Raw genomic sequence first — 64,246 nt, 5'->3', positions numbered from 1 at the left:
TAGTGCCATACAATAAACATCTGAAAAAGCAATTTGGGGTCCTTGTTTCAATCATTCTGCTTGACATCGTTGTTAAGAACTCCGAGAGGTTTAGAAGATAAAGTAAAGTCAGTGTTTTGATACCCAAAAAAAAAAAAATGATTTAAAAATTTGGCCATAAAACTCGTCCTTCAAATATGAATTGGTCTAAAAATGACCCTCATCTTGGCAAAAATTCGGAAACCTAGGACCTCCCGAGCTTTTCCTTTAGTCCTAGATTTGAGTGGGTTTGTTTTGTTTTGTTTTTTTTTTTTTGCCAATAATTGAGCCTTTTTATATAGCGCAATATCCACTAAACATGTTCAAAGTGCTTTACAAGGGGTCCCTGGCCAACAGCAACACTTAACATGTAGGACGAGACATGATGTCTGTTATTCGATGTTATAATTTTTTCGGACAGAGACAACGCTGTGAACGGCCAAGTACTCATTTTACACTCAACAATGCGCCGAGCGAGGCTCGAACCCAGGACCTTCTGATCTGAAAGCGAGTGTCATACCACCAGACCACATAGCCGCACAAAATAAGGGTCATAATTTAAATCGATCGACATGTGAAGGACGAGGTTTCCTGGTCAGATGTTTAAATACGTGTATTTCCAAAGTAAGACAGTTAACTGGTTAACTGGGTGGGTTCCTGACCCCCCATAGTGGGCAAGGAGGTACTAACCGTGTCTTCTATCGCCCTGTATCTGGGTGGGGTTCTTGACCTCCCACAGTGGGCAGGGAGGTACTTACTGTGTCTTCTATCCCCCTGTATCTGGGTGGGGTTCCTGACCTCCCACAGTGGGCAATGAGGTACTTACTGTGTCTTCTATCCCCCTGTATCTGGGTGGGTTCCTGACCTCCCACCGTGGGCAGGGAGGTACTTACTGTGTCTTCTATCCCCCTGTATCTGGGTGGGGTTCCTGACCTCCCACAGTGGGCAAGGAGGTACTTACTGTGTCTTCTATCTCCCTGTATCTGGGTGGGGTTCATGACCTCCCATAGTGGGCAGGGAGGTACTAACCGTGTCTTCTATCGCCCTGTATCTGGGTGAGTTTCCTTACCTCCCATAGTGGGCAAGTAGGTACTTACTGTGTCTTCTATGATCCTATAACTGTTTTCCAAATTGCTTTCTGTCTTTGTCTTGGAATGAGATTACTTAGTTTTATCATTACCCTGGCCGGAGTCCTTGGCTGGGAAGGAAACAGTGGAATGTATAGTTACAGTTGTGGGGAATTGATATTTTTTTCTTGTTAATCATCTCTCTGTTATGATTTGTTTTGTTTTTTAAATTTTTAACATATGATTTGTAAACATTTGAGTGTACTCCTGTTAGTGGGATCTTGTGCTGGTGTCTGGGTGAGACTTTTAGCTGATCTCAAAGCAAGTACTTGATAGTGTGCTCTTGGAATCTACATGTTTCCTATTTGAGCCAATTCCCCTCTGTCTTACCTTTTCTTGGGTGCTTTAATTGTTACTCTAGAACATTTTCACGATCCTTTTTTCTTCCTTTTTACTGACGCGGATATGACATAAATGTATTGCAAGCGCCGTAAAACTATCAAAAACAAAAAACAAAAACAAAACATAAATGGTTAAAATTCAGCATTCACACAAAATGAAAATACAAAGAATACAGGAAAAAAACAACAACAAACAAACAAAAAACTAGAGATTTTATATAGCGCAGTATCAACTAAATGTGCTCAAAGCGCTTTACAAAGGGTCCCCGATCAACAGCAATACGTAACATTTAGAACGAGTCATGACGCATGTAGCCATTTTTCCGACAGAGACAACGTTGTTGACGGCCAGGTACTCATTTTACATCTGAGTACGGTGAGAGAATGTGAGTAAGAGTCATTTCTAAGTACTCAACTATGCGCCGAGCGAGGCTCTTCTTCTTCTTCTTCGTTCCCGATCATATTGGGATTTAAGCATGCAGTGGCAGTTTCCAGTTTCCTGAGATATTTGCGCCTTCCGGCCCCACTGCTCTGTCTTCGGCGTGCTGTTTTTCAGGATTTGCTTCCTTAGCCTTTGACCATCCAAGGTCTGTCCACAAGGCAGTGGCGGTTTTGCTTCAGAGTGTCCTTCTCCTAGATCGATTGCGGTCCCCTGTTAACGAACTCGATCTGTCCGGGTTTTTGTTCGGAGTGTCCTTCTCTTAGATGGATTGCGGTCCCCCGTTTACGAACTCTATCTGTCCGGGTTTTTGCTCAGAGTGTCCTTCTCTTATATGGATGTCGGTCCCCCGATGACGAGCTCCATCTACCCGTGGTCAGATGGTCTAAGTTGGGAATCCGGGAGGATGTCCTGTAGAGAGTCAGTCCCTTTTCACCCCTCCCCCACGTCGTGGACAACACCCACACCCAAGGGTGTGGACTAGGGGAAGCTGAACTCGACGGTTGATTTCCTCCCTTCTTCCTTCCTTGTTGACGATGCTGACCGTTGTAGATCATTCTTGGTCTGGCCTCTCACTTACGATCATCGAGACACGCAAGCCCTCCGACCGCGACAAGGTCATATGATCCATCGGAGAGGAGCGAGGCTCAAACCCAGGACCTTCCGATCCGAAAGCGAGCGTCATACCACTAGACCACATAACCACACTTTTACAACTATAATGACCTAAATGTGGTCTAGTTAACAGCGTTGTCTTTGTCCCAAAAAATTGCAATATCGCCTAACAGTTGTCATGTCCCGTCCTACATGTTAAATGTTGCTGTTGACCAGGGACCCCTTGTAAAGCGCTTTGAGTACATGTAGTGGACATTGCCCTATATAAAGCTCAATATTTTTTTAATAGATGTCATCTGAAATCAATTGGAAATAAAGGTGTACAATTTTAATTCTATTTTTTGAAATCTGAATAGATTGAATAAGAAACAAAGATCGTGTTTCCAAATATCACAGTAAAATTAATGTGTTTTATACGATGACACCGATGTGCATTTATTTGCAGGTCTGATAACCCAATTCCCTATGTGCTCATTGTTGTATTGGACATCTGAAACAATGACGCAAAAGATTGTCCATTACAAATAAATGTTAAACCAGGCCCATAATATGTGGGTTCGGATGTCAGACCTGCACATATGTATACGTCGGACGATACGTAAGCTGAGAAAATAGGTTGGTTAGATCGTGACTCAATCGTGAAAAAAAGAGAGATATTCTGACTACATTAACCCCCCCCCCCCCCCTTTCCAAAAAAAAAAAAAAAACACAAATCCCACCAAAAAAATAAAAAAAATAAAAAAACATTCCCGTGGAAATATTTGACAAAAACAAACCGACATGTCTGGCCATTGATTTCAGCAAAGATGGCATTGGATTCTGGCTACTACAAAAGCATTGCACATGCGCATCAAACAAACCATTCTGCTGCCGAACAGGGTGGAAAGTGACATTAGTGGGCAGCCGCTTTACATCACCAGCAGAGGCAAGATACGCCCCAATTGAAGGAGAGGCCCTGGCTGTGGTAGATGCCCTCAACAAAACTCGTCATTTCGTGCTAGGCTGTCCCAACCTGATTATCGCAGTTGATCACAAACCCCTCCTTAAGGTGTTCAGTGAACAGGAACTTGGATGCCATCCCAAACCCACGACTCAGGAACTTAAAAGAAAAGACACTGAAATATCGGTTCCAGATTACTCATATCCCTGGTGTCCATCATGTTGCTGCAGACACCATCTCACGCAAACCAGTGGGCGAAGCCGAACAACTCCATCTACCCGACGATGCAACCCCCATCTCCACTGACTTCAGCCTCCCTGCTCTGCCTCATGACTTCCTCATGGCCATCAGAACACAACCTGCAAACCCCAATTTACACGCAGATGAAGAAATACCCCATTGGAGGCATCAGCTCAATAACTTGGAACGATGTTCGTGTTGCCACCAGCAGTGACCATTCAATGGTTGAATTAATTGACCCGATAGAAAATGGCTTCCCTGATGCAAAAGACAATTTGCAACAGAACTAAGACCTTACTTTCAATTCAGAGACAAACTTACAAGTTTCGAGGGTGTGGCTCTGCACAATGACCGCATAATTATTCCTCCTAGTCTGCGCGACAAAGCCCTTCGGGCCCTCCACTCAGCTCATCAAGATGTGTCCCAAATGTTTTCCCGCGCTGACGCCTCATTTTTCTGGCCTGGGATGACCGCTGCAATAAGTGAAATGCGAACGAAGTGCCAGTCTTGCAACCGCATAGCCCCAACTCAACCAAGTGCTCCCCCTACCACGCCAACGCAACCCCAATACCCCCTCCAGTGTATCTGTGCAGACTTTTTCCAATATGCAGGACATAACTACTTAGTAATTGTCGACAGACATAGCAATTGGCCCATCGTGGAAAGAGCACATGGTGGATCCACAGGCCTCATTACCAGCCTAAGACGCACTTTCACTACTTACGGCATCAGTGATGAACTCTCATCTGACGGTGGCCCAGAATTCACCTCTACAGCCACAACAACGTTCCTGCGCAACTACCATTAAGCATGAAAGGTCAATTCATATACTCTGTTTTATGTGCTACAATAATAGTATGACCTGTCCAAGTGTACGATTCCTCTGCAGTTAACCTAGACATTTTGAAAAGAGAATAAAATTATTTAAAAAAAGAAGATACAAAATCCCCCAAAAACGTGAGCTTTTATATAGCGCAATATCCACAACCCGTGCTTAATGCGATTTACAAAGGGTCCCGACCAACAGCAACACGCAACATGCAGAACGACACATTACGCCTGTTAGACGATATTACTAGTGGATATTGCGCTATATAAAAAATATTTTTTAAAAACCCAAAACAAACAAACACAAAAGACTCAACAAAAACAACAAAAATTAAAAAAACAAAAAACAAAAGGAGTGTAGTTATCATTTTAATTAAAAATATAGACTTTCATTGTAAAACAGAAAACAATATTTTGCATTTTTCATGTGCAAATTCGTCATTGGCGGATGCAAAATTTGATTTATTATGTTCTGTGCTTATCTGTATCTTTTCCCTAGATAAATCGCGGTAATTATCGATGATATTGATATTAATATTGCCTATGATAGCGGTACAAGCTAGTTCGGCAACTGATAAAATTGCAAGGTTATAATATCAGCCATTAGTGAGGAGATAACAAAATGTTATGTATAATATGCAGGTCTTATAACGGAACGCCATCCTTGTTTTAATATTGTTGTAATGGACACTATTTTGCGTTGGTTTGAGACTATTTCCATTACAGCAATGAGACTAAAACAATTCAAGTTATCAGACCTGCAAATAAGTACTACATGCTGCTACGAACGAATAGATTCGTTGGCTTCTCGATTTAAACAGTGCTTTACTACTGGGTACTTGAAATAAATATCAGTACCATATCAACTCAAGATTGTTAGTGCCCATCACAAGGAGGAGCGAAGTTGAACAAAATATAAACAAGAGAAAAAGATTGTTCTTTTTCTTCTTTTAATGAATTGAATTGCATTTTGCTAGTTAAATCGAGGCATTGTCAGCTGTTATATAAATAAATACCGGGTAATAATGCTCGCAGAAAAAGCTCAAGATTTGATACGAGAACTTCATCGATCATTGAATGGAACCTTGTCCCTTTATAACGTAGGTTTAGTGAAGCATCGTTTGCAACTGACTGACTTTTATGACATCAGCCTTGTCAGATTATTGCTATAATTATCATATCAGTTTCATCGTGTGCCCACAAGCATAACCATTTACATCACTACCACCATCGCATCATGACCCCTACTAACATTGCATCCCATCATTATCGTACACCATCACACTACCACCACCGAAACATCCATTTTCATCCTCATCATCATCATCCTCAATATTTATTAGGCTAAGGTCTAGCATCATCACCATCTTCATGTGACCATTACTACTACAACCACCACCACCGCCACATCATTCCCATCACTTCATATCGTCATGTCACCGTCAATACAACTACAACTTCATCTTTATTTCACACCAATATTATCACCGTATCACCACCATCACTGACACTGCTTTAGCTTTAGTTTTGACAGTCATAATTTGGTTGGTCACATTATAGTTATAGTAAAAACACAAGGGTTGTATACATCAGCAAATTGAATTTAAAGTTCACAAATTTAGATTCGATCAAGCAAGTTTCAAGTATTTCTAGAATTAGAATGCCATGAATCACAGAAGATAGAAAATTGACAAGAGCATGTTCTTGACAAGATTGCATATTTTCCATATGTTTATGGAATTCAATATGTTAAAAAAAACCTCCATATTGTTTCCAATCACTCGCTGAATAGAAAAAAGCAAAATGCCTTTTCACTGGACTTCAGGACTGGTCGGTCGATGTGTTTATGAAAACGTTCAGTAAATTTTTGCCTCCTAAATTGGCAAGCCTGTCTTGAACTCCTCTAGGATAAGTTAGTGTTCTTTGTTCTTGGCCAGATGGATTTACTCTTCCCTTTCAAATCATGATTCTCAATCCTCACCCGTGTTTTTAAATTGATTTTTCTTTCAGGAAGACAAAGTTCGTCAAGTCTTGGAGGAGATCCAAACCCTTTTTGATCAAAATAAAGAAAATGCGTAAGTATACACTACAGAGTGGCAGCCCTGATAGCCCAGTTGGTAGAGTACTCACTTCGGGGTCGAGTTTGACAGAGGATTTTGTTTATTCATCTTAACAACGCCACTACCGCATTATCTCATTCGTCTGTAGTATTTCATTCATCCTGTTTTGTTGACAAAGGGGAAACCCGAAACATCCATTTTATCAGTTTTCGTATATTAAGTTGAAGCTTACATTCAATTTCAACATTATTTCTTCGAGCTTCGAGCAGCAACATTTACATTAAGTTAACATAAGTAAAGCAAAAATGATTGTCTCTGACTTTGTTTTTCCTTTAATTTAAAATTTGTTGAAATAGACCAACTCTGGCATTGTTGTGGCCATGACTTTTTCTGGCAACAGCTTTATTACAATATATTAGTCAAATGAATCTCAACCATGGAAAATATTACATAGGTTTTTGTCTCTTAAGTTTTTCATCTTGAGCCAAACATTAACCTTTATCAATGCTGTCTGCAATATGTCTCACATTTTTTCTCTTACATCACTAGCATAACAGTCTACTCTTGTAATGTGTATCATGAATGATTGAAAAACTTTTACCCTGCATAATGCAGTTGTAAATGGGCAACTTTCTATAGATCATAATGGATAATTGTTTTTTTTTAAAAAGGCGTCTAAATCCAAAGGAAACTAGGTTTATTTAGAGAGTAAATGAAGCTATTTGAAGGGAAATTATGAACATCCTCCATTTTTTAATTTTTTTATTTTCCAGTGCCGGGGCAAATAAAATGGGATTAGGCATCATCTGTTCGATTCAACTTCGCCACGCAGCTTTGGAAAGAAATAGAAGATGTCTCCTGGCCTATTTGTGAGTCGACTTTTTATTGCCCTTTTTTCTGATTTGTTTAGTTCACTCAACCCTAACACCGAATATATCTGTTGTTTACCCAGATTACTTTTACCCCATGCCTATTTATTACATTTTTCTTAGACAAATTATAGGCATAGTAACAAAGCTAATGTTCTTATATTTACATGTTAATGGTAGTTGAATAAAAATATCTATGCACATGCTCATTTTTAATACAGTTTTTTTCCAATTTTGAAAAGTAGCAAAAATCTCTAGGATTGAGTGAGTTAAGTCAAATTAAATTGAGCTTTTATATAGTGCAATATCCATTTAACATGCTCAAAGCGCTTTACAAGGCCAACAGCAACATTCAACATGGAGGACAGAACATGACACCTGTCAGGAAATAGTACAATTTTTTTCGGACATAGACAACGCTGTTAACGACCAGGTACTCATTTTACACCTGAGTACAGTGAGAGAATTCGAGCCTTCTCCAAGGACTCAACTATGCGCAGATCGAGGCTCGAACCCAGGACCTACCGATCCGAAAGCAAGTGCCATCATACCACTAGATTACAAAGCCTTCTTTCTGATTTGTTTAACATTGCATTAGCCTTATTAGTATTATCCCTCTAACCACTTGCTTTGATAATTGAAAGAGAGAAGGAAGTGGTTTGACTGATGTGGGAATCACATACACACACACACATAAATTGCATTCTACTATGATAGTAGAGCACCTACAAGTGTTCAATTGTTATTGTTATGATACAAGCAGTTTACTTTCATACTTACTCCTTTTTGATGTTTCATAAACACATCAGGTCGACAGTAAGGAGTGCCAATGACTTCTCTCTTCTGCCAGGTTCTGGACCTCACCTCAGGTCCAACTGAAGGATGTCATTTCTCTAACCAGTTATTATTGTCATTTTTTATTGTTTCAGATATAATCGTCTGGACCAAATTCGTAAGATGAGATGGGAATTAGGAAGTGTTTTACCCATGGATATCAAGCACAATCTAAGTGAACAAGAGGTGAGGTGACCATTTGGATATCCAGCTTATTTTCGATATTCGATGGTTGATTATCTAATTAAAATCAGTGCAATCAGGATGGAGGCCCTTGATTTCCTCTTAAGAAACAGTAATAAGTAATAAACAAAAATGAATATATATATATCAGCTTAAAAAAAGAACAAAATACAAAACATGTAATCACGTAACGTTTCAAATTCAACACACTCCTTCAGCCAACAACAAAAAAAAAAAAAAAAAACCCCAATGAAAACATGAATACATTACTCTGTCATCTGCATTTTTTGCGGCCGCAAATATCAGGGCGATCCGCAAATTTTGGCAAATTTCCCAAATTTGGCAAATCGTGGCAAATTTTGGGAAAATAGACAAATCGCGTGCAAATTTTGGGGAAAAAAAGAAGAGAAAACAAAATAATGAAAAAAAAAGGGTGCGAAACTTGAGAAATGTTGCAGCTTTGCCTGGGCCCAAACCAAGGGATAATGATCCTTTAAGATCTTTGTAACAACGCTATTGTGTAAATTAATAAATGTAGCCTCCTTAAATGTAATAAATTGTCTTTTATATATATATTTTTCTGTATCATGTGTTAATTTTTACTGAAACGCTTAGTTCTCCTCGGCAATTTTTTTTGCAAATTTTGGTCTATTTGGCAAATTTCTTGGCAAATTTTGGGGGTTTTTTGGGCAAGTTTTGGCAAATTTTAGGTCCCAATTTGGTAAAAAATGCAGATGACAGATTACTAAAAAATAACTGCGTAATTGTTATGATATGTGTAGTAAAGACAGAGTTATTTCCCTTGTCTTGAAGAGTGAAAATCTTAATTTATTCTTATGTAATTTGTTCCTGTAGTTCCCTGGTGACGTCACTGTACATGTAATAAAATTGCCACTATACAACTCTATAATATCGTCTGTCTTTTCAATAGTCGCATGTTTTAATGAAGTTTTGTATTTGTATTTTGTTCTTTATTATTTAGTATTCACCTTTTTTTTTTTTAATGTTATGATTTTTTTTTTTCCTTTGCAAATCATCTCTCTTGTTATGGGTTGTAATTTATGTTTTCTTTTTTTTTGGGTATATTCTGTAAACATTTGAGTGTAATCATCTATGCTGGTGTCTGATTGAGACTTTTAGGTAATCTCACACGAGACATTGTGCTCTTTGAATCTACAACATCTGTTCCCCATATGACCCTTTCCCCTTTATCTTTTTTTTTTTCTTGGGTGCCTTTACTTGTAATTCTATGATTTTTTCACTATCCCATATTTTTCCTTTTTACTGGCACTGAAATGACATAAGTGTGTTGCAAGCGCTGTAAAACTGTTATAAACATAAAAACAAAACGATAGTTTTGAGCATTATGAGTACAATTATGACAGTAATAATGAAATGTTCTTTACCATGTGATTATGCGGCTATGTGGTATGATACTCGCTTTTGGATCGGAAGGTCCTGGATTCGAGCCTCGCTCTGCGCATAGTTGAGTCCCTGGAAAAGGCTCTTTATTCACACTCTCACCATACTCTGTGTAAAATTACCTGGCTTTGAACAGTGGTCTCTGTCGGGAAAAAAATGTAATATCTTCTAACAGTAACAGGCATCATTTCCCGTTCTACATGTTACGTGTTGCTGTTGGTCAGGGACCCCATGTAAAGCGCTTTAAGCATGTTTAGTGGATATTGCACTATATAAAAAATCTCAAAAAGCTCAATTGTGCTTTGTTCTGTTTCCATCAGGTTCAATGGTTTTCCCAGTACAACCGTCTGCTGGCAAATTATATGAGATCTCTGGGAGAAGGTGGTGGCTTGGATTTGACTCAAGATATGAAGCCTCCAAAAACACTTTACGTTTTGGTATGTGCCTTCATGTGTGTGCGTATTCATGGGGTGTGTTTAAATCACTCAATCCTAGAGTTTTTGCTACTTTTCAAAATTGGAAAAAAATGTATTAAAAATGAAAATGTATAGATAGTTTTATTAAAAAACTATTAACACGCAGACACTAAAATAATTAACTTTGATACTACTACGCCTTTGATTTGTCTCAGAAAAATGTAATAAATAGGTATGGCGTAAAAGTAACCCGGGTAAACTATGGATATAGTCGGTGTTAGGGTTGAGTGATTCAAGTATGTGTGAGTGTGTGTGCGTGTGGAGAGAAGGATAAAAAACGATAGTGGTTGGTTTGGATAATTAATAAGTATGTTTGTATTACAAAATGTTTATTAAGTCGATTTGATAAGGTTGATTATGAAAAAGTAATACAGAAATTCTGATTGATGTTTTTGGCTTTATCTATTAATTTTAATCAGGTCCGTTGTGTGATGGATCACGGAGAGTTTGAGACGCAAGATGGCAATGTGATACTTCTAAAGAAAAACAGTCAGGTGGGTGATACATATCTTTGATTTGGGTTTATAGATAGAGTGCACTTGGCTAAGAAGCTCTCAACATTGCCATCCGGAAGTATAACGGACCAACACACAAAACTATGTGTAACCTTAAACGTTTATAGTTATAGTCTGGTTAATACAGTTTAGTGAGAATTACTCATAAACGTGGATGGCAAAAAACAATAACAAAGACCAGAGTGATGTCAACTTCATACTATCTATATAATTTTGTTAACCAGTTAACTGCCATACCCTAAAAAAAACATGTATTTAATAATTTGGCCAGAGAATTCCTTCTTCAAATATCTTTCGATTTAAATGGCAAAACCTCTCAAACCTTGGACTTTATGGAAAACCTTGCCAGGTCAAAGGTCTAAGAGTTTTTGTCAAGATGAGTTTTATTTAAATTGATCGGTATTTGAAGTACAAGTTTTCAGGCCAAATTTTTAGATACAAGTTTTTCAAGTAGTATGACAATAAATCTATCATCTGCATTTTTTGCGGCCGCAAATGGCAATTTCCGGCAGCAAATATCAGGGCGATCCGCAAATTTCCCAAAATTGGCAAATCGTGGCATATTTTGGGAAAATTGGCAAATCGCATGGCAAATTTTGGGGGAAAAAAAGAAGCTAAAACAAAATAATGAAAAAAAAAAAAGGGCGAAACTTGAGAAATGTTGCAGCTTTGCCTTGGCCCAAACCAAGGGAAGCTACTCTCTACGGATAATGATCCTTTAACATCTTTGTAACAACGCTATTGTGTAAATTAATAAATGTAGCCTCCCTCCTTAACTGTAATAAATTGTCTTTTATATATATATATATTTTTCTGTATCGCGTGTTTATTTTTACTGAAAGGCTTAGTTCTCCTTGGCAAATTTTTTGGCAAATTTTGGGGGTTTTTTTGGGCAAATTTTAGGTCCCAATTTGGCAAAAAATGCAGATGACAGATAAATGGTTAAAGATGCAATTTTAGCGAAGCAATTACATTAAAAAACACTTACAACACAAATGAATATCACAAATAATCTTAGCTACTGCTTACTGCATTAATAATTTTCACCAAAAAGCTTTCAACTGTACAGCTCCACATCTGTGGATCTCTCAGTTTTAGAACAAAATCTGCTCCTAGTGTTCTAACATTATTTTACAGGCCATTTTATGATTTATGTTTTTTTTTTTTAATATACATATGTATGGGCTCGTGTGTGTGTGTGTGGATGGGTGGTTGTGCGTTTGAGTTAATTGTAAAGCGCTGCAGAGCACTTCTAAATGGATGCTTAGCTGTCATCTGCATTTTTTGCGGCCGCAAATATCAGGGCGATCCGCAAATTTCCCAAAATTGGCAAATCGTGGCAAATTTTGGGAAAATTGGCAAATCGCGTGGCAAATTTTGGGAATAAAAAAAAGCGAAAACAAAATTACGAAAAAAAAAGTGCGAAACTTGAGAAATGTTGCAGCTTTGCCTGGGCCCAAACCAAGGGAAGCTACTCTCTATGGATAATGATCCTTTAAAATCTTTGTAACAATGCTATTCACAGTCATTTCATTAAATTAATAAATGTAGCCTCCTTAAATGTAATAAATTGGCTTTTATATATATATTTTTCTGTGTCGCACGTTAATTTTTACTGAAACGCTTAGTTCTCCTCAGCAATTTTTTGGGCAAATTTTGGTCTTTTTGGCAAATTTTGGGGGTTTTTTTGCAAAGTTTGGCAAATTTTAGATCCCAATTTGACAAAAAATGCAGATGACAGGTTTAGGCGCTACAGAAGTATATTGTTATTATTACTTATTACTGTCTCGTGATGATCTGACTGAGCTTAAGTATTTTCCCTAAATTAAGCGGATCTGTCCATTGAAATTGAGATTTCTATATACCATAGCGCAATATCCACTAAATGTGCTTAAAGCGCTTTACAAGGGTACTGTCCAACGGCAACATTTAACACTTAGAACGGTACATGACTCCTGTTAGGCAATATTACAATTTTTTCGGACAGAGACAACGCTGTTAATGGCCAGATACTCATTTTAGACCTGAGTACGGTGAGAGAATGTGAGTAAAGAGCCTTCTCCAAGGACTATGCGTGAGCGAGGCTTGAACCCAGGACCTTCTGATCCAAAAACTAGACCACATAGCTGCACAAGAGCTAAATTGACTTGATAAAGTTGTTGATTCATAAATTTATTTTGTAAATAAAAGTGGGAATGTTCCATTTAATGTTTATTTTTCTGTTCATTGCTATCTTTTGTTCCATTCACAGCACTACTTACTACGGTCAGAATGTGAGCATCTCATTAGGCAGGGAATTCTGGAGCATATTGTCAATTAACGCATTGTGTGTGTGTGTGAGAGAGTGAGGGAGGGGGGAGAGGGAGGGAGAGAGAGAAAGAGAGAGAGTGTGTGTGTGTGTATGTATGTGTCTCTTTATTCCATTAAAAAACTATGATCTTGATACTAAAACAAATATTGGGTTTATTTTTCTTCACGTGTACGCATGCAAAACAGTTCTAGTTCTACAGTTTGAGGAAACTGTTCATTGCCATAGTGACTTGAAAGGGGGGGGGGGGGGGGGGGAACTGGTCGTACACAAAAAAAATCCATGTGTTATGCGCCCTTTAGTAAGCCACCGCTTCCTAGTTCGATTTGCAGCTGACACCTGTATTTTTCGTCTTCCCTTGGAATATATCTGAAGATACGTTTCTGCTTGAGGATGAATAAAGGGAAATTTATTACCTACTGTCTCAGATAAAGATCTGAAGGGGTTGGGTTAAAAACATGCTACATGGAATTATATTGCAGGATTGATATAAATACAACATTGCTGGGAGAAGAATAAAATGCCAATGTCCATTGGAAATATACAGGACATTTTCACTTCAAATTCACTTAAGAATGAGGCTCTCTAGTGATGTCGGCAACAACTGTCTATGGAGACTTCCCTTCATATTTCAACATGTACCCATACTCATAGCTATATGTCAATAGGAACTTTTAAAAAAATACATAACGCTAGATGGATGTGCTCCAAGCCCTTAGCAAGGGTAAAAAAAAGTATAGATTTACAATAAAAAGCACACAAGAAAAGTAAGATAAAAGGGAATAATACAAATACAAATAGGGAACAGACGTAGATTAGATTACAAGAGCACACCATCAGTGTACTTAGTTTGAGATCACCCAAGTCTCATCCAGACACAAGCACAGGATCCCACTAAGTGGGATACACCCAAGTGTTATAAACCATTAAATATTCAAAACAAAAATGTAACAGTACAAACAGAGAAATGATTTACAAGGAAAAAAATATCTCCCAAATATACAATTGACTATTTCCATCCCAGCCAAGGAAAGGACAAAACCAAGTAATCCCATACCAACCAAGACAGGAAACAAATATATAGGGGATAGAACACATAGCAAGTGACCTCCTGCCCACCACAGGTCAAAAGACCCCATCCAGTTTTCCAAAGACTAAATATGTTCACTCAGTGCAGGACTCGAACCATGGGCCTCCTGATCTGAAGATGTCGGAATAACTCAGGGGAAACAGATATATAGGGGATAGAACTAGAAGACACAGCAAGTGACCTCCTGCCCACCACAGGAGGTCAAAAGACCCCACCCAGTTTTCCAAGGACTCAGTGCAGGACTCGAACCATGGGCCTTCTGATCCAAAGATGTCCGCTCACATGACATAGCCGCACATAGAACCCACAGGCCCATGTTCCCCACAATCAAATGAAAAATAAGAGCGAGAAATATTTTATTCAACAATAAATAAATTTTATTACAATGATTAAAAGGGAATACACACAACCGTTCACATGTCCATTTCTTTCCTTGTTGACACAATTGGTTTCACATAGCCATGACATATTAGACAACACACATCCACACACACGTCTGTTGAGGAACTGAAAATGCATCAATGCCCTTGATTTATTCTACACTATGAGACAGAGACAGTCATGTCATGAAACCAACGAAAGCTTAAGGCAGTCAACAGCCGTTCTATGCTATTTAATTCTATATTAAAATACGATTTAAAAATTCTTACATATATTGCTGCAGAATATAAATTTGTCGAGTGGTTATAAAAATCTTATTTGTTAAATCAATGATATAATAAACAAATGCAGGTTAGTAATAAAATAAACTCTTCTAAAGACAATGTCAAGATAGCACTGGTCATCTATATAAAATACACCTTTGTACAACAATGCAAAATAAAGCTAGTCCAGCCGTATGTCATGGATTTAAAAATGAGAACTCCTTTGATCTACAATTCACAGGGAATGATATGAACACAAAACTATTATAACTAACTTAGGACTCTTACAAAACCTATGAATAAATTTTTATCATTTATCATAAAATGGGGACAACATTTCAACTCTTAATCATGCTATACATTATATGAAACCTCTTTGCTAATCAAAGCTTAAAACTCGCAACCTGGTACAGTAAAAACTGGTAAAACTCAAAACTTTTGGTCGGGAGGGAAGAACCTGAGACCATGGCGATCTTAAGTACTTGTCTGTCATCCGAAACAATCAGCCCCACAGATTCTGATCATCATTCAAATTTTATGTAGGTAGAGAGAGACCTAAAATAGAGAGGTCTGTCCCTCGAGATGGCCTGAAGAATAGCTCCTGACAGGACCAGGTAGAGATCCCTTGCATTGCCTCAAGTGCCAGCAGACCGGAGAGGATCGAGTGAGTGAATGAATAAGAAAATATTTCATGACATTGTCAGGTATTCCAAAGAAAATTCTTCAACGTGTCAAAATATTGTGATAAATGCAAACTGCTGGGTTGATTGCTTTGGGTGACAGTCAAGTACTTAAGACGGCTATGCTGACAAAAATTCAAAAGCAAGGGAACAATGCAACTTGCTCTGCTTTTTACTCTCTCTTTGCTCAGTTCAGTTTGCTGAAGTTGTATAACTTTGTGGATGCCGTGAAAAATTTTCTAAGGCAAAGAAGGACATAATTGGGAATTTTGTCATTAGTTGAACCCATGAATTTGTGGAATGAGTGTTGCATTGTATTGGTTTGGGGAATCTAGAGGAAGCTTAAAAAATGACTTTTCAAACTGTTTTCCGACTATCAACATATTTGGCGTACCCAGTTTTCACTGAACAACTTATAAACATATTCCCTGAAAGACAATTTATTTACAAAGGTAGGGTATCAGATTTTGGGACTAAGCAATTTCTATCCAAGGAAACATTTCAACACAACCATATCCCCATAAACCAGCTAACTGCCGTATTCTGGAAAAGCTCGTATTTAAAAATTGGCCAGAAAACTCATCCTTCAAATATCAATCGATTTAAATGACCCTCATCTTGGCTTAAAGCTCTCAAACCTGGGATTTTTCGAAGTCCCAGGTCGGTTTGAGAGTTTTTACCAAGATGAGGGTCCTTTAAACTGATCGATATTTGAAGGAAGAGTTTTCTGGTCAATTTTTAAAAACGAGCTTTTCCAGAATACGACAGTTAATGGATTAAGACAAATTGCTGCTTTCAGATTTTAAAAAAAAAAGAAATCTTTTGGCATTATAAAATTCAACAAATCGACCCATATATGCTCCCTCTCAACACATGAAAATGAGAAATTAAGGGTATGGAAAAGAGTCAGCTGACAATAGAGAATAAAAATATTGCGGTGTCAGAGGGCCAAACTTGGGATTCAACTAATTTTTGTTTGTTTGTTGCTTTAGGTCTCTTCCAACACAATTGAGGTTATATGAGAGACCGCTGAAACAAAAAAACAAGCAATCTAACAAAAATAGTATAAATGTAAATCAAAATCATAACCTAAAGATATCATAAGCTAAATTATAAATAACCAAGAACAAACAGGCAGAAGATTTACAGAAAAAAAAATATCCACTGTCAAAAATACAATCACAAACCAAAGAAGCAGGATAGGCTAGTAAAGAGAAGAAGAAACGACATCACTATCGGATCGTACACCCATGCGAACATCATAGGTATATGATTCAAGGGTGATGCTCCCATCCAACCACCCGCGGATTCAACTAAAACAGCATCTTCTGCTTGGCTGAGAGAGATTGGTGAGCAGTCGCACTAGCCAATGAGCCATCTGAATCTGTCTCCCATTGTGATATTTTTATTCTCTGATTTCACCTGGCACATCTCCATACCTTATATTTCTCATCATCAGATCTGTCACTTAACAAATAAAATCGAAATTTTAACTTTACTAGAAAAGAAAAATTGTAAAGAAAAAAAATGGTCAATTTAAAAGTTATGAAAACACGGATGCACTTCAATGTAGAAACAGATCCATAGATAATTACAATGCAACCCAGATATATCAACGTCCTTCCAGCAGTGAAACTATAACAAATGTTGAAAACAGTTTTGCCAACATAAGCAATATGGATAAAGTAGAGGTGAATTTGAGCAGAATGCCACAAGAGATAAATCTTGTTCAAGCAAAGCAATGGTAAAGCTCGACCAATGAAGATGATTTTACATTTTAAAAAAAAATTTAAAAATTAGAGCATTTATATAGCGCAATATCCACTAAACGTGCTCAAAGCGCTTTACAAGGGGTCCCTGGCCAACAGCAACACTAACATGTAGGACGGGACATGACGCCTGTGAGACGATATTACAATTTTTTTCGGACAGAGATAACGCTGTTTACAGTCAGGTACTCATTTTACACCCGAGTACAGAGAGAGAAAGTGAGTAAAGAGCCTTTTCCAAGGGCTCACATATGTGCCGAGCGAGGCTCGAACCCAGGACCTTCCGGTACAAAAACAAGTGTCATACGACTAGACCACATAGCGGCAATAATAGCCGTTTCAGCAATGTTGATATAAGTGGGTCACACAATAATACATATTTTCCTCTAAAATTTTGATCAAAAATAAAAATCCAGCAAAAATTAAAAAAAAAAAATAAATGATATTGGCCAAATTTGACCTTAATTCCTGAAATTCCTGGTATAACGACATTTATCTGTACAAGTGACAGGTCTGCGCCAATTGTTAAATCACAACTGTCACTCCTTTCCTTGGGCTATGTCTAATAAATCTTTGGACTTGAGCTGGGGCAGGCAGGCAATCATCATAAACTTTTTACTTGAATATTTCAACCGGACAGCCTGAAAAGAAAATACAACAATCTTAATAATATCCAAGCAAGTGCTGTAATTAGAAAACCTGTATATGTTACATATTCTGTATACCTATATATGCTACATGTAGAACAATTACACGAGAATGAATACATATTATTATGTATTCATTCTCAACACGTTTTTTTTGTTTTTATTGGGGCAAAGCAGATGCTGTAAAGAAAATTTAAACTAAAAGGATCAGAAATACAAGATAAGAGTTTGGGCTCCTCAAAAAAACACAGCATAGATATATTGATGCAATACGCTTAGGTAAAATGTTCACAACAGCTGCCAGCAGGATATAACTCGTACTAACACACAAAATCATGTGTAACATTGCGAGTTAAAAGTCTGGTTGAATTTGAAGATTTTATTGTGCCACTGAGATTGAATGTTAATATTTTATTTTGTTTCCTGAAAAATGATTTGCTTGTGTTACGTATTATGGTGTCCACGTAGTCAGGTGAGTGTAATCTCTATATTTATTCATTGATACAACTATTCATTTATTTTGTTCATATATATATATATATTATATATATATATATATATATATATATATATATATAATATATTATTATTTTTCGCTTCCTTTGGTTAACTATTAATTTTACCTTTATTGATTTTAAATTCTGTGTTAATGTATGTTTCATATTGGCAATTGCCTTAAATAAACATTTGAACTGAATTAAATTGTATATATATATAAATACAAAAATGTCGGGACAAAATATTGCAATTAAAATTCGTCATTATAGTCTGTGTTATGAGATTGCTAAAATATGCGAGAATACCAACCGTCTGTTTGCTGGACTCGGCCTTAATTACGAGCTGTGCCAATCGCTGAGCAGTTGGTATAATGTCAGACTCCGAATAACAGCTATGAAACCGCAACGTCTCAGTCTGAGTTTTTAAAAAAGAAAAAAAAGAAAATTTAAAATTTAAACGCATGGAGAACAATTTTGGAATGTTCTAAAGATGGTGAGCCTGATTAAAAAATGAATAACAACAACAATAATAATAATAAAAGCAATGATGATAAAAATAATAATAATAATAGGAATAACAAGCGATATCCTTAAAAACCAATAAAAATATTCAAGGTACACAGACTGTAAGACTTACCCATCTTGAGTTGTCTATCAATCTCATGGACAGGTAGAGGGCGCTGGCAGCTACCAGAGAAGGCCTGACATGAGCCATGTCATAGTCCACCATTGAAAGCTCCATTAGGTATTTGGCCAAAGTGTGCTTTGTCGCATCCACCTGAAACAGAAAAGCACTTTAAGGTCAACATTGATGACGGCTGCACAAAAAAATAAGAGGCGAGTTGACCTTGCGAGGTCTCAGGCTTTCTTTGCCAAGATGAGGTTAATTTAAATTGATTGATATTTGAAGGACGAGTTTTCTGGTCAAAACTTTTAAATACAGGACATGATGCATGTTAGGTGACATTACAATTTTTTTTACGACCGAGACAACGTTGTTAATGGCCAGGTACTCATTTTACACCTGAGTATGTTGAGAGAATGTGAGTAAAGAGCCTTTTACAAGGACTCAACTATGCGCGGAGCGAGGCTCGAACCCAGAACCTTCCAATCGGAAAGCGAGTGCCATACCACAAGACCACTAGCTGCAAATATAAGGCAGTTATCTGGTTAACTGTATATTGTGCATGAATTAAAAAAAATAAATAAATAAATAAATTCCCTTAAATCTTCTCCAAAGGGAAATTTGTCTTATGGTCTATTCCAAGGGAAGACTGGAATAACCCAAGTATCAGCTGCAGTGTAGCACTAAAAAGTGAGCTAGTGACTTATCAAAGTCATGCAGCACTCCAGTAGTCAAAGACCGTGCCACTGAGCCACACTGCCTCATCACCTTTGAAGGAATAACGCCATTCAGACTGATACTCAACCTTTGAGATAAAAAAATAATTGTCAACTAGCAATCAAAATAATTACCTGTCCAGCTTTGGAATTTCGCCTCAAGAAATGAAGACAAAGAGGACGACCAAAACTGAATTCTAATGTGCGAAGAATATCCTGCTCCATCTCTTTGACATCGTTTTTGGTATATGCACCGTCTGTTATGTACACAAAATCGGCAACTTCTGGGACAAACATTTCCTCATACTTGCAAGCGACCAGCATGGCCGTGACGCCGACGAGTTGCAATCTCCTCTTTATGCACGGCTTTGCCTGAAAATATTAATTCAAAAGTCATCAACTGCATCCACACCGTAACCCCTCTAATCTGAGGTGTGGTAGTAAAAATATAGAACAGGCCCCAAGTAATTCATTAGAGAAAAATTTGAAAAACTAAAATAATTGTGGAAAGTTCTAGGCCAACAATAATGGAATGAGCAATAACGCCTTTTGCTCAACCATTGTATTTATTTTATCCTATTGTTTATTGACAACAAAATTAAATCAAAAAATAAAAATAAAAATAAAAATAAAAAGAATTTAAAGAAAAAAAACAAAACAAATCTGCATGACAAGGAGATTTCAAAACAATTTTTCTCTCTCCATAAGTCACAAATTATGCATGTTTTAAAATAATGTTCAATTTACAGTTCCACTAGTAAGTGAGAAGTAAGTGTGAGAGTCCTGGCAGCTCACGTCCAAAGGGCACTGGGACCAATCTCGGATGAAGTCAAGTTTTTTTTCTGACCTTCCAGTCCACCCAAAAATGAATTAATAGATGGGTCTATTAGATCTTAGGGAAAGTACTTTGCGATAGAAAAGTAAAGTGTCCTATCCAAAGTCAAAAAGGGTAGCAAGCAATTGCTACCGCCAGTTTAAAGCTATAAAAACCTTTATATGGCTCTGAAGGAAAACTTTCTTAAAGACTAATGTGCAGAGCTGCCCACTTGAAATTTTAAAAATTCGTAGTTTCCAAGAGAAATTTTTTTTTTTTTTTTTTAAATTCACTTTAAATAGCTTTAAAAATAAACTTTGCTCTCAGCATGGTCCAAAAATTCTCCAAAGTCCTGAATAAAGGCTCTAAGGAGCTAAGCTTTCCTTCTCAACAAAATATATTGAGGTCAAAGAGACATGTGCAGTTCTGTAGCTGGAGACAAAAATTCGTATTTCTACTCATTTTTCGTAGTACTAAGCAAGTCTGAATGAGTTAAAAAGTAATCTTAACAAATTTACTTCAACTTCAGATTTAAAAATTCCAATCCAGCAACAACAAAAATATATTTTTTTTTTTTTGGTTTGTTGCTTTAGGTCTCTTCCAACACAATTGAGGTTATATGAGAGACCGCTGAAACAAAAAAACAAGCAATCTAACAAAAATAGTACAAATGTAAATCAAAATCATAACCTAAAGATACCATAAGCTAAATTATAAATAACCAAGAACAAACAGGCAGAAGATTTACAGAAAAAAAAATCCCCTGTCAAAAATACAATCACAAACCAAAGAAGCAGAATAGGCTAGTAAAGAGAAGAAGAAACGACATCACTATCGGATCGTACACCCATGCGAACATCATAGGTATATGATTCAAGGGTGATGCTCCCATCCAACCACCCGCAAAATATATTTTAAAAAATGAACATGGCCAATTAAAATAATTAAAAAAAAAAAAGTATATAAATCTCTACACGAGTTAATTTAGTCAATAAAAGAGGCTGGCATGAAAACGTACCTGTAAATATCTATCTATGATAGCAACTGTAAGATAAAGCGTTTCCTGGAGGAGATGGAACCGACTGTGAACCTGACAGAGCCAGTCTATCAAAATGGCCCTCATCTTTCCAGTCAACTCGGAGCCCTCCAAAAAGTTGACGCCTATACTGTATTTTTTCTGGAAGTAAATTAGAGAATGTCCTTGATGTTGATAACATAGTACAGAAAATAAGAGAAGAAGAAGAAAAAAAATACAGCAATAATGACTGAAAAGTGGTAATATCGATTAACAACAACAGTAATGATGATGATTATGATGATGATGTTTGTTTTTAGTTTTTAAGGGTTTTACGGCCCTTGCAACACATTTAGGTTATATCAGCGCCAGTAAAAAGGAAGAAAATGGGATAGTAAAAAGGTCTAGAATTACAATTAAGGCACCCAAGAAAAAGTAAGACCTAGGGGAACTGGGAACAAATAGGGATCAGATGTAGATTCCAAGAGCATACCACCAATGCACTTAGTTTGAGATCACCTATAAGTCTCACCCAGATACAAGCACAAGATCCAACAAAGAGGAATACACTCAAATGCTTACATTTCATTATACATTAAAAATAACAAATTTAATAATACTAATACATAACAGAGAGATGATTTACAAGGAAAAAAATATCATCTCCCAAAACAATAACTTTGCATTTGACTGTTTCCCTCCCAGCCAAGGACTCCGGGACAAAACCAAGCAATCTCATTCCAAGACAAAGACAGAAAAGCAAGTTGGAAAACAGATATAAGGGGATAGAAGACACGGTATGTACCTCCCTGCCCACTGTGGAGGTAGGGAACCCCACCCAGTTATGATGATGATGATGATAATGATAATAAACCTAATACCGTATTTTTTCTGGACGTAAATTAGAGAATGTCCTTGATGGTGACAACATAGTACAGAAAATAAGAGAGAAAAAAATACAGCAATAATGACTGAAAAGTGGTAATATCAATTAACAATAACAGAAATGATGATGATAATGATAATAATAATATATGAAAATGATGACTAAGAATGATAATGAGCCAATGTAGGATTGACAGACAGTTGTTGGATATTTGATTAGATCATTGAAATAAATGCATGATTAACATCTGACTAGTGCTATTCAAAGCAAAAACTGTATTGTAAATTACAATGTAATAGTGAACGATTGTTTTTGGCAACAACAATCATCTGCCCACGAAGCTACCTACTTGAAATTTCCAAAATTCGTCGTTTCCAAGGCAAAAAAGAAAAGAAAAGAAAAATGCACTTTAAATAGCTTTAGAAATAAATAATTTGCTCCTGGCGTGGTCCAAAAATCTTTCAAAGTCCTGGATATAGGTTCTATGGAGCCCAACTTTCCTCTTCAACAAGATTTATTGAGTCAAAGAGACCTATGCAGCTCTGTAGCAGGAGCCAAAAATTTGTATTTCTCTAGACAGATCTGTGTCCATCTCCTAACGTTAACCAAGTAATATATAACAATGTGAAATTGAATGTAAGCTTCAATTTAATTACGAAAACAGATAGAATTGATGTTTCAGGTTTCCCCTTAATCAACAAACAGGATGAATGAAACACTACAGATGAATGAGATGATGTGGTAGTGGCGTTGTTAAGATGAATAAACAAAACATCCCACTGTTTTTGTAATTAAATGGAAGCTTACATTCAATATCACATTGTTATTTATTTCTACGAGCTTCAAGCAGCAACATTTACATAACGTTAACCAAGGAAAATCTGCTGTCTGAGATCCAAACCAACCAGTCATAAGAACTAAGAAAAACAGCCTCATCTCTAATAAGACGAGCAATGGATGCCATGCATGTAGGTAAAATACTCACAACATCCACCAGCCGGATTGATAGAATTTAGTGAGAACTAGTTCTGGCATGGCTGTCTAAATACAATTACAAAAAGCTGAGTGACGTCAATTTTGTTCCTTCTATTTCTATAAACTTGAAAGTTACTCGAGGAAAAAAAACAGAAAGAAAGAAAAAATAACATTGGATCTAAATTAAACACAATTTTATCCAACCGACCTCTAAAGATCTCATATAGTCATAGATTGAGTTGACGTAAATGCTGACTAGCTGTGGATTGTTCCTGTCCTCTGAATCAATGTCTTCTATGTGTTCATTGAAAAAGGCCCTTGAAAAAGCATCCTCTGCCTCATGACTGATGTTCATGGCAGATGCATGATGGTTCAAGTCTAAAACAACGTCGTCGGATTTCACTTGTTGAGTCGTCTGTAATAAATGATGATGATCTGTCATCCATTCTACTTTCACTCTTTCAGTCTCCTGGAGAGGGGAGGAAGGGGAAAGGAAGAAATTGAATGAAACTGAATCAGTGGTGCAGTATATTTAAAATAAACAATACCAGTTTTGCTGTACCGATGGGAATTATTTTTACTTTTGAAGGGAAGCAATATGTGAGGTATTAAAAATGCATTAATTGTGAATTGATGGATACTGTTACCACTATATGCACAAAAATGTATGTAACAACATCAAAACAAAACAAAATACCAAACACAGAATGTTTTGGGCTCAAATCACACTTTTATTTATCTAATCCTTTACGCACCAAATTTTAGACAAAATTTCAATTTCAGCACGATTACTATTGTTAGTATCCAAACGCTTCTATTAGTTTACTTTTTGACTCTGAACTTGCTGACAAAATGTGCCATATAATAATAATAATAATAATAATAATAATAATAATAATAATAATAAACTGCTTTTCTTTCTCTGTCTGAATTTAAAGTGATGTATCAATTACTGTTTTTTTTGTTATTGGATGAAGAAGGGTTATGAGCCTGAAACGTTCAATGTCTAGTACTTTGTTCTTATTGGAAGCTCATCATATTTGTACATATTGCTTTTTACGATCCACAGATCCTAGCAGCTACAGATATAAATCTCTGTAGATTGCTGAGTCAAAAAGACCACATGAGTGGCGAATAGTGCGTGTTATAGCGAATGGTGGTAAAGGTTAAAGAAAACCGGAGGATAAAAGTATGAGAATAAAATGGATAGCATAATCGTAATATCATCGGTCTCAAGTCAGAAACTTTCAAAAGAAAGAGTATTTCACTGCTTCCACGGAATTTTGAGCTTTTGTTATATAGCGCAATATCCACTAAATGTGCTCAAAGCGCTTTACAAGGGGTCCCTGGTCACCAGCAACATTTAACATGAAGGACGGGACATGGCGCCTGTTAGGCGATATTACAATTTTTCGGACAGCTGTTAACGGCCAGGTACTCATTTTACACCTGAGTACAGTGAGAGAATGTGAGTAAAGAGCCTTTTCCAAGGACTCAACTATGCGCCGAGCGCGAGGCTCGAACCCAGGACCTTCCGATCCGAAAGCGAGTGTCATACCACTAGACCACATAGCCGCACATGCGCATTTTATCATATAAAGTGGAGCAATATGCCCTCATTAATGACAATACTGGTAAAATATAGAATTATTAACATACAAATCATACTCATACTATATAAAAAAAGAAAAAATTATTAAAGATTTAATAAACATGGATAAGTCCCTCGCAACCAGACTGTTTACAATGATTTTTGAAGACGTATAGTAGTTAGTAGGCACTTAAATGAAAATTCAGTTTTCAAATGACAGTATAAAATCTGGTTTATTATGATGCAGTATACCATCCCAATGATAAAACCGTTTGAATTTTGTCTCTAGATTGTATAGAAGCAGAGTTATTCAATTTTTTATGCCTTAAAAACACCCAAAAAATTACTATAGGAATCAGCCTGAAATTGGGCACCAGCTGACTGAAAAAACGAAAGGGGATTCCCCTGAAACACTGTGACGTCACGAGACTAGAGCCAATGACCGACGCTGACCACGGCAGTCCAAGCTGAAATGGCGTTACTTTGGTAGATTTTGAAATGAGTGATTTTATGGAATGCTCAAAGGGTATCCTGGAAGCAGTTTTGAAAGTTGAAAATGGTATCATTGGAAAGGAAAATGATAGAATTTTATGATTATTTATGTTTTAAGGGAATATTTTCATGAATGATGATAAACGGCTTGATTTTCTTGCCCACTAAAATTAAGCTATCTTTCCATTACAATATCTTCTAAATGAATTTAAGGAATTGTACCAAATGATAGAGCGTTCAATGCCCTTTATTTTGGTATCTAATTTATCCAATTCTGTAAATAAACACCAGAGATATCTCAATTTAACCAAGTCATTGTATTAGCCTGCAGCTCACAAACTTCACAAACGAAAACTAGCGGTCACACAGATGAATGGGAGAACTGTGACACAGATTTAGCCCTTCATTTAAGTGCCTTCGTATAGATACTACTGAGGGCCTGGAGCTCAAGCGGTAGAAAATATCAGAGGACTTGAAATAGCAACAATTTGAGACCTATGATTACACAAAAGTGTGAAAAATGAAATGACATCTAAAAATATATAATACAAAATTTCTTACTATTTCTTTAATCACTGGTTCAGGATGAGGTTGACTAGGTGACAAATGGACAGGGGCCGGCTTGGCAATATTGGAAGGTTTTATAAGAGCAACAGGATTCCGTATAACCACACCACCTGCAGGCTGAAGAATTTCTTTCTTGATGGCACCCCCTTTGGCTGTATCAATAGTGATGGCAGACACCCGGTTTCCAATATCCCCTAGAGTGGCGCGTGATATTGCCTGGTCTGCCATAGTCTTGTTTTTGGCATCCATCAAGAATCGATGTCCCTCACTGTCCATTATATCCATGACTGTTTTTGTCAATTATAAACTATGACCAAAAACCTCTCACATGCCTGCAAACGTAAAAATGAGGAATTATATTGGAAAAATTGACAATGATAAGTATACATGTGGAATGGTAAAATTGGAAAATTCTTTAACTCAGGATTCCAATAGACAAATACAGGGTTGCCAATTTAGGAAGTAAAAATTCTTTAGACAGGCCACTGAGTGTTGAACTCCAGTAAAAGGACATTTATGTACTCCCCCCCCCCCCCCCACCACTTAGCAGGTGATTGGAAAATATACTGAGGGTTTATAACAAACTGAATTCAGTAAATATACGGAAAATTGGCAATCTTGCAAATAGTCAAAATTAAGGGATTATAGTAAAATAATATTTCAATGCCTCTATAAAACGACACCAATGCCAAATAGATTCCAATTTTATCCCACATTTCCTCAGTGTTTGATAAAGCTTCCCATTCAAACCGTTAGCTCACACAACTATTCACCCCTTCTTATTCCACAACTAATGCTACATTTCCCCCAGTAACCATCCCATCGAAAAAACAAACAAAACAACAAAAAAAACATAGCTATAAATACAGTAGAACTCGGGAATAGCAAGTTAGACGGGTCCACTCCTGATTACTCGCTATTTCCGAGTTCTCGCTATTCCCGAGTTGCCAGGAAGGGTCACTCGGCCGTACAAAAATATGGAAAGACAATGTGTGTGTGTGTTTGCGCGTGTGTGCAAATGACTGTGTGTGGATAAAGTGGGGTGAAGGCGGGGTTGAACACGGCCTTCGTTAACGGCGTAATGATGGCCACAGGTTGAAGTTGATCCGCCCCTTCCATTTCCATCAAGATTTCGTGTATCTGTGTGTGCGAGTGTTTGTATGCACTTGGCATGTTTGATGAGGTAGGCAAGCAAATCACTCAATCACTGACCCACTGAAATGATGGTTCCACGCTCCCCTCTCTCGCTGACCGATGCTGCGAAGTGAGGCATGTTGAAATATTGGCTTCCAGTGCTTACCTCGTGCGTCGCGTGTCACTACATTGGGTGAATAATTGACCCCCACACGCACACAAACACACACACCCAACCCCCACCCAAATTTGTTTCGCCTACTATGTACTCTAGACTAGGCTACTATGTAATATTACTCGTAACGAAAAATAAGAAAAGAAAAGAAGCTAGGTTAAAAATATTTAAATCGCCCTTGTTTGGTGTTTTGCTTTACTTCGTTCGAAGTCCTAGGCTGGGGCAGGAAATGCTCGTTATTTCCGAGTTGACCTCTTTTTCATACTCGCTACTTGCATGCTAATTTTATTGACTCAAATAAGAGAAAAAAAACGGGGATTTAGATTTTACTCGCTATTTCCGAGTTCTCGCTATTTCCGAGTACGTTACTTTCATGTTCTACTGTACTATAAAGTACCTAAACATGAAGGTGAAAGTAAATTATCATGTAAGTACAATTGGTTTTGGTAAAACCCTCAGCTCTCTCTCACATAAATGGCTCCATCACAATACACACATCCTCTCCATTCATACAAAAGCGACAAAAGCAAAAAAAAAAAAAAAAAAAAAAATCCACAGCCCATTCATTAACACAAAAATATCTGTCTCAATCTTACATACACACTTACACACTAACAGTCTCTCTTTCTCTTACATACACACAACCATTCGCACACCACTATCACATTTAAGTTTAAGCATAGATATGCAAAAATACCCCCCTCACTACCCAAGACTCTGGGCACAATCTAAATTCCTGTGTCAAATCAAAAGTGGGTAGCATGCACGTATATTAATAACTATAAATTGTGAAATTGAAATATTTAGATGAAATCAATGACGAAACATTCTAGAAGTTAGAATACTCCTTCCACTTCCATCCTTAAAAATGAATCAGATGACAGATGAGATGAAGCAAGGCAAGGTCCTAAAACTAAAACTAACGACAGTCGTGGTATGTTAATGTTAAGTGTGTTAGTTTTAGGCCAGAGTGACTGTTGTCAACAATCGTCAACCACTTACAATTCTGAGCTCTGCTAAAAATTATTTCAATCTCATGAAAATTGAACAAAGTAGATCTAGTTGTCAAAGAATTTCTATTCATTCAAAAACCAAAACGTCAGTCTCAGTCATATTCATATTGAAAATCAAATGTAAACTTGAAAACTGGTAGGCTGACTGTGGGACAAGGAGTGCAGGTAATGTAAACGGAGTACCTACATATCTATTGAAGTTTTAATTTAAGTCCGTCCGTAAAGTTTCAATTGCAGTTGAAACATTTCATTTTCAACTGTCACCATTGTCCGGGGTAAAAGTTGAAAGAGTAAACGTAAAAGTGGAGTCGACGAGGTGAGTAAAAAAAGTAAAAAAAAAAATCAAAAGTAGATACATCAAAAATATTGTTCTGATTGGTCTCAAAAATAAATTACTTGGAAAAAGACAAATAAACTCAATAATAATCTGTGTTCATTTATCAGATGACCATTCAGCATCCAATTCTTTTTTGTTCAGTCTGCTAATAACATGACTAACTGACTGCAACAATAACAAACAACGCCTTGCACTTGCTTGGGCCTTATCTTGTGAAATTTAAATGTTAATCAGTTTCGCCTGACTTAACTTAATGTGTAAGTAAGGTCAATTCATTTCAAATGAATAAAAGAGAAGAACGTGGTTTATTTATAAACAAATAGCAACTGATTTTGTTATTGGATTACCGAAAACACAAAAACAGAAGATTTGGTCAATCCAGCCTTTCTCAGACCTGTTTCGGAGTCAAAGGAATGTTTTTAGTTCAATGTAAACATGCGTCGACTTGCTTTTCGTAAATATTTCGGTATTCAGTATTCATTTTCTGTAATCGAAAGAGGTGTACGGGGTGATCGAATATGAGGCAAACGAAAACTAACTTTGTATTCACAGAAGATGGTAGAATTGGCGATCTTAAAATTTAGGAAACGTTGGGGTTAAAATATATGTTACTTGGATGGCAGTCTAAAATGATAATAAATTCTTCAGGGAAAAGCTAAATTAAGGGATAAAAATTATTGAAATGGGTCTAAGTAGTCGACACCATTATTTGCAAAGCCAGTGCAACTTTTTAATGATTTCATCGTAAAGGAAGCTAAAGATAGGAATGTTCGAAAGAAACCGGCTGAATTTGATTGGTTTAGGTTTTACATGAGCAGATTCGATTGGCTAGATACGAAGATGGCGTTGCTAACGAAATGAAATTCGCAAAATTGACGACTCTTAGGATTGTCAGAATGGCATTTAATTTATAAAAAGAAAGGATTTAAAAAAGAATAGACATCGTCTCGTAGTCATCATTTTTATTTTTTGGAATAGTGTTGATCTATGATGAGGACACAATAGACACTAAGATTAGATAACCACGCTTCTCGGACAATCGTATTTGTCTGAGTAAAATTAAAATACTCGTTGTTATTTCGCTTGATCAATAGAACCAACACAGAAAACTAGATATATATGTGTTAACCAGCGTTACTTAACCGTTTATAATAATATAATAGTCACTCATTTTTGCGGTATAAAAACAATAATAATGGTCAGAGAGAGAGAGAGAGAGAGAGAGAGAGAGAGAGAGAGAGAGAGAGAGAGAGAGAGAGAGAGAGAGAGAGAGAGAGATTTAATCCACGTTATTGTTTATAAACAAACAACTATATTAAACTATAGCACGTGTGAAGGTGTGTCACAAATTCCATGTTTTGATTGATCAAAATATTGGATTCAGTAGTCTGATGTCACGCCGCCGGCAACGGCGGCAATCTTGGTTCAAAACAAAGAAAATCATTACTTTTTATTCTTCATGCTGGCAAGAACTTTGCATATGCCTTGTGATCAGAATGTGTAAAAGTAAAAACACGATCAAATTATGTTTTTTTTCCCCCTCTGGATACGCTTTTATGCTCGCTGGAGAAATATTTCATACGGGCGTCCGCCATTGTTCCGATAGTTTAGAGCCTGTGTTATTAAGTTACCATGCGTCATAAGGAAGGAAGTGACGTTACGACCGTTGAAGAGTATTGCGATAATATGGACTTAGACCGAGGCGTTATCGAGAACAAGGTTCCTGGCACACAAATCTTTGGTTCACAGGTGCTTCCAGTTAACTCTCGAATTCAGTTGGGTTCTTCCAATCATCCGTATTTTTCAAATAATTTTATTAGACTACAACCGCAAACTATGATAATAATATTTTTACCTAAACTATCTAAGCCACTTTATTGTCAGTCTTCCCCCTCCCTCTCAATCACTTCTCTTCAAACTTTGTGCAGTATTAGATATATTTAAGTATCGTGCTTTTAATGTAAATGAAGTTTTATTTGTCAAGTCATGTCATAGTTATTGCTATGAATAAATAATAATAATAATAATAATAATAATAATAATAATAATAATAATAATAATAATAATAATAATAATAATAATAATAATAATAATAATATATGACATTTATAACGCGCATTTTCATCACTGGGTGATGTTCAATGCGCGAAACAATAATATAGTGACATTATTATACAAATGAAACATTATACATACTACATCAACATAATATTATCATATTACAACAATGTAATAACTAAACATAAAGTCATTAATACAAGATATGTTATAATACATCCACATGCTATGTCAAATACGGAAATAATATAAAATAATGATATAATAACATAAACTAAATTAACATTCATATTGGGGTCAAGTTACAAAGATGCATTAAGCAAGATGTGTTTTAACAAAGAATGCCTCAAGACATATTATTTTGGACCCTTTCAAATCGATATATTATTATTTTTACAAATGTTGGTCCCAATGGGCAACCATTGTTATTCTCTCTTCTATTTTCGTCTTGCTCACAATTGTACGAGCGTTTAATTGTCATTGTACTAAACTCCATGTGTATAGACAGTATGCACTTGGCTAAGAAGCTCATTACATTGCCATCCGGAAGTATAACGGACCAACACACAAAACTGTAACCATGACCTTTTTTAGTCTGGTTAATACAGTTTAGTGAGAAGTCCTCATAAACGCGGATGGCAAAAAACAATAACAAAGACCTTAGATGCTCACTGAACTGTATTAACCCGACTATAAACGTTCATGGATACACACAGTTTTATGTCCTGGTCCGCTATACATCCGGATGGCAATGTTATGAGCTTCTTAGCCAAGCGCATACTATCTATATGCAGGCCTGGCACTCACGGGCCCAGTTTAGAACATTGTTGTAATGGACAACATTTTGCGCCATTTTTTGATAATAATAATAATAATAATAATAATAATAATAATAATAATAATAATAATAATAATAATAATAATAATAATAATAATTATAATAATAATAATGACGATGATGATGATAATAATGACCTTGAGCAAGCTACCTCCCCCAGCTCACTTTGCGGGGCTGTACTGCGGCTGGCGCCTGGGTCATTCCAGTTTTCCCTTGGAATAGACCCTAAGACAAATTTCTTCATGGGGATCAATAAAAGGAATTTAAAAAAGAATATTTTTTATTATTTTATGATGATGATGATGACGATGATGATGATGATGATGATGATGATGATGATGATGATGATGATGATGATGATGATGATGATGATGGTGATGATGATGCCAATAATAATAATAATAATAATAATAATAATAATAATAATAATAATAATAATAATAATAATAATAATAATAATAATAATATAATAATGACGAAGATGATGATGCATAATGATAATGATAATAATAAATAATAATAATAATAATAATAATAATAATAATAATAATAATAATAATAATAATAATAATAATAATAATAATGATGATGATGACGATGATGATGCCAAAAATAATAATAATAATAATAATAATAATAATAATAATAATAATAATAATATAATAATAATAATAATAATAATAATAATAATGATGATGATGATAATAATAATAATAATAATAATAATAATAATATATAATAATAATAATGATGATGATGATGATGATGATGATGATGATGATGATGATGATGATGATGATGATGATGATGATGATGATGATGATGATGACGATGGTGATGATGATGATGATAATAATAATAATAATAATAATAATAATAATAATAATAATAATAATAATAATAATGATAAACCAGATCCGGCTTTCACTACAGTCTAAAACAATCACCTATGGACACTGCCATTTTTTATGCTGAGTTTTATCATTTTTCTTTCCCAAGTTTTCCATTGAATGCTAGCGCCGAATGAACGAGGATTAATTCACTCAATCCTCGGGAGTTTTGCTACTTTTCAAAATTGGAAGAAAATGTATTAAAAATGAGCATGTATATAGATAGTTTTATTCAACTATCATTAACATGTAAAAACTAAAAACATTAGCTTTGATACTACGCCTATAATGTATCTCATAAAAATGAAATGAATAAGCATGGGGTAAAAGCAACCCGGGTGAACTACGGATATAGTCGTTGTTAGGGTTGAGTGAGTTAACTATGTGTTTGTGTCTAGTATTTCAAAACACTGTTGATTAAAACAACGACTTTAAATTTGCTCTGGTTCTCAAATATCATCTTCTTTAGATTAGAAAGATTTAAAAGCAATTATTGCTGTAGATATCCTTTTAACAACTCGATAACAAAACAAGTACCTACAGTTTACAAGAGTGAAACCAATTTCCAAGATCAATTAAATACAAACTAGTCTAAGTATTGCTTTTTTTTCTTTTTTTTTTTATACTTTTAAGATCTCTTTGTTCAAGATTGCTTTTGACATTTTCTAATTTACGTCTAACAACCATTTGGTGTGTATTTTTTTCTTTTTTTTTTGTTTAGTTGGGGGTAGGGGGGAGGGGGGGGGGGGGGGATATCAAGAGACGACAACTCTACGTCAACGACAACTCTGATACGATAGTGATGAATTTCACATTAGATGGTCCATGAGGAATGGGGGAGAGGGAGAGCTGTGGATTTATTTGTCAGAAAAAAATACAGCCGTTGTAATTAGAAAGTAATTGTTGTGGCAGCAAGACATGTTTGTGGTAGACTCTTAAAATATGTGACCCATCGTCTCGAAACGGTATTGTGTCGGAGCGAACCAAATGCTTAAAAGCCGAATTAAGTGTAAAACTGGTCAAACTGGTCAAAAATATAAATTTCTGGCATTAGCACTTTAAATTATGGTATCCATTCTCCTCAATAAAACATACAAACTCAACACAAGTCTGATATTTCTTGCTATAAATTCAATTTTCAACAGCTTAACCATATCCCGACTTCATACCGTTTTGAGGCGAAGGGTCACATATAGTATTGTGAGTGGATGGGGTGCGGGGAGTGGGTTAAGCTTCTTTACCAAACTTTGGTCAATCAAAATTCTTCTCCCACTTCTCCTGGAGAAGCATAACCTTACTGGCCTCTTCAACCTTTTTCATCTCCCTTCCCTAACATCCCCCTCTTCCCCTTCTTCTTCTTCTTCTTCTTCTTCTTCTTCTTCTTCTTCTTCTTCTTCTTCTTCTTCTTCTTCTTCTTCTTCTTCTTCTTCTTCTTCTTCTTTCTTCTTCTTCTTTCTTCTTCTTCTTCTTCTTCTTCTTCTTCTTCTTCTTCTTCTCTTCTTCTTCTTCTTCTTCTTCTTCTTCTTCTTCTTCTTCTTCTTCTCTTCTTCTTCTTCTTCTTCTTCTTCTTCTTCTTCTTCTCTTCTTCTTCTTCTTCTTCTTCTTCTCTTCTTCTTCTTCTTCTTCTTTCTTCTTCTTCTTCTTCTTCTTCTTCTTCTTCTTCTTCTTCTCTTCTTCTTCTTCTTCTTCTTCTTCTTCTTCTTCTTCTTCTTCTTCTTCTTCTTCTTCTTCTTCTTCTTCTTCTTCTTCTTCTTCTTCTTCTTTCTTCTTCTTCTTCTTCTTCTTCTTCTTCTTCTTCTTCTTCTTCTTCTTCTTCTTCTCTTCTTCTTCTTCTTCTTCTTCTTCTTCTTCTCTTCTTCTTCTTCTTCTTCTTCTTCTTCTTCTTCTTTCTTCTTCTTTCTTCTTCTTCTTCTTCTTCTTCTTCTTCTTCTTCTTCTTCTTCTTCTTCTTCTTTCTTCTTCTTCTTTCTTCTTCTTCTTCTCTTCTTCTTCTTCTTCTTCTTTCTTCTTCTTTTCTTCTTCTTCTCTTCTTCTTCTTCTTCTTTCTTCTTCTTCTTCTTCTTCTTCTTCTTCTTCTCTTCTTCTTCTTCTTCTTCTTCTTCTTCTTCTTCTTCTTCTTCTTCTTCTTCTTCTTCTTCTTCTTCTTCTTCTTCTTCTTCTTTCTTCTTCTTCTCTTCTTCTCTTTCTTCTTCTTCTCTTCTTCTTCTTCTTCTTCTTTCTTCTTCTTCTTCTTCTTTCTTCTTCTTCTTCTTCTTCTTCTTCTTCTTCTTCTTCTTCTTCTTCTTCTTCTTCTTCTTCTTCTTCTTCTTCTTCTTCTTCTTCTTCTCTTCTTCTTCTTCTTCTTCTTCTTCTTCTTCTTCTCTTCTTCTTCTTTCTTCTTCTCTTCTTCTTCTTCTTCTTCTTCTTCTTCTTCTTCTTCTTCTTCTTCTTCTTCTTCTTCTCTTCTTCTTCTTCTTCTCTTCTTCTCTTCTCTTCTTCTTCTTCTTCTCTTCTTCTTCTTCTCTTCTTCTTCTTCTTCTTCTTCCTTCTTCTTCTTCTTCTTCTTCTTCTTCTTCTTCTCTTCTCTTCTTCTTCTTCTTCTTCTTCTTCTTCTTCTTCTTCTTCTTCTTCTTCTTCTTCTTCTTCTTCTTCTTCTTCTTCTTCTTCTTCTTCTTCTTCTTCTTCTTCTTCTTCCTTCTCTCTCCTTCCTCTCTCCTCCTCTCTCTCCTCCTCCTCTCCTCCTCCTCCTCCTCCTTCTCTCTCTCCTCCTCTCTCTTCTTCCTTCTTCTTCTTCTTCTTCTTCTTCTTCTTCTTCTTCTTCTTTTCTTCTTCTTCTTCTTCTTCTTCTTCTTCTTCTTCTTCTTCTTTCTTCTTCTTCTTCTTCTCTTCTTCTTCTTCTCTTATCTTCTACTACTACTACTACTACTACTACTATACTACTACTACTACTACTACTACTATCTACTACATACTACTACTACTACTACTACTACTACTACTACTACTACTTCTACTACTACTACTACTACTACTACTACTACTACTACTACTACTACTACTACTACTACTACTACTACTTCTATTTCTTCTTCTTCTTCTTCTTCTTCTAATCACCATCATCATCATCATCATCATCATCATCATCATCATCATCATCATCATCATCATCATCATCATCATCATCATCGTGTCAACTCTACACCGACAAACATTTTTTTACACCACGTTTAAGTCACATTTCCACTGATTACACAAGAGAAATCCCTACTTCACTTATCAAAATATCTTGAAAGAAGTTTGACACACGGAAGAGGCAGACCATGAAACGCCTGAAACACCGTTTCGGAAGCGTTCGGGCTCGGTGCCTTGTGAAATGGCTTGAATCGTGAGGGAGAAATCAACTCTATCAACACACAAAGCTTGAGGTCTAGTATGTAATGGCGCGATCTGACCCATCATAATATGTCCGAAGTTTGTGATAATAATATGCAAATGACTTCGTCAGCATGTCGCGTCCCTGCGACTTTGACCAGCGCAAGTCATGGAATGCCGTTTCCATTGAATGAAGTCATCCTCTGGCAGCAGCTTCTTATGGTTCTCACACTACTATTTTATGACGATCGACCCAATCAGCAAAGTCCGGTCCGCACTCGTGCACCGTCGCGAACCCGCCGGGTAGCATCGTCACAACACACCGTTCGACTAGATGCTCTGCCGTCTCGGGATCTTGCCCACAGCGGGTACATATTGGACAGGTAGAAAGACCCCACCGATGTAACGCACTTGCCGTCAGGCAGCTCCTCGACCGAAGCCGATTCGCAGCCACCCAATGTCTCCTCTTACTGGTATCAAAGCCTGGCAACTTCTCAACAAGCTTAGAGGAGTGTCCGTCCCCGCCCCCACGAGGGATTGAAATCGTCCAAACCGACTTCCATCTCGTATGTGCAGCTCTATACGTAGTCAGGGATTCTGCGTACAAGTGTTGCAGGGATTACTCTGGCGTGCGGACTTGACATTGCTGAATAGTGTGTGTCCGATAATATATTCTTGCTTTTCGGGTGAGATGACTGATGTCAAATTTTGGAATAGGATATATACAACCGAGTTACCTTCCTTTACATATCCATTCATCGTGGGCAAGATGGTTGAGTGGATAAGGCACTGCACCGTTTCCCAGGAGACTCGAGTTCGAACCTCACTTTGACTGACGCCTGGTTATATCGGTCTTTTATTCGAGAAGGACTCAAAAGAAAACTATCCCACGGTTAGAGTAAAGTGATTTTCATTATTGTTTAATATTACTACGCAGTGGAGAGTCCGTTAGTATTTTATAGGAAAAACAGTCTATTACGAACAGGCACTCATCTATTTTAAATATTATTATACTACTGTATTTTGGTGTCCGGGGTCCCTCAACTGAGAGGGTGCAAGAATAGACCAACGCCAAGCCAGTGTGTTGTAAAAGACGACTAATGGTGTGTGACGCCCCCTATTTGAGTTACCCGGTCCTTCAGGGTGGGGGTTGTCGAAGGGTTGACACCCCTTCCGTAACAATCATTGTTACAGAAACGCAGATGGTCAAATCAAATCCTTTTGTTAGCTTGGGCGACCGAGGAGTTTCTGCAATGACAGAATTTATGAAGGACATTGAACGAGTTAAAAAAAAGTTAGGCCGGGATAGAGAAGGATGAAAATTGTTTGTCTGCAGCCTATACCCTGACCCAGGATGAAAAAAAGGCAATGATGATGATGCTGATGATATATTGTGAATTTTTAAAAATTATAGATCAAGACGAATCTTTTGAGCCATCAACGATAAAATCAGATGGTAACAAAGTCTGCAGGTGCACGCAAATGAATCTGGCAACAATGTAGCCAGATGGCGATTCTCAAGGCCAAGGTCAAATGAAGGACCGACCACACTGCTCTAGCAGATGTTCTAAATAAATATTTGAGCCAACGGGGTGACATAGTTACTCTCAATCTTAAAAAAGGTTTGCAAGTTACTCGTATATCAATCTGTAACAATGGTTTTTATAATTTCTAGATTTTCCATTTATTCAGTGTTCGTGAAAAAAAAATATTGGCTGTAAGTAACAATAGATAGTATGCGCTTGACTAAGAAGCTCACAACATTGCCATCCGGAAGTATAACGGACCAACACACAAAACTATGTGTAACCATGAACTTTTATAGTCTGGTTAATACAGTTAAGTGAGAATTACTCATAAACGCAGATGGCAAAAAAAAAAAAAAACAAACAAACAAACAAAAAAAAAAACAAAACAAATAAACAAACAAAAAATAACTAACAAAATCCAAGTGACGTCATCTTCGTTCTATCTATATTAGCCCCAACCCTTAAAAAAAAAAAAAGAATACATTATTACAGAAGACAAAATCTTGAGAAAATAATTGTGAGAAACCATGGGTTAGAATCAGAATATAACATTTTATGGCAGTGTTGTCCCCTAGAGGAAATACCACTTACGTCAGACGAAAAATTCGCGGAATTACGGAATCATCTCTAAGTCATTACAACTTATCGAAAGTGAAAGTTGATGCCAGACTACACAATTTTTTTAATGGCTACTTGAAAATTTAAGAATTCGTAGTTTTAGGAGATGAAAATAGTAGTTGCTATAGCTGGTAACGTTATGGATCAATAATAAAAACCATCACAAGGATTAAATTACACTTTGAAATCCTTAAAATTGTGTGGTCTGGCATCAATTTTCATTTTTCGATAAGTTTTAATGACTTAGAGATGATTTCGTAATTCTACGAATTTTTCGTAGTAGCAGGCAGGTCTGATAATAAAGTATTTCCTCTAGGAGACAACACTGCCATAAAGTACAGTCCCTTTTCGTTACTTTATTAGTTGATAGATTAATTTCCTTCAGCCTTTCAGAGCCACTGGGCCCATGGACCGGAGTTATCCCGGTTTCTCTAGCGTGAAAGGATAATAGCCATTGCTTGCTATCCATTAAATAGGACGCTGGTCTATCGCAAAGTACTTTCCGCCACCAAATTTAACAGTCTCAGCTACCCATTCACTGCTGGGTGGACAGGGGGGGGGGGGGGGGGGAATCAGAAAAATGTCGACTGCACCCGGAATCGATCTTGGTCCCTTTGCTTATGAAGCGCGTGATCTACCAACTGAGCTATCGGGGTCCCCTGATATATTGATTTAAGTCAATCTTAATCTTGAATATATTCAAACAAAACAAAAGTCAAAGGTCACCACGAAGAGGACATTTGTCACAGTGACATTTGTCCCCCCCCCCCCCCCCCCCCCCCCCGATAGTAAGCTGAATGGAAGCTTTAATTTAATGAATGAAGACAGATAATGTGGACGTTTCGGGTTTCCCCCTTATCAACAAAACACGATGAATTAAATGTTGAAGAGGAATGAGAGATGATGTGAGAATGGCGTTGTTAAGTTGAATACATAAAACGTTGGCGAGAGGGAGAGAGAGAGAGAGCGTCAGAGAGAGAGAGAGAGAGAGAGAGAGAGAGAGAGAGAGAGGGAGAGAGAGAGAGAGAGAGAGAGAGAGAGAAAGAGAGAGAGAGAGAGAGAGAGAGAGAGAGAGAGAGAGAAAGAGAGAGAGAGAGAGAGCATTTGGTCGGATCCAATTTATTCGACAGAAGCTGACAGTAGACAATTCGAACCGTTTGTTGATCGTTGAGACTGAAGCAGACAATTCGAACCTTTTGTTGTTTGTTGAGACTGAAATAGACAAACTAATAAATGACGTCCTGTGTTTTAAATCTAAAGAAAGATAAGGCAGTTCGACAAAATAAATGGTAAGTAAACAACGAACATTCCTGAAACGAAATGACATTCGATTTTATCGACTGTGTCAGGCCGTAGCCACCGTTAACTTATAGCCCGACACTAGAACCCAATAGGACTTATAGTTTGACGTCATTTTTTAAAATAGGTTTTTGCACCGTCTATCGAGTTGTCGTTAACAGAGCTCAGGGAAATAAGTAATCCCATTGGTTGAACTATTGAATACAACTCACGATTTGTTTTCTTTTGTGGCCAAAGCATTTTTTGGTCAGTGTCAGGCTATAAGTAAACGATGGCTACGGCCGGGCCCACCTTACCTCCAGTTGTTATCATGCACACCAAAAAACACGAGCAAAAGACATTGGTTAACTTCCGCACGAACGGTAGAGAGTAGAGAATAACAACGCAATAGAAAGAACTGACGGCGATCGAGACATCTGCTCTACAATTTCATTTTAATTTACTTTTCTTTTAAATTAATTAAATATGTATTTTAACGAGTCTGTTGTTGACTAAACTGTATACTTCTTTTCTTGTCAATATTCTTTCTTGAGTTAAAAAAGGTCAACTGGTCGACAGCAGTCTTGGCTAAAGTAGAATTTTAACCCTACAACCGCGGAAGTGATTTCTTTCAATTCATAAATTGTGCTTCTATTATCTAATATGGACTGCAGAAACAGAGCTTGTGAGAAATGAAATAATACGTTTATTCCACCCTTTCATGTAAGATTATTTAGATATTTTGTAACCAAATGGTATAGTATTAGTATTAGTTCTTCTGTTCACCATAATTTCTCTCTTTCTCCTTCTGCGTTGGATTTGTATAATTAATGCGCACCAAAAGATTATTTATATTTTCCAATCAGCTGACTTTTATATCTAATTGCACACCAATAAAATGTGTGAAAATATTCTGAAATCATTGAATGAATTTTTCATTCAACGCGTTCAAAGCATTATTCAACGATTACGTATTTACTAAGAAATGATAGGGTTTTCCAATGAGAGGGCTGGAATAATATTATGCCTTGTTTCATATTCAGCTCAATGTAGCACCATTAGCTACCTATCCATTTTTGTTTACACCTCAAGTTTTTTTTATACAGAAAGTAGGACGTGCAGAAAATTTCTCTGTCGTCAATCTGGTTTTATGGTTAGATATTTATGTTTTCATTGTTGGCTGAAGAATGTTTTTTTTTAGTCCGAAACGCTCCGTGTTTGGTGTTTTGTTCTTTTTTGTTCTTTCTTTGTTCGAAGCTGTTATATTCACTTTTGTTTATTACTTTTTACAGTAAGACCGATGCGACCTGGACTCCATTGAAGGAAGCACTCGTGGCATCGTTGCTCTTATTCACTTGGTAAAACTTGAATATTTCGATTTTAAGTTGGACCTAAAGTTAGAACAAATCAGAGCTCCGTCTGTTATGGGTTTGACAAGACCGAGACTTTAAAAATATTTTGTAAAAATCAGCGCTCTTCCGGTCGGCATTCCGTGAAGGAAATAGGTAATCGATTACACAAACATCCGATGTCAACAGGAATCAATTATGTTGTTGTCCAAAGTAAGCAAGTTGTGGGTTAATCATCTTGCCTATAATAACAACAACCACAACAAAATAATAATAACCCCAAACAAACAAAACCCGAAAGTGTGGGAAACGGGGCTCGGACCCAGGACCTTCCGGGTTACAATGCAATGCTTTAACCCATTGGGCCACTTGTACCCCTCCCCCTGAAACTGTGTAGTGACTAAATCACCGCCCCCCCCCCCCCCCCCCCCCGCGAACATCGTTCTCTCCATATCAAAATTTGTCTTCGATGGAAGACTGCAATTACACAGGCATCAGCCGCAGCCCAGCGCTATCACCCAGCAAAATAAGAGGTTATGTTTATTTTGTTCAATGTAAAATAAAAGTACAAGATGTCAAAAACGGGACTAGAACCCGCAACCTCAAAGTAATAATCAAACCAGTTGACCGTGTCTGCTCTTTGCGATTGCAAAGTTTCACTCCGGTGTTTTATCCTTGGTATATTATAATTACACACAACATTAAAAACCCGCATTACTCTATTGTATAAAATATGCTTAGGTTTTCAAAACTCAAATATATCTTCCATTAACCCTCTCCTTACCACCATTTTCAGGATTTTTCCCCCCAAAACTTCACACCCAAGCAACACAAAAAATATAATTTTTATCACTCAAACACAATAGTAGTAAATTCTTGCGATTAATAATTTCTTTTAGCAAAAGATGCTCTACAACACACTGTTCATTTTCTTTTTATTTTATGATAAAAAAAAAAACAAAACAAAAAAAAAACAAAAAAAAAAAACTTGAGCTTTTATATAGCGCAATATCCACTAAACGTGCTCAAAGCGCTTTACAAGGGGTCCCTGGCCAACAGCAACACATAAAATGTAGGACGAGACACGACGCCTGTCAGGCGATATTAAAAATTTTTGGGACAAAGACAGCGCTGTTTACGACCAGGTACTCATTTTACACCTGAGTACGGTGAGAGAATGTGAGTAAAGAGCCTTCTCCAAGGACTCAACTATGCGCCGAGCGAGGCTCGAACCCACTACCTTCCGATCCGAAAGCGAGTGTCATACCACTAGACCACATAGCCGCATGATGTACAAGATAAATTTGAATAAGAAAAATGTTGGTTGTATCGTAACGAATGTGACCATTTTCCTATAGATAGAATGCGCTTGGCCAAGGAGTTCACAACATTGCCATCCGGAAGTATAACGGACCAACACACAAACTCTGTGTAACCATGAACTTTTATAGTCTGGTTAATACAGTTTAGTGAGAACAACTCACAAACGCGGATGGCAAAAACAATAACAAAGGTCTGAGTGACGTTATCTGCATACTATCTATAGTTGGTAAGGAGAGGGTTGAGGCCAACGCTTCAGGCTGAAGATTGTATGGCCGTCTTCTCAGTAACAAGAGTTATTAGAGTGAAGCAGGAAGCGATTTTCTAAAGTCATCAGTCGAAAGGGCTTGTTTACAAGTGGTTGGTAGGGAGTTCCAAAATCGGATGATGGAGGGGAAGACAGAGTAAAGAAGATCCTCTGTTCTTGAGTGGGGGATTTTAAAATTAAATGCTGAGTTTGTTGTTCGGTTTCAAATGGCTAGTTGGAATTTCGAGTTTTCCGTTTCGTGCTTTGTGGAATAAGAGGAGTTTGTTGATTGAACGTCTTACATGTAGCGGTTTACACACACATACACACATACACACATACACATAACACACATACACACATACAAACACGCACACACGCACGCACGCACACACACATACACACACATACACACACACACACGCACACACACACACACACGCACACACGTATATATAATATATACATACAAGGAGTTTGTTGATGGATCATCTTACATGTAGCGGTTTACACACACATACATACATACACACATACAAACACACATACACACACACACACGCACGCACACACATATACACACACACACGCACACACACAGACACATACACGTACACACATACACACACACGCACGCACGCACACATTCACACAACACACACACACGCACACACACACACACACACATATATATATATATATATATATATATATATATATATATATATATATATATTTAAAAAATATAGCCTTGTGGAGAACATTGTGCTTATTTGAGTCAATAAAAAAATTGATACGGCGCACAACCCTACTGCAAGATTTGAAAAATAGAAATGTATTTTTTTTACAGATAGATAAACAGATAACTTGATTTCCTTTTATAATTTAAAGTCAGTTTGAAAGTTCGTTAAGTCAAACAGATATCATAAAAAAAATTATCGAAGACATCTCATGGCCACACCCTCAACTCTATCTGTCCAGTAGAGTCCTTACTTCCGTTGTGTTCATTTAGCGGTAATCAGTGTTGTTATGTAGTAGTGTGTTCTCATTGAGTGTTTATATGTGTACGTGTATGTGTGTGTGTGTATGTGTGTGTGTGTGTGTGTGGTGTATACGTGTGTGTGTGTGTGTGTGTGTGTGTGTGTTTTGGAATGTGGTTGCGTGGAAGAAAAAAAAAAAAAGGGGGGGGGGGGGGGGGAGGGTGTCCATCAAGTAGAGAAATTCCTGAGCAAGGGGGGGGGGGGGGGGGGGGGGGGTGTGTTTGCTAGGGACTGTCAGATTGGCATTTTTCAGCAAATCGTGGCATTCATAGTGATATAATTCACTTGATGACATGACGGTATTCGGATTTACAGAAATTTTGAACAAGTTTCACCGATTAACAACATCAACTAATATTACTGCTGATATTACTGTCGTTTTTATGCCATCGATGTGATAATTATTGCCCTGGGAAATATTTAGTTAAACGTTTCGGCAAACTGTCAATTGGTTCTGTCTAGCTTCTAGCCCGAACAAACCAAAAGTAGACAGATTCCGGGACTTGATATGTTTCGCGTCCGCTTCAGATTTTCATTTGACCTCACATAAGTAAAGGGGAGACATTCCGAAAGCTCTTACATCCCCAGTATTCATTCAATTTGTATTGTCACCGTTGATCTTTTGTCATGCGTTTATTTATTCAATTTGTCATCATATAAAAAAAGCGTTTTAAAAACTCTAGAACAAACCATGATAGATTTGTGAAAGTTTAAAATTTCCTAATTTGACCATTGTTTTGATTCTCGGCCGCCATTTTAATTTGTGAAATATTGAAGGTAGTGCAAAGCACACCCAAGTAAAGCGTGGTAAAGACTTGCGACTTATTGATATTGATATCTACTGACTGATAACCTAAAATCATGCCGAATAAAGCATGGCAGCGACGACAAGCACATCGATTAAAATGTGCATCTAATCGTAATCAAGCTAATCAAGAAAATGATTCTGGCAATATCGAATGAAAATAGTTCTTTCCCCGCGAAATTGCGGGCTTTTTACCAGTACATATATATATATATATATATATATATATATATTATATATATATATATATATATATATACACACATATATATATATATATATTATATATATATATATATATTATATATATTATATTTATATATACTATATATAGTATATATCGTCTATATACACATACAAGACCACATAGCCGCACCAAAGGTCGAGGTCAACTCTAAACTATGTTAGGCACGTTGGAGTAGGAGATAATATTTCAATTATCCCCCTTAGACCATACCACTCCGACATCCGGACTAAGTTGTAATAGACAATATTTTGAATCTGTAATGTTCGTTTGTGTTATGCATTTTGGCATTGTACAACAGCATGGGATACAACCTGAACATTCTGGTAGTTCATATTTTCGTTCACATTTTTTTTCTTCTCGATTGACGCTATGCGTTTAGTGAAAAAACTCATAATATCCGCCAGCCGATATAAGGTACCAACACACTAAACTATGTGTAACCTTATACGTTTATAGTCTAATTGATAGAATTTAGTGGGAAGTTATCTTAAAACATGGCTGGCTAAAAACAGAATCAAAGAGCCGAGTGACGTCAATTTCGTTCCTATCAATATTATTCAGATTTCAGGACAGTAATTCGGATCTGGCTATTTCAAATGACGAGACTAAGTGACTTGGAGATTGGGTTTGAGGCTTGAGGCTTGGGTCTTGGTCATTGGGGCTTGGGGCTTGGGGCTTGAGGCGTGGGTGGTAATGAGGGGATTCCAAAGACAACACTGACGATTTTGGGTTAGAGATTATTATCTGCATGGCTGGGCTGGCATGGGAATTGGGGTCAACGAATATCATTATCTTTGTACGTATCCGACATTATGGGTCTTGGATGGACATTGTCGCGTTAAGGAAGCGGAATGAAGGAGATAGATAGATGGATGGATAAATGGATTGATAGATAGATAGATAGATAGATAGATAGATAGATGGATAGATAGATAGATAGATAGATAGATAGATAGATAGATAGATACAGACAGATAGATGGATTGATAGAAAGATAGATAGATAGATAGATAGACGGATAGATAGATAGATGGATATAATATAGGTAGATTGATAGATAAATAGATAGATAGATAGATGGATAGATAGATAGATGGATATATAGATATTTACATTAAGGCGCTGAATTAATTTTGTTCCCGCCCTAACAAAAAATATCCCCACCTATTTATTGTAGTTATTGAACCTTCTGACACTAGCTATTGGCTCTTAAGGAGAGACCTAATCCAGAAATATAAAACCATTCACACTGTTATCATCAGATATCGATGTAAATGACTTTCATTGGATTGAATCAATTTTTAAATTAGCTGTTGATGTAACTTATAATTCTGTTGTCAATCTCAAAAGCTATATGAATGCAAGTCAAAAGGTTTTGCCATATACAAACCATTTTAAAATCGTTAAGTTCTTTATCACTTTCGTTCTAGAAAGTGTCTACATTTAATAATAGTAATATAGCGCCTTTCGTCGAAACCTCAAAGCGCTTTAAAAAAAATTCAAATACAATTCAACCAAAGTATCAAAACAATTAAGAGCATAAAAGGGCATCAATACATCATCAATATAAATGTCACATACAATACATTTAAAATTCAATTTGTAGTTAACCTTGTTTGTCTATTTGAAGACAAAAAAATATGTCGGATTATAATTGTAAATATTGGAATTTAGTAAATATTGTTCAATTATCTCCTGTGGGGAATGTAATTGAAATGTAATCAAATAAATTAGATTTAATTTAATTCAAACTGTCTCTATTGTCGGAAATAGTTTGCATTTGACTCTCAGAATAAATCGGAGTAGTAGCACATACGAAATAAGAACAAATAGATAAATACTCGTATTAGGTCTCTATGATCTTTCTCCGACATTCAAATTATTTTACATAGATGTAGGTAAATATAGCAATAGGGAATGAGATTAGCGGAAGAGTAGCGTCCCTTGATTGGACGTCACCGGTGGAGACGTTATTTGTAAACAAATCAAATACAAGCCAAGCGCTCCAAATACAAAATTTATTATTCATATTTCTGTACAAAAATGCATATCATAATTAACGTAGATCTTTTCTTTAGTTTTCTCCATTACGAAATGTTAACAAAATATGATGTAGACTACAAATTAAAAATAAAAGATGTTGATAAATAATACATTACGATGAGACAACCCTTCCTAAACTTCCCGCTAATGATTGATACTAATAATGGTGATAGCGTCTGTCGGTTGTCAAGACGCGACTTTCAACAAAGGGGCGCTACTCTTAAATCTGTTTTGAAATCTTATTCCCTATATATCAACACAAGCAATTTCTTTGCTTTGTGTGACATAAGATTCTTCTTTTATTTGTCATGATTATTAGAGAGGTATTCCTTGCAACCTCTGGTAGATTAGACAAAATCAAAATTATCCAGAACTATGCTATATCATAGTCTAATTAGTGATATTGTTATCATTATAGTAGCTAATTATTGGAAGCAAATTCTTTATTGAAGACAAAAATACGAATGAAATAAATCAACAATTGTCGACAAAGTACTATTTCTGACAGGTAAAAGAACGACGAAAGTTTTTTATTTTGTTTTGTTTGTTTGTTTGATTGTTTTTTTGTTTTTTTTTTTTTTTTTCAGAGTAGATCTTTTAAAAATTTTTCTTTTCTTTCTTTAAAAATATTTTGTCCATGGTCAATTGAAATGGTATGTAAGTATTTCTCAACAAAGTAGTAAGACGACGGCTTTATAATATGCTAGAAAAACATTCAAACGAGGCACGGTACTAATCGCTATTGAAAATCATGGTTTGGTCTTTCAAATTCTATGGTGAGGCTGAGGACCTAAAGCGGACCACAAACTTCATAGCAGATATCGGACTGCAGCTATAGATGTCCACCAGAGGAACGAAGAAGAAGAAAGAAGAAGAAGAAGGTCTTTCAAATGAGTACGTGGATAATTACTTTCAGACACCCGTGTCAAATGGCCACAAGTTGCCGTGGTCGTCCGATGCTGACGTACTCACATGTCATAGCATACAACGTGTGTACCATATCTATCTGCGACCGAGTATGCGCGCTTCGGAAGTAATGGAGTTCACCGGGTATTAATAGTGCAAGGTCGATGTTAAAAACAAAGTGGTGAATAAAAATCTCTCAAAAAGCGCAGAAGAAAAGGATTTAGCAAAAAATAGGTTTGACTATAAAATCCATTCTGAAAAAAAAATAAGAATATCACAGAAATAGTTTGAGATTAAAATTAATATCAGATAATTCAATATAACGCCGTCACAAGATTAAGGATATAAAAATCAACATTGAAGCATTAGAAAGTAAATCAAAATCAAATAGAAAGACATAGGGAAACGAAATATGTCCTGCCGGCTATGCATGTTAAATGATTAATTACATTATGAATTATGTTATATACGATGAAAATGGACGTGTAATAACATTATCATATCTGAGAGAGAGAGAGTGAGAGAGAGAGAGAGAGAGAGAGAGAGAGAGAGAGAGAGAGAGAGAGAGAGAGAGAGAGAGATTGATCATGTAAACCACCTCGTGCTTGTACATCGAGGAGAGGCTCTATTTAAGTGTTATTTATTTATCCAATTATTTATTGATTTATTATTATCATTATTATTATTATTATTATTATTATTATTATTATTATTATTATTATTATTATTATTATTATTATTATTATTATTATTATTATCATTATTATCATTATTATTATTATTATTGTTGTTGTTATTATTATTATTATTATTATTATTATTATTATTATTATTATTATTATTATTATTTTATTATTATTATTATTATATTATTATTATTATTATTATTATTATTATTATTATTATCTCACATTATTATATTATTATTATTATTATTATTATTATTATTATTATTATTATTATCATTATTATCATTATTATTATTATTAGATATTATCATCGTCAACAAGGGGAAATCCCATTTAACCTTAGCCCACCTTAGCTTTAGAATAGAAAGATTGATCGTTTTTATAAATAAATTATCCTGACTCATTTTATTTAAGAAAGTCTCACTTCCGGTGTTATCCGTTAACTTCCGTTTCCGATATCTCGCGTGAGGGAGCAATCTAATCAGAGGGGATGAAACAAATCCTAGCTGAATTGAGAATGATGTGTATATGTATATATTTATTTCCATTGAACTCAGAGTGTAATTTCCTTTTACAGGATATAAAACTTAACTTCTTTTAAAGCATAATCTTTCCTTGGAGAGCAAATCAATTTTGCAATGTTACTTTTGATGGTAGCTATAATATATAAAAACAAAAACCATGAAATAATGGGACACAATCTTTTGGTAAAATGAGATATTCATAAAATAATGCATGTGTAATTTTATTCAACTTCTGAAAATATTGTTTTAAGCATTCGCTCTCTTCAGAAAGTGAAATTGAAAGTAGATTGTTGTTGTTGTTTACCTTTTTCCCGGTTGGCCAATATATACTTATAGAATCAACAACAATGAAATAATAGTGCTCAAACCTTTGATAAAAGGACCTATTTATAAAATGTTTCAAGTATAATTATGATCAACTTCTACATTATTGTTTCGACCATTCGCTCTCATCAGAATGATGTGAGCGAATGCTCGAAACAGTAAACAATATACCCCCTCTCCCTTTTAGTTCCTCCCTTTCTAGATCAAGTACGAGGTTACTTCAAACTATTTGCATAATGCCCTCTTGGCCCTTTTCCTTAAAGACGAAATGTCTCGCTTGACTTCTGCGTGAACTTCCATGAATGAAGCAACAAAATGAAAGTCCAGCGTTGACCTCCATCGATGACGTGTAATGAGAGGATCCAATTGTAATCCCAGAGTTGCCAACCTCAATGAAATTCTCCTAATTCATGAATATGAAAAGAATTTCTTAAGAAAGGAATGAATTCATATTATTTTCAGATTGAAGGGTTTCAACTCGATTATTATTCATGACCCAATGTATACTTACTTATAGGTCTTGTAACCCAAATTGTTATGGGCTCATTGTTGTAATGGATCTACCCTCAAAGCAAGTCTATTTTTTGGGGGGGGGGGGGGGATGGATTTTTCGGTTGTTGTTTTGTTTCTGCATTTTTCTTTCTTGATTTGTCTGGCTCCGTTTGACACACACTTTTTCAGACATATTATATCTTATTGAGAATTTATATAGCGCAATAACCACTTAATGTGCTGAAAGCGCTTTGCATGGATCCCTGACCAACAGCAAAATGTCTTACCAGTCATATTTGCCATACCACTAGAACACATAGCCGCATCAATACATCTTCCCCCCAAAATTACGACAGTTAACTAGCTACAGACTGAAGGCCGTATATTTGTGTGTGTGTGTGTGTGTGTGTGTGTGTGTGTGTGTGTGATCATCATATATCTGAAGTTCACGAAGTCGAGAAACATCCGGATACGTATCCTCCCGGCTTTTCTACAAGGCTTACTACAGGGAATATTCCAGAAAATGGAGTGACCAACCAACCAATCAATCAATCCGGCTATCCATCTAGATCTTGTCTCTGCTGGATATTTCCATGTAGATACATTGTGACTCACGGTCATTTTGGTGTACTGTGGCAGCATGGAGGCATTGTATTCAAACTTCCGGTTACGTGTCACTTACTCTCCTTGAGAAAGATCTGAAAAAGTGAGGAAGTTTATTTTTTTGGGGGATGTGTTTTTTAATTGTTTTGTGTTTGTATTTTTCTTTCTTGCTTTTTCTGGCTCTGTTTCATACTCACATTTTCAGATATATTACATCTTATTGAGCTTTTGTTTAGCGCAATATCCACTTAATGTGCTCAATTTGCTTTGCATGGATCACTGACAAACAGCAACATGTTTCATTTAGAACGAGACATGATGCGTGTTAGGAGATATTACATTTCTTCCCCAGACAGAGACAACGCTGTTGACGCCCAGGCACTCATTTTACACCTGGGTACGGTGAGAGAATATGCATAAAGAGGCTTTCCCGAGGACTCAACTATCCGCCGAACGAGCCTCGAACCCAGGACCTTCCAATCCGAGAAAGCGAGTATCATACTACTCGACCACATAGCCGCACGCAATACATTTTTCCCAAAGTAAAACAGTTAACTGGTTAAAGACAGAAGGCCGTATATTTTTGTGTGTGTTATCATCATTTATATGTCGTCAACGAAGTCGAGAAACATCCGGTTACGTGTCCTCCTGGCTTTTCTACAAGGCTTACTACAGGGAATATTCCAGAAAATGGAGTGACCAACCAACCAATCAATCAATCCAGCTATCCATCCAGATCTTGTATCTGCTGGATATTTCCATGTAGATACATTGTGACCCACGGTCATTGGGTAGTACTGTGGCAACATGGAGGCATTGTATTCAAACTTCCGTTTTCGTGATAAAGATCTGAAAAAGTGAGGAAGACAAACAGAAATAAAAACCCCAAACAAAACAAACAAATAAAAAACTACAAAAAGAAGCACAGAAGCTTCAATATATTTTACACACACACACACACACACACACACACATATATATATATATATATATATATATATTATATATATATATATATATATATATATATATATATATCCACACACAAACACATGCTGTTAAGAGTTCGGGTGTCCGCTTTGATTCATCGTCTATTTGTTGACAATGGGGAAACCTGAGACGTCCATGTTAATTGATGGTTCGCCAATTACTAAGCATTAACCAATCAGAATAATTCTTGCAATTTACCCCGTTTCGTCCACTTGGCTATTTATTTCCTGTATGAAAAGGTCTGAAATATCCTTAGTACATGTCAAACACACCAATAGGTCAGGCCCAGTGAGTATTTTTACAGTATTTTGACACATTGATAAAGGAATTCCATCGCAAAACATGACAACACATTGCATTTTTTTTTCAATCATCTCTGCTAAAATAGTATTCAATAGTCTGATGTAACTTCCGACCGGCAACCAGCAGCTTGGTTCTAGACAAAGAAAATCGGTACTTTTTATTCTTCATGCATGCTAGAACTTTTTCACATGTCATGTGATCAGAATGTATAAAAGTCAAAACTCTGATCAGATTTATAATGTGTTTCTCCTCTGGATGCACTATAATGCTCGTCGGAGAAGTATTACATAAAGTGTCCGCCATTGTTCCGATAGTTTAGAACCAGTTACTAAGTTACGATGCGTCGTTACGAGGGAAGTGCGGCTATGTGGTCTTGTGGTATGACACTCGCTCTTGGATCGGAAGGTCCTGGGTTCAAGCCTCGCTCGGCGCATAGTTGAGTCCTTGGAAAGGCTCTTTACTTACATTCGCTCACCGTACTCATGTGTAAAATGAGTACCTAGCGTTGGCAGCGTTGTCTCTATCAGAAAAAAAAATGTAATATCGCCTAACAGCAAGCGTCATGTTTCGTTCTATTTGTTACGTGTTGCTGTTGGCCAGGGACCTCTTGTAAAGCGCTTTGAGCATATTAAGTGGATATTGCGAAAAAGAAATAAGAATAAAAAAAGAAGTGATGTCAGGACTGTTGAATCCCATTAACCAGTAGATTTTTGACCAATCAAAACTTAAAATTTGTGACACACCCTCACACGTGCTCGGACAAACATATTTGGTTGTTTATAAACAGTAACGTGAATGAAATCGCCCTCTCTCTGATCATTGTTATTGTTTTAATACCGACAGATGGGTGACTAGTTATCACACGATTTTCTCGATCAGATTTTAAACGGTTACATTTATACATAGTTTTCTGTGTTAGTTCTATTGACCAAGCGGTTGAACAGTGGGTATTTTATTTAGACACATACCATCGATAGTAAAACCTGTCAAGTTTGCTGTGTCTACCAATCAATACCATTGTTTACATTATGACGATCGTCCGAGAGGCGTGGCTATCTACCTTTTAATTGTGAGTGATACTCAGGATCTGTGGGTTTACTCCTGTTGATGGACAAGCACTTAACTTTGGAATAGTCTTCAACAGTCGTATCGTCACTTCCTTCCTAATGACGTATGGTAACTTAGTAACACTGGCTCTAAACTATCGGAACAATGGCGGACGCCGTATGAAATATTTCTCCGGCGAGCTTAAACGCGTATCCAGAGGAAAAAAAAACCCATTAATTTGATCATGTTTTGACTTTTACACATTCTGATCACAAGAAAGGGAATGAAAAGTATAGCCAGCATGAAGAATAAAAAGTAATGATTTTTTTTGTTTAGAACCAAGACGGCCACCGTTGCCGGGCGCGTGACATCAGACTATTGAATCCAATTGGAACTTTTCTTCAACGTTTTCAATGTTTTCTATTTTACTAAATCCATATAGATAGTATGCGCTTGGCTAAGAAGCTCATAATATTGCCATCCGGAAGTATAACGGACCAACACACAACACTGTGTGTATCCATGTACGTTTATAGTCGGGTTAATACAGTTCAGTGAGCATTACTCACAAACGCGGATGGCAAAAAACAATAACAAAGACCTGAGTGACGTCATCTTCGAACTATCTATAGATAGTATGCAGATGACGTCACTCAGGCCTTTGTTATTGTTTTTGCCATCCGCGTTTGTGAGTTGTTCTCACTAAACTGTATTAACCAGACTATAAAAGTTCATGGTTACACAGAGTTTGTGTGTTGGTCCGTTATACTTCCGGATGGCAATGTTGTGAACTCCTTGGCCAAGCGCATTCTATCTATAGGTCTAGGCCTAGGACGCGTGCACTTTTATGCATTGGAATCAAGAGGGCAAGGATTTCATCTATTGTTCAACCTCTCAAACGATTTCAAATTCATTTTCGACTGGAAGATATTTAAAGAAGAGATTTCAATGATACCAATGGGAGCGATCTATATTTATGTTTTTGTCCAACCAGGTCATCAATCACATGATTTTTTTTTGCTGTACAACGATTGGACATTTCTCAATGTATCTAAACACGCTGCTTTGTTTACCCATGAGTCATGCTGAGAAAAATGACCAATTGGAGCGTTTAATTTCTCAAATTGTGAACACTTTTCACTATGTGGGTCATTTTGAGCACACTTTGCAATGTGACCAATGACCTCGAGCACATGGAAATGTAATATAGATAGAATGCGCTTGGCCAAGGAATTCACAACATTGCCATCCGGAAGTATAACGGACCAACACACAAACTCTGTGTAACCATGAACTTTTATAGTCTGGTTAATACAGTTTAGTGAGAACAACTCACAAACGCGGATGGCAAAAACAATAACAAAGACCTGAGTGACGTCATCTTCGAACTATCTATAGATCGTGTCTATTGTCATCCTCTTTGTACTGATGCTAAATTAGAGCATTGTTTGTGTAAATGATTTGGGAAGTGATGAGGCAAAAATTATAGGTAATGTTTGTCTTCTTGAAGTATGATCAAGCGATGTCTGTGTGATTAATGACCGAATTGGCTGCGACTTTATGGTCAAGTGGTATGACTCTCGCTTTTGGATCGGAAGGTCATGAGTTCGAGTCTCGTTCGGCGCATAGTTGAGTCCTTGGAGAAGGCTCTTTACTCACATTCTCTCACCGTACTCATGTGTAAAATGAGTCCCTGACCGTTAACAGCGTTGTCTCTATCCGGAAAAAAATTGTAATATCGCGTGACAGGCGTTTTGTCTCGTTCTATATGTTACGTATTGCTGTTGGTCAGGGACTTCTTGTAAAGCGCTTTGAGCACGTTTAGTGGATATTGCGCAATATAAAAAAAGCTCAAAAGCTCAAAAATTATAAAACTACGGCCTATAAAAGTTCATGGTTACACAGAGTTTTGTGTGTTTGTCCGTTATACTTCCGGATGGCAATGTTGTGAGCTTACTAACCAGGCGCATACTATCTATAATTTGATGGAAATAAACATCAACATTGAATGGTTGAAATAACAGGTTTCTGCCCACCGTGTGTCAATTTACAAATACGTAAATCTTGATGTATCGATACCAATATCAATCCCCTGACCGTGTCAAATAACGATTTTTGCACCCATGCATGTGATTATCAATCGGGCTGTGGTGTGAAATCATTTATTCCCGAAGGTCATGATACGATACCACTGTCAATCTATAATCGATTTCTAGTGGTTTTTGTCCACTGCAATTTCTACATCACGTCGTTATTCTCTAGACCGGATATTAGCCAGCAATCATGTGTAAAAGTGTTTCTTTAGAGTCTCATGGTACATTGCCTAACACGAGAAATAATCGTCGTGTCACGCTTGTCTCTTTTTACACTCAACCACACACACACACACAACCACACACACACACACACACACACACACACACACTCAACCCTATATAATAATAATAATAATAATAATAATAATAATAATAATAATAATAATAATAATAATATAATAATAATAATAATAATAATAATAATAATAATAATAATAATAATAAATAATGCTGAAAACTTATATAGCGCCATAACTCCGAGACGCCAGACTCTAAGCGCTTAAATTACAAATTACTTTGGCTGAAACATACCGATTCACACACACACACAACACACACACACAACAGAAACCAGACAGACCTATCTTGCTTCTTATACCATCTACTAAAGACGAAACAGATATGTTTTAAGCGAACGTTTAAAAAATAGACAAAGATTATTTCTCACGAATGCTCTGTGGTAAGGCGTTCCAAACTGAGGGTCCGAAATGAGTAAAGGATCTCATTCCAGTATTTTTCCGTATTCGAGGGACAGCTAGTTTGGTGGAATCACTGGCCGAACGTAAGGGACGGGGTATCACTGACACTGTTTGAAAAATGACGTCATTTGAGCCCCTATCTTTGGTTGAGCAAAGCCAAGGGAAATTAAGAATGATTTGCAACCAGATGGAAAAAAAAACAAACAAGAAAAAAAAATGCGCAATATCCACTAAACGTGCTCAAACCGCTTTACAAGGGGTCCCCAATCAACAGTAACACATAATATGCAGGACGAGACACGGTACATGTTAGGCGAAATTACAATTTTTTTCCCGAAAAAAAACACTGTTTACTGTCACATACTCATTATACACTTGAGTACGGTGAGAGAATTTGAGAAAAGAGCGTTTTCTAAGGACTCTCAATGTACCGCTCAGAGAAATGATTGTATAGATAGTATGCGCTTTCTTAAGAAGCTCACAACATTGCCATCCGGATGAATAACGGACATCACACAAAACTATGAGTAACCTTGAACGTTTATAGTCTGGTTAATTCAGTTTAGTGAGAATTACTCATAAACACGGATGGCAAAAAAAACCAACAAAAACAAACAATAACAAAGACCCGAGTGTCGTCAATATCATTCTATCTTTAAACCTCTTACCACGGCGTTGTGTCCTTGTGCCAGGTACAGTCCACACATTTCCCTCACGGCCTGGGTGTGAATAGGCATCTCACCTTTATATACTGAAAGAGCACCAGTGCCAATAAATCTTTAGAATTTAATTTTCCCTAACAGATTGCATGGGAAAATAACACTAAATTGTCATCTGAATTTAAAATTAAAAAAAAAAAGAAATAAAATTCCCTTTATTCATCCCATAGGGGAAATTTGTCTCTAGGGTCTATTCCAAGGGAAGACTGGAATAACCTAGGCGTCAGCTGCAGTGCAGCGCCGCAAATTGATCTAGGGCGAGGTGACTTGCTCAAGGCCACACAGCGCAGCCGGTAATCGAACTCGGTACCTTTCGGGTAAGAAGCAAAGACCGTACCGCTGAGCCACGCTACCCCTTTAGAGTGCTTGGATAACAATCGGTGAGCGGTCCTGACTAGAGTGGAGAGAATATAAAATATTCATCCGTTTTTTTTTTTTTAATGATAACTACTTTGTTAATAGTGTGCATCTTGTGTGAGTGTGTCTATGTCAATATTGTATTGTTATAAATGTGTAACCAAATGACAAATTGCCACTTTTTTTTGGGGACAATAAAGATATATTATTATTATTATTATTATTATTATTATTATTATTATTATTATTATTATTATTATTATTATTATTATTATTATTATTATTATTAGAGAATCCAGAATTTGAAATGTCCTTAAATATCTCGGTTAATTTAAGCAAAATAACGGGTTAAAAGCTAACAAGTTATCCAAAATAAAAAAACCAACAAACAAAACAAACAAAAAGACAAACAAACAATAGACAAGCAAGAAGAAACAAAAAAAAAACAAAAAAAACAAACAAAAACAAAAACAAAAATAACAAAAAAAAAACAAAAAACAAAAAAAAAAACAAAAAACAAAAACAAAACAAGCAAACAAAACAACAAAAACCCCACCAGAAAACCCACACAAAATCTACACACATTCACACGCAAAAACACAACCCAAAAGACCCCCCAAAAACATAACAAAAACAAACAACCAAAGGAACCAAACATCAAAAACAAAGAAATCAAACAAAAGGCACCCATGACTCTGTACTTTACCAACTAGTTCTAAAAGAGGAGGATTAAAACTAGAATAAGATTTGTTTTTTTTTTTTGTGTCTCTTGCAAAAATTTCTTAACAATCTAATGCAACTATGGTAAAAAAAAAACAACAAAAAACAAAAACAAAACAAAACAAAAAAACTTGAGCTTTTATATAGCGCAATATCCACTAAACGTGCTCAAAGAACGGGACATGACGCCTGTTAGGCGATATTACAAATTTTTGTTTGGACAAAGACAACGCTGTTAACAGCCAGGTACTAGTTTTACACCTGAGTACGGTGAAAGAATGTGAGTAAAGAGCCTTCTCCAAGGACTCAACTATGCGCCGAACTCGAGGCTCGAACCCAGGACCTTCCGATCCGAAAGCGAGTGTCATACCACTAGACCACATAGCCGCACAAAAAAAAAAAAATACAAATAAAATGTTTAATCCCCTCATCCTTACTTCCGGTTTAACGGCACACATTTTCCATTGTAAGGAGTCTAAATACTACAAGAGGGTGATTTTTCTTTTTTCTTTTTCATTACAAACACAACCTCCAACCCCCCCCCCCCCACCCCCCTCTCCAAATGGCGAGTTTTTAGATTCGAATACAGACGAGCAGTGCAGTTCAAAAAGTTTAATCCTCTCATCCTTGCTTCCGGTTTAACGGCACACATTTACCATTGTAAGGAGTCCAAAAACTACAGGAGTGTGATTTTTATTTTCTCTTTTTCATTCCCACCACTACCTCCACCCCCCCCCCCCACCCCCTCCCCAAATGGCGAGTTTTTAGATTCGAATACAGACGAGCAGTGCAGTTCAAAGCCCTTGCAATTTCGGTAAATCCTTGATCCGAATTGGAGTTTATCCCTTTCCTTACCAGCCATTTTCAGGATTTTCCCCAAAACTTCACACCCAACTAATACAAAAATATTTTTTTTTTATCACTCAAACACAAAAGGAGTAAAATTCTTGCGGTACATAATTTTTTTTAGCAAAACATGCTGTACAGCACAATGTTCATTTTATTTAAATTTTACGATGTACAAGAGAAATCTGAATAAGAAAAATGGTGGTTGTATCGTAACGAATGCGACGATTTTCCTGTAGTTGGATATAAAAGCCCCTTGGATTAAGGGGCGTTTTGGGGTCTAATTATTGATGGAAATCCTTTAAAAAAATTGAATTTGAGATTTTGGTGAAAAATGAGGTTTTATTATCTTAGAAATAATATTATTGAAGTCCCACTTCTCAAAATAGACTATAAAGGCACGAAAATCACAATCGAAAAGGGAAAAGGTTGTCAGGAAAGTGTGTTTAACGGAAAGCTGCAGCTATGTGGTCTTGTGGTATGACACTCGCTGTCGGATCGGAAGGTCCTGGGTTCGAGCCTCACTCGACGCATATAGTCGATGGGCCACGGTTCGAAACCCTCCCCCCCCCCCTGGGGGAAATTTTAAACCTATACCAGATTGAAGTGTATCTTAGCCCGATCCTAAATCCACTTGTTATGCAAAAATCCAGTGTCGCCTGCCCGAGTTATGGCCCTTGGAGGGTCATTGAGTGCAGAATTTTTTAAAAATTTGAATTTTTTTTTAGGTCATAAGCAATGCACAGTATTGACAAAATCATTCCCAGTCATTTTAGTTATAAAAATAATCAAGTTTATGTTTTATGAGCATTTTATTTTATTAATTTACATGGCTAATATAAGAAAAAAACAAACTTCAACAGCAGTTTTCTCAAAAGTATAATGAATACTATCTAAACCCAGTTTGATAGCATTGGCAAGTTATTTCAACTGTAGTTATTGTTGAATTTGATCTTCTCTTATTGTAAAAAAGAGTGTTATCAAATTGGGCATGGAGTAGACAGTTAATATCCAGTGTTGCTTTGGTAGGTTAAGTGAGGGACTCGGAAGATTTAGTACAATTAGAATATTTTTTGAAACCTTGGCTTCGTGGTATTATCAAAGTATTCCCAGGCAAATAATATAAATACAGAATATAATTCCCCATGGTTTTATCCTTTCCTTTGATTTAGTTAATTTCTTCACTCGATACTATGCTAGTAACTTGGTATCGATACTGAATCACGTGCAATTTGTGCGATACAAAATGGCTGCTGTTTACCTGTTGTTTACAAATATGTAGTCTCTTCAATCGACTGTGCATACCTCAACCATTAAGAAACTTGTATTTATTTCACTAATACCTCTTAATATTAATTCCTGAAGCAATTATGTATGGTTTGTATATATATATATATATATATATATATATATATATATATATATATATATATATATATATATATATATATATATATATATATATATATATATATATATATATATATATGTATATATATAAAGGCATAGCCCCCTCACAATGAACGGGAATGCAACAGTGTTTTCAACATTTACTTGAATGTGTGTGAGAGAGATAGGACACAATTGATTGAAATGTATTCCAAGTGTTTGGAACCAACCAGAAATCTACAAGAACGTTATTATTCATCTTGGCGCTTTTCATACAACCATGTCCTATCTTTCTGCTATTGGTAAACTCATGAAGGGGTCTGGTTTCGAAGAAATAGCAATAGAAGCAGGAATATGTGCAAGTGGTTCTTTGGACAGTGTATTAAAAGGTAGACATTACAATCGAGCAATGAGGATTCATGCGTGTATGGTAGAGGCTCTGGAAAGATTGCTTTTTACCTCTTTTGTTCAAACATGTTCAAATCAATTGGTTGTAGAACTAACATCGGAAATAAAAAGCCTAATGTATGCCATGGTGCATTTGACAATGCTGTCAGATCGGAAAATTTTAACCTTCTTTTTGCACAATATGAGTTTTTCAAGGAACAAGTTAAGTGTGGAAAATATGGAAATACAGCAAAGTTTTGGTTTGACTACATGGAAAAGGTATGAAATGTATTCCACTTTTCAGTGGCAACAAGAACCAACAACTTTGACATGCATGTCTCATCCTTGCAGAAGCTGTGCCCCCTCCTGTTTTGCATGAATAACCAGAATTGTGCAAAATACCTCAGTCTGTATTATGTAATGCTTCTCAATCTACCAGACGAGGCAAAATGTTTGATTAAAAACAAAGGATTCAGTGTGTCCAGGTCAGATGTGCCTGCTGGAAGATGTGCTATTGATATGACGATAGAACAAACCATAAACAAGGATGCAAAAACAAGAGGAGGCATAGTTGGGTTTAGCAGAAGCCTTCCCACCTATTACAGGTGGTGTGTGACACGTCACAATAGATCTCAGTATGTTTCGGCTTTGCAAAAGATTACCAACATGGATTCAAAGTCACTTGATAGTCACAAAGACATGAATGTTTCAGAAAGGCAGCTGAGAAACGTGTTAGGAGTACTGTAAGGGCATTTTAAGCATTCACCAACCCTTTTGAATTGAGTGCTGATACATTAGTTTGCTTGTCATCTGGGAAGAAAGTGTCAGAAGATGTTACAAATGACCTAATGAAAGTAGATAAATATGGAAAGGAAAGATTCGAGAGCTTTGTTGACACAAGACTAAAAGATAAATCTGTTGCGTTCAAACATCCCCTACCAAAATCAGGAATTAAAACTTTTGCCTCTGCCGCAAATGTTGTCACGGTCAAAAGTAAAACAAAGGAAGTAAGAATAAAAGTTCAACGAAACCTTTTTGGGCAGCTACTGGTTTTGTCACACGAGCATGGCATAGACATGGAAAAGGTTCTATGCTATCCACTGAGTCCAACTCCATGGTCCTTGGCCTCGCCCAGTGGCTTACCGCTCAAGACAAATAAAGCACAGCTCTTAAGTGTCATTGAAAAACAGGAGTTTCTTGTCACGGAAGACCTCTCAAAGATGCAAGGCACAGTTCATGTCATAGACGGAATGGCTTTTTTTCATAGTCTTACAGATATACCTAGCACATTTGGAGAACTCCGAAAGAAATTTTTACACACTTTACCCCAGAGAACACCAGTACATTTTATTACAGACACATACAAATCAGACTCTATAAAGAGCAGTGAACGAGACAGAAGGGGGCAAACAAATGACTCCTTCCTTCTTAAAGGACCTGCCATGAAAATACCATCGAACTGGAAAGCATTTTTGGCTAGTGATGCAAATAAGAAGACACTGACCAATTTTCTTCTCTCGGAAATTCAAAAGGATCTTTATGCCCCTGACTTATTAGACAGAGAAATTTTTAATGTATGTGAAGATAGGTACGAATTTATCACAAGTGAAGATGGAAGATCAGTGATTTCAAGACCATTTCAAGATCTGTTTTCTTCACAAGAGGAAGCAGAAACTCGAATAATTCTCCATTGTTCATATATTTCAAATCAGGACGCTATAAAAAGAATAATTATCAAATCCCCTGATACAGACGTCTTTCTCCTCCTTCTGTCATGTGCTGACAAGATTAATAAAACGCTCATTTTTGACACTGGAACACGAAACAATCGACGCCAAATAGATATGTCAAGTCTAGCATCATCAATGTCTTCATGTTTAAGAAAAGCAATTCTTGGCCTCCACGCTTTTACTGGCTGTGACACAAGAAGCTGTTTTGCAGGAAAGGGAAAAGTAAGGCCACTGAAAACTCTTATGAAGGATCAGTCTCTAATCGATGTCTTTGCCAGGCTTGGAACAGCACAAGAAGTATGCCCAACTGACAAGTCTAAATTGGAAGCTTTTGTGTGCACTCTATATGGAAAAGACACTTACAACTCTGTTGATAAGCTCAGATATAATAAAGGAAGGCAGAGTTTTAAGGGCAAAAAGAGCATTCTTTCTAGTTCAGATGGTGTTGATCTTTCAGAAATGCCACCCTGCAATCAAGTTCTCCAATTGCACATGAAAAGAGCCAACTACCAAACTCTGGTGTGGAGGAACTCGCTTGTCCAATTCTTCGATCTGCCTGACCCAACGGAAAATGGCTGGAGAGTTTCACCATCTGGAGGACTAGCGATTCAATGGTTTGCAGAGGACTTTTTGCCAAGAGATTTGCAAGACATTTTGTCAGAAATTGATGATGGTCAGGATGTCTTGGAAGATGACAGTGAAAGGATGCCATCAGATACTGATTCTTCTCCAAGTGATGAAGATTTTTCAGATACAGACGAAGATCAATAACTGAAAACGTGCTTAAAGTAAGGAATGTATGATAACTGAATATCCTGTGCCATTCACCTTATAATTTGTTTATTGATCCATAGGATACCATGTCATATGACAACTATTTAATGATTGTTTAATGTGTATGATACGTCAAATTATAATCTCAATACAAATAATGTAAATAGTCGATTTCAACTAAATGTACCCACTAAACAGTCAATCGCAGACGGACTTTAAAACGGAGGTGCCGCCTTTTATATAACCCTCACTGAATTGAAAAGGGCGTTAAATTTAAAACTTTTTTTTTTTGAAAAAGGAAATGAAAGAACGTCTAATATAAGAACGTATATCTGATGGAAATGTCTTTTGAGAAACTGGGCATTTTCTTTCATATTTCACTTTATAATTCATATAAATTTATCACTTCATATTGCAATCATGCCTAAATTAAGCAAGATACTGCCGTGAAAGTCTTTATGCATAAAAAATATATCGATTACAAACTCAATTTTGCTTGTTTAAAAAAATAGTTGATTTTTGCACTAAATGACCTTTCAGGGGCAATAACTCAAGGAAGGCTACACTTTATAAAACCATAACAAGTGGATTTTTATACCTTAAGAACTGCTATATCAGGAAAACATAGTGACAAATTTCCCCCAGGAGGGGGGGGGGGGGGGGATGGGGGGTGCTGGTGGCCCAAAGACTAATAGTTGAGTCCTTGGAAACAGCTCTTAACTCACATTCTCTCACCGTACTCAAGTGTGAAGTGAGGTCCTGGTCGTTAACAGCGTTGTCTCTGTCCGGATAAATTGTAACATCGCCTAATAGGTGTCATGAATTGTCCCGTCCCAAATGTTAACACTTGCTGTTGGCCAGGGACCCCTTGTAAAGCGCTCTGATCACATTTAGTGGATATTGCTCTATATCAAAAGTTCCATTAAACTCTAATTAATTTAAACAAAATTACGGGTAAAAGATAACAAATTATCCAATAAAAAAACAAACAAACAAAACAAACAAACAGACAAACAAATAACAGACAAGCAAGAAAAAAAACAACCCCCCCCAAAAAAAAAAACAACAAAAAAAACAAACAAACAACCAAACAACAAAACCCCCCAAAACAAAAGACAAAACAAAAACAACCCCTCTCCCTTAAAAAAAACCCAACAAAAACCCCTCCAGAAATATCACACAAAAACAACACACAAAAAAAACCCTCCACCAAACCCCCGCCCCCAAAAAACATAACAAAAACAAACATACAAACAAACAAAGGAACCAAACACCAAAAAACAAAGAAAACAAACAAAAGTCACCCATGACTATGTACTTTACCAACTAGTTCTAAAATAGAAGGATTAAAACTAGAATAAGATATGTTTTTTGTGTCTCTTGCACAAAATTCTTAACAGTTCTGCAGTTCCAATCTAATTCGACTATGGTAAAAAAAAATGAAAATATAAAGTTTAATCCTCTCATCCTTACTTCCGGTATAACGGCCCATATTTTTCCACTGTAAGGAGTCTAAATACTACAGTAGGGTGAAACAAATTTATTTTCTCTCTTTCATTACCACCACCTCCACCACCACAACCACCCCCTCCCCAAATGGCGAGTTTTTAGATTCGAATACAGACGAGCAGAGCAGTTCAAAGCCCTTGCAATTTCGGCTAATCCTTGATCAATCTTGGAGTTGAACTAGTTAACTGTCGTGATTTGGCCAGAAAACTTGTCTTTCAAATATTAATTTATTTAAATGACCCTCACCTTGGCTAAAAATATCAAACATGGGACTTCTAAAAGCAGTATTTAAAAATTTAGTCAGTAAATTCGTCCGTCGCCTATCGATCGATTTAAATGACCTTCACCTTGGCAAAAAACTCTTAAACTTGACTCCTCTAAAGACATGTTTATAAGAATTCGACCTGAAAATCATTCCTTCAAATATCGCGAAAAAGGTGTCAAAGGTTTTGAGTGTTTTGTACCATGATAAGGGTCATTTAACTCTCTCCTTACCAGTCATTTACAGAATTTTCCCTGAAACTTCACACCCACCCAACCAGTGGCGTGGCATGCTTATAGTATAAGGTGGTACCAGAATCAGAAGAAAAAGACTTAAAACATAATATATTTAGTAAATACAAAAGAAATAAAATAAAATAAAGAAAAT

At 36.4% G+C, this 64,246-nt stretch overlaps 3 protein-coding genes across 5 annotated transcripts; 2 read left to right on the top strand and 1 right to left on the bottom strand.

Annotated features, from left to right (window-relative positions):
* The first annotated feature begins 4,147 nt into the window (after positions 1-4,147).
* LOC144963882 (uncharacterized) lies at positions 4,148-4,528 on the top strand. The gene has a single exon (XM_078897829.1). It carries the CDS (start codon positions 4,148-4,150, stop codon positions 4,526-4,528), a length of 381 nt encoding a protein of 126 aa, XP_078753955.1.
* An 890-nt stretch (positions 4,529-5,418) lies between these two features.
* Positions 5,419-13,295, top strand: LOC144966727 (DNA replication complex GINS protein PSF1-like). The gene is made up of 7 exons (XM_078903496.1): positions 5,419-5,648; positions 6,559-6,623; positions 7,382-7,477; positions 8,407-8,497; positions 10,237-10,353; positions 10,812-10,886; positions 13,159-13,295. Exons 1-7 carry the CDS (start codon positions 5,574-5,576, stop codon positions 13,225-13,227), a joined length of 588 nt encoding a protein of 195 aa, XP_078759622.1. The 5' UTR covers positions 5,419-5,573; the 3' UTR covers positions 13,228-13,295.
* Positions 13,296-14,659: 1,364 nt separating this feature from the next.
* On the bottom strand, positions 14,660-29,439 carry LOC144964385 (G2/mitotic-specific cyclin-B-like). 3 transcript variants are annotated; one of them, XM_078898569.1, is made up of 8 exons: positions 29,277-29,380; positions 26,218-26,555; positions 23,782-24,042; positions 21,716-21,874; positions 20,019-20,255; positions 19,180-19,320; positions 18,853-18,957; positions 14,660-18,039 (listed from the first exon to the last, which is right to left on the bottom strand). In XM_078898569.1, exons 2-8 carry the CDS (start codon positions 26,506-26,508, stop codon positions 17,938-17,940), a joined length of 1,296 nt encoding a protein of 431 aa, XP_078754695.1. In that variant the 5' UTR covers positions 26,509-26,555; positions 29,277-29,380; the 3' UTR covers positions 14,660-17,937. The 3 variants fall into 3 exon arrangements, with proteins under 3 accessions (XP_078754695.1, XP_078754694.1, XP_078754696.1); XM_078898568.1 differs by having other exon boundaries at positions 29,230-29,357; XM_078898570.1 differs by lacking the exon at positions 29,277-29,380 and adding an exon at positions 29,422-29,439 and having other exon boundaries at positions 17,812-18,039.
* Between the last annotated feature and the right edge of the window lie 34,807 nt (positions 29,440-64,246).

This window comes from Berghia stephanieae, chromosome 2 (genome assembly GCF_034508935.2).
Source record: "Berghia stephanieae isolate SIO BIC M18660-M18661 chromosome 2, UCSD_Bste_1.3, whole genome shotgun sequence".
Lineage (NCBI taxonomy): Eukaryota > Metazoa > Mollusca > Gastropoda > Nudibranchia > Aeolidiidae > Berghia > Berghia stephanieae.
Note: the sequence above shows the minus strand (reverse complement) of the source record. Positions and strands in the feature narration are given on the sequence as shown.

Excerpts from the sequence above, each read along its gene's own strand:
- LOC144963882 (XM_078897829.1), top strand. The coding sequence starts at position 4,148 with ATGTTTTCCCGCGCTGACGCCTCATTTTTCTGGCCTGGGATGACCGCT.
- LOC144966727 (XM_078903496.1), top strand. The coding sequence starts at position 5,574 with ATGCTCGCAGAAAAAGCTCAAGATTTGATACGAGAACTTCATCGATCA. Across the intron at positions 5,649-6,558 it reads GAACCTTGTCCCTTTATAAC|GAAGACAAAGTTCGTCAAGT; the intron begins GTAGGTTTAGTG and ends TTTTTCTTTCAG. Across the intron at positions 6,624-7,381 it reads GATCAAAATAAAGAAAATGC|TGCCGGGGCAAATAAAATGG; the intron begins GTAAGTATACAC and ends TTTATTTTCCAG.
- LOC144964385 (XM_078898570.1), bottom strand. The coding sequence starts at position 26,508 with ATGGATATAATGGACAGTGAGGGACATCGATTCTTGATGGATGCCAAA. Across the intron at positions 20,256-21,715 it reads TCATAGATAGATATTTACAG|GCAAAGCCGTGCATAAAGAG; the intron begins GTACGTTTTCAT and ends TAATATTTTCAG. Across the intron at positions 18,040-18,852 it reads CCGAGTCCAGCAAACAGACG|GCTGTCCGGTTGAAATATTC; the intron begins GTTGGTATTCTC and ends TTTTCTTTTCAG.